This window comes from Adiantum capillus-veneris, chromosome 26 (assembly GCF_014529385.1).
Source record: "Adiantum capillus-veneris isolate H3 chromosome 26, ASM1452938v2, whole genome shotgun sequence".
In the NCBI taxonomy this organism is placed as follows: Eukaryota; Viridiplantae; Streptophyta; class Polypodiopsida; order Polypodiales; family Pteridaceae; genus Adiantum; species Adiantum capillus-veneris.
Window position 1 is genome coordinate 83,153,717 of NC_140956.1, and position 72,089 is coordinate 83,225,805.

The 72,089-nt window shown below is 42.7% G+C and overlaps 1 protein-coding gene across 3 annotated transcripts; it reads left to right on the forward strand.

Moving 5' to 3' along the window:
• The first annotated feature begins 9,125 nt into the window (after positions 1-9,125).
• On the forward strand, positions 9,126-39,449 carry LOC147423739 (uncharacterized). 3 transcript variants are annotated; one of them, XM_086501277.1, is made up of 6 exons: positions 9,127-10,223; positions 10,922-10,977; positions 11,115-11,348; positions 11,418-11,709; positions 12,885-13,081; positions 38,905-39,449. In XM_086501277.1, the coding sequence occupies exons 1-6, from the start codon at positions 9,441-9,443 to the stop codon at positions 39,053-39,055; spliced, it is 1,713 nt and encodes a 570-aa protein (XP_086357403.1). In that variant the 5' UTR covers positions 9,127-9,440; the 3' UTR covers positions 39,056-39,449. The 3 variants fall into 3 exon arrangements, with proteins under 3 accessions (XP_086357405.1, XP_086357404.1, XP_086357403.1); XM_086501279.1 differs by lacking the exon at positions 12,885-13,081 and having other exon boundaries at positions 9,126-10,223; positions 38,905-39,062; XM_086501278.1 differs by lacking the exons at positions 12,885-13,081; positions 38,905-39,449 and adding an exon at positions 12,431-12,800 and having other exon boundaries at positions 9,126-10,223.
• Positions 39,450-72,089: the final 32,640 nt, after the last annotated feature.

Below are 72,089 nucleotides of genomic sequence, written 5' to 3' on the forward strand. Positions count from 1 at the left end.
TGAAATGTTTTTATGCAGTTCATAAGTCATTCCATCAATGGTGGGAAAGCCTACGTAGTCAAGATGAAGCTCCAAAGACCTGGAAAACTTTGAGGATTTCTATTACAAATCACTTCCTTCCAAGTGATGCCAAAGGCAAAGTCCTCACGGAATGGCAAAGCTTGAAGATGTCCCCATATGAGTTTGTCCAAAAGCATATAGATAAGTTTTGGGAGTTATATCTCAAAGCCACAATCTATAAAAAGATGGACTTTGCGGAACAAAAGAAACAATTTTGTGTTGGCCTATCTGAGGAAATGAGTGAGCATGTCATCTCACAAAGACCTAAACTATTACAGAGGTCATACATCATACTATGGTTGCTTCAAGGATTTATTTCCAATAAGGACCAAGAAGGGCTCAAAGCCAACTGAAGCCAAAGGGGAAGAACAATGTGATAAAAAATTCTCCCAAGGCTAATAGCAACACCAAAGGAAAGGCAAAAGAAAAGGGCTACAAAGGTTTAAAAAAAACTTTCTCCTGAAAAGGTTGAATGTTATCGTAAAGATAACAAGTGTTTCAAGTGTGGAGCAAGGTCATGTTTCCCTTGCATGTCCCAAGAGAAGTGAATGTAATGACCCTCCTAGGGCCACCATGGTGGAAGCTCTAAAAGAGGAAGGCCATTGCACAAGGAACACCACTCTTTTATTCTTGGGGAAAAGTAAGAGATCATGACGCTTTCATATTGCTTGACCTTGACTCTACCCACAACTTTATTTTTGTTGAGCTAGCTACCAAGCTAGGAATTCATGACTTTGAGATGGGAGATGTGGTATACGCATATGAATATTTCAAAGGGTAAGAGGTCTCAGTCACTCCATTGATTGGGAAGCTAAGGTTCCATGTGCAAAGCTATATTAATGAAGAATATTTCTTCATCTCTCCACTCAAGCATGAAGATGTTATCCTAAGGGCACCATGGTTTGATTACATGGCTACCACTATGAAGTTTTTGGAGAGAAAAGTCTTCTTTTCCTATCGATAAAAGGATGTTTCACTTAATGTTAATAGTGTGGGCAACAATATACTTCTTGTACAAACTCAAACTTTAGACAAAGTAATGAAAATCTCTCTCTTTTGTTACATGGTTTCTGTCAAAGAATCTAAGAAAGATGCATGCGTTCCTAATGAAGTTTAAAATGAAACTAAAGAGAAATTTGAGCTTTCTAGTTTCCTAAATGAGTTTCAAGATGTGTTTACGGATGACATTCCTAGGGAGCTACCTCCCAAAAGGGAGATAATATCATGAATATCAAATTTTAACCTTCTAAAAGTAGTTTAAATTTAAATTGGCCACTTAAGTCTAGGGAAAATAAAAAGAGAACAAGTGAAATTTATAAGTGCTAATGGACCAACCGATCAAGTCTTGGGACCAAAAGGGGAAAATTCCATAAAAGAGCAAGGGTTGCTAACTAATTATCTCAGTCAAAGGTACAAGTCAAGGAAGGATATATGTATCCCGATCAACCTTGATCAAAAGTACATGACAAAGGAGATGATCGAGAGCAATTATAGGAGTCTAAAATTAGAAAGTGACTGTGCTAAGATTAAGTCATTAGAGTAACACTTTAGACTCTAAGTATGAAGTGTAGGAAGCCTTAGGGTGAAATTCTAACTTGCCACAAAATGTCTAAATTTAGCAAGTTTTAGGAGCATCTTGGCAACACCTTCAAAGCACTGTGCTAAGGTTTTGCAGAGGAGGTGAAAGTTCTAAAGGCCAAAGGGTGAGTTTTATTTTTGCCAAAATTTATCATAATATAGAAAGTTCAAAATTAGCAGGTAGGTTATAGCTTCGGGTAAGCTTCATAAGCCTCCAAGGTTTGTGCAAAGGTTTTGCACTCGACTTAATTGATTAAAATGTAAGATTATGGTTTCTATTCAATGAAAGGGAAAAGACAAAGATTAAGGTTAGATCAGTTCTTTTTCATTTAGTGAGTTGACTCTAGTCTTTGTTTACCAAGTTTGTTTATGTCACATGTCTAGGGTAGCACATGCTTGCTTTGTGTGAACTTAAACAAGTATGTGTGAGTGAGTGTGGTGTCTCCACTTTCCAAGATGATTCCCAAGAGGGGGGGGGGGGGGGGGAGGTCTAGCATGCAAGGCAAGAGAGAGAAGTGTTGGAACATGCTTGAGTTACATTAGGAGGTGTTCTCACCTCATTGGTCAAGTGTGAAGAATTCTAATTCAAGTCTAGTTACACACTTGCATAGCTATAAAAGAGAGGGCTCGTTGCATTTTTGAGGCTCTTGCTCCTCTCTCTCTCTCAAGTGCCCAAGATTGAAAAAGAAAGCTCTCTCTCTCTCTCTCTCTCTCTCTCTCTCTCGTGGGAGCTCTAGAGACGGACTCTATGCTCAAGCTCTTGGCTATGGATGCAAATCCAAGCCAATGAAATTTTCTTCTTCTCCATGTCTACTATTCTATTACTAAGTTATGCTAAGAGCTTTCCCATGAGCAATTGTACATGGAAGATCAATTCTCTTGCTTGAAAAATACTTCTCTCCACTTTCATCTTCCTCTTTCCCTCTAGCTCTCCGTTGGGGTGTTTAGGGTTTGGGAAGGAGGATTATACCATGGAATCTTGAAGACACCATCTTCTTGATTTAAGCAAGGCTCCGCAAGAGCACAAACATGTATTGTAACAAACCTCTCTTTTGAGAGGATTATAATACAAGTTCTTTTGGAGGGGGGACCAACTCCAAGAAAATCCGGTAATCATCGAGTTGTCAATCTTAATTGGTTATTCTCTTTGAATTATGTGCATGGTTAACGTGTTTTTAATGTTAAAGAAATCAGGCTGGCACAACCTATGTTCTCCTTGCTATCTCTCTCTTAAAGAAAAACTCTCTCCTTTCATTGTTAAATTTCGTTGAATCTAAAAGTAAGTGTTAAATTCTCTGATACTGCCAGTCAAGTGAATTCTCTCTCTCTCTCTTTCTCTCTCTCTCTCTCTCTCTCTCTCTCTCTCTCTCTCTCTCTCTCTCTCTCTCTCAAATTTGCATGAAAATAATCATTCCATGCTTGCTCTTTCACTTGACATGTCCCACTTTTCTTCCACCAATATATATCATTCCTAGACCCCAACTCACACAAAACAATAGTTAGCAACAAGTCTACACAAGGCTAGAGCTTTGGGATAACAAAATGTGTTCGTGCAACACAAGGAAAAAAGGGGACATCTACCCAAGTCAGCTGCTCTACTGCTTCTTAGTTCTCTCTCATGTATGCACACTAGCACGTTGGCTATTTTCAGTAGTTTGACAAGAGCCAACACAAAATAATCTAGCACAACATGAAACAATCCATCATGGCAAGCAAGTAGCACCTTTCATGATGGCTATTTCTATTATGAGTAGGTCAAAAGGCCGAAAGACCATGTTCGACTGCCTCCCTTCTGCATGTACTTCAATACTGGCATGCAAGCCTTACAGGTGCCAGCCACAACGACAGAGATGTGCTTAATCATACCCACGAAGAGCGCAGAGGAATCTTCTCACAAAACAAAGGCAGGTTGTCCCTGACTAATGGCTTGTGGTCTAAAGCTACCTCCCTTGTAACATTTAATGGCCTAGTAATTTGTGTGTAGCGGAAAATAACATGAACATAGTGATCATTTCATTAGAATAGGTTCCTAATGAGCATAACAAGAGTGCTTGGGTGGAGAGAGCAACAAAAAGCATAACACCTAGTTAGACAGGCATGAACAATACTTCAAAAGAGAGAGAAATTAAGCTATTGACAACATTTGAGGACCGGATTTACATGGAGCCGGTCCCCCCTCCAAAAGGCTTTGTATTATAGGTTTCCCCCATCAAGAGAGACATTTTACAATACAATTCTTTGTGTTCCTTCAATAACTAGCTAGTGCAATGAAGATGGAAGCTTCAAGCACTAAGCAAAACACTTATAAAACACAACATCAATTCCCTCACGGTCTTAATTCCTTCATGGTCTTAGATCCAAGACCTCACGGACCTTCGAAGATGGTGAGAGCTATCGGGGTATGAGAGTAGATTGAGAGGAAGAAGGAGTAGTCTTACAGGAAAGATGTACATCTCCTCACATAATCACTCATATTAGCATAGCATAGCTTAGTAATTAGCATGGTAGAGGAGATTAGCATGCATTGAATCTTGGCTCTTGGTTGGATTTGCATCACAAAGCCAAGAGTTGTTGGTGTAGGCCTCCCTTCTCACAAGCTTGGAGTAGGTGATAAGCTTTCCATTAAAGCTTGAGAAGGAGAGAGAGAGAGTCTTCTTGCTTCACACATGAGCTAGTGTGAGTGTGTGGAATAATGCCTCGAGAAATTTAGCCCCCTCTCTCTCTTGGTCGACCCCTCATGCAAATTACTCATACTGACATCCCATTGGACCTCTCCCAGCTTAGCCAATGAGAATTAAGTAGCATAAGTGATAGCCTTCTGACATGTGTCCCCCTTTCCTCTTTTGTGAGAGCTTCAGGTAATTAATTAATGCAACTAAACTCTCATTGGATCCCTTTGTCTTCTGGCCAATAGAAATCATGCAAGCCATTGGGCTGCCGAATGCTCATTGGACCCCTTGGGAGACTGTCCAATAGTCTTCTAGAGAGCTTAATTCTTATTGGTTCTTTTATTAAGTGTTTTTTAATTAATTAAACTAGATTTACTCTAGCCTAATTCTCATTGGTCCACCTCCATGGCCATCCCAATAGGATTTGAGTGCACCTTGTGGGCATCCCGTGGGCATCTAGGTTAGGGAGCTGACATGTGTCCCTCATTCTCTTTGTGTAAAGAAAGCTTGTGAGTGAGTGTGTGTGTTTCTCTCTCATCCCCTACTGACAGGGCTCGCCCCCTCCTATGTAAGAATCATGAAGAATTTTTTTGTACACACACAAAGCATCCAATTTTTATAAGCTTGACCATTGGACACAACCTTTGTTTTTTGTAACCTTAGCATTTTGGAAGTCTTAATGGGCTTAACCTTAGGGTCTTTAGAGCCTATTGTTGCACATTGCTCTTTTGAAGATGGCCCCCCCTTTGGATCCCTATTTTCCCTCCTTTGGATCCCCACTGTGGCCGGTCTGCCAGCTTAACCAATATTCTAGCTTTTTTTCCCTTGGTACTTCCCCATATTAAATGATCAGTTTAACATGAGAAAATCATTTAGGAGAATTAGATATTAGTTATTATGACATCCCTTTTGCATGCACTTTAGTAATGTCATGTTGGCCTTACAGGTGTTGGCCACAACGACAAAAATGTGCTTAATCATACCCACAAAGAGCGTATAGGAATCTTCTCATGCAACGAAGGAAGATGGTCACTGATTGATGGCTTGTGGTCTAAAACTTATACATTAGAGACATGCTCATGCACAACAGCATGTTGAATATTGCACGCGGACCGCCTTGACAATAGGCTTAGCGAACATATACATTATAAGCTAATTATATACAAATCAACCATTCTTGTTGATGATCATGCACAACAGCCATGCATACATGTAAGCTCTATTGCCTCCATTTGCATGCACTTCAGTACTATCATGCACGCCTTACAGGTCCCAGCCACAACGATGTGAACGTGCTTAATCATACCCATGAAGAGTGCAGTGAATCTTATCACGCAACGAAGGAAGCTGGTCACTGACTAACGGCTGGTGGTCTAAAGCTTATACAATAGAGACATGCTCATGCACGATAGCCTGCTAAATATTGCACGCGGACCGCCTTGACAACAGGCTTAACGAACATATGCATTAGAAGCTACTTATATATGAATCAACCCTTCTTGTGATGCTCATGCACAACATCCATGCATACATGTAAGCTCTCTGCCTCCCTTTTGCATGCACTTCAATATTGTCATGTAGGCCTTATGAGTCCCAACACAACGATGAAAACGTGCTTAAGAACGACAACAAAGCTACTTATCTTCTTGTTTTCATGTGTGTAAGTGTGTGTGTGTGTGTGTGTGTGTGTGTGTGTGTGTGTGTGAGAGAGAGAGAGAGAGAGAGAGAGAGAGAGAGAGAGAGAGAGAGAGAGAGAGAGAGAGAGACATGTAGGCCTTACAGCTCCCAACACAACGATGAAAACGTGCTTAAGAACGACAACAAAGCTACTTATCTTCTTGTTTTCATGTGTGTGTGTGTGTGTGTGTGTGTGTGAGAGAGAGAGAGAGAGAGAGAGAGAGAGAGAGAGAGAGAGAGAGAGAGAGAGAGAGAGAGAGAGAGAGAGAGAGAGAGAGAGAGAGAGAGAGAGAGAGAACCTATTGTGTCTAGACAACACAGAGTCTCCTCACAAAACATCACAAAGTCCAATGAAGGCTTGCCTCGACTATAAGTGATCGCATGGGAAGCAGCGTCACGAGCATTCTTTTTTTTTTTTTTTGCAACTACCAGCACGTTCTTACGTAGCAAACGCTACTCAATGCTTTCAAACTGCTCATCGACTTGCTCATTAGAAACACTGCTCACTCTTCAACCCGACGGCTCAACCCTTCTCGCCTTGGAGGGTTCACCCGCAGTGGCTCTCTCACTCCAAAGAACGCTGCGCTGCCGTTTTTTCCACTTTGCAAGCAACGGTTTTTGTCTATTAAAAAATTTAACAGGCTCGTTTTTTTCTCTTTTTTTTGTCTCGTTTTTATTCCTTCGAGGAAGAGGCTTGAGACATACATAAAGGTTAAAACTCTACGATATTTCTCAACTACAATGGATGAAGAGCCACAGAGCAATGCCATTCTTCCCTTGAAAGGGTGCGCACATGAGCCTCAAAGTCCACCGCTGCGGCTAAAAACAGTGACGTGGCAGGAATCTTAACACCGCTGCGTCAAATGCGTTTAAGTAGGGCTTGCTACACAGTTAGCCGCTGCGGCCTGGGAAATTTAGTTGCTAAGCAACATAAGGAGAGAGCGATTTCCATGGAGTCGACGTACATCATGTGCGTGAAGGGGCTTCTGTGGCAGCCTCCTGAATTCTTGACTGAACCATTGTCTGTGTTTTGTAAATCTCATGTGCGTAGCCTTTGAGAAGGATGCGCCTTGTGAACCTGTGACACACACTATAAGGGGTATGAGCCTCCCGAGAACGGCCACGGGAGGGAACCCCCCACCTAGACACGGTAGCCTCACTCCACGCACTCGCGCACCGTGGGGACTCCACGCAAGGTTCCCCGGGGCACGCTATGACCCGCCGGCGGTGCGGCGGAGCCTGAGGCTACGTGGGGCTAGGGACCCGGAACGCAAGACCCGCGAAGACCCGCGAAACGCAAACGGCCGTCGACCCATGGAACGCAACCACGCCCGAGCCGGTCCCGTCCGAGCCGGGCCCCCGTGAAGGCAACTTGACCCGAGCCGGTCCCGTCCGAGCCGGGCCCTCCTGAGCCGGTGCCGTCCGCGCCAGGACCCCTTGAAGACGAAAGTCCCCTCCGCCCGCGCGGGTGTCGATCCCCGCCGGGCCCTTGAAGACAGAAGTTCCCTCCGCCCGCGCGGGTATAAATCCCCGCCGGGCCCTTGAAGGTCCCCTCCCTGACGCGCCCAGATTCTGGGGCGTCACACTTGGTATCAGAGCTCCAGAAACGAGCTCCTGGAAACGAGCCGAAGACCGACGTGCCCGACGCGCACGATCCTCACGACGACTCCAACCGCAATGGCCCGGGTCGTCAAAATCTTGGTGAAGAGAGCTCCAGAAAGCAACCACACGCCCTCCGCCCCGTGACGCGTTCCCTGAACACCGGGCCGTCACTCGTGACCCACGCCGGCCCCGATCCGAGCCGGGCACCTCCATGAGAAAAAGGAAAGATGCGAGCTAGACAGGGCTCTTCGTGACGCGTCCAAACAACGGGCCGTCACCCGTGACCCGCGCCGGCCCCGATCCGAGCCGGGCACCCCCAAACACAAAAAGCAAAGATGTGAGCCAGACAGGGCTCCCCACATGAAGAAAAGGCAGATGCGAGCCAGACAGGGCTCTTTATATCAGAAACAGGAACCACCAAAAACGCGACGAACCAAGCCAATGGTGTTCGTCGCGCCCCGGCCACTTATGTGGCCCATGCTGAGCTGAACACCCATTCAAGTCTACAAAGAGACCACAGGGCCCCGAGCTATGCCCTCCAAACGACGTCCAAACAGGGACCAACTCGCAAGTGCTGCATTGCGACGGAACGCTCTTTCAGATTCGGCTTTCAAGAAGCCTCCGCGCGGGCCAACGCAGCAGGTGGCTCCGCGCACACTGGGTTACCTATTCGGGGAATGCTCAAGTACGGGGAATTCTACTTGGGTGTTCAAAGCATATCTTTTCAGCCTTCTGCCAAAACCCCAAAAAAATACACACACTCACTTTATTCTCAAAAGTACAAAAACAAAGCATGCCTACTTACTTGCATTTGGGAACAGTTTTGATCACTTTGCACTTATATGCACCCCTTTGTCCCCACGGCCTCATGCATAGCCGAGCACTCTTTTCCCACGTTCGACGCGGTCGTCGAACTCTCTTCAAACGGGGGTGTATATAAGGGGTATGAGCCTCCCGAGAACGGCCACGGGAGGGGACCCCCCACCTAGACACGGTAGCCTCACTCCACGCACTCGCGCACCGTGGGGACTCCACGCAAGGTTCCCCGGGGCACGCTATGACCCGCCGGCGGTGCGACGGAGCCTGAGGCTACGTGGGGCTAGGGACCCGGAACGCAAGACCCGCGAAGACCCGCGAAACGCAAACGGCCGTCGACCCATGGAACGCAACCACGCCCGAGCCGGTCCCGTTCGAGCCGGGCCCCTGTGAAGGCAACTTGACCCGAGCCGGTCCCGTCCGAGCCGGGCCCTTCTGAGCCGGTGCCGTCCGCGCCAGGACCCCTTGAAGCAACAACTTGACCCGAGCCGGTCCCTCCTGAGCCGGTGCCGTCCGCGCCAGGACCCCTTGAAGACGAAAGTCCCCTCCGCCCGCGCGGGTGTCGATCCCCGCCGGGCCCTTGAAGACAGAAGTTCCCTCCGCCCGCGCGGGTATAAATCCCCGCCGGGCCCTTGAAGGTCCCCTCCCCGACGCGCCCAGATTCTGGGGCGTCACACACACCAAATCTTGTTTAAATGACTTATGCTGGGTTCAGACGAACTGGCAGCGGGTGTGAAGCTCTGAAGTGCAAAAAATCTCCGCTTTTTGTGCCGAAAGGAGCCCGGCATTGTGGATCTTCCGGGGGGGAGTTGGGACTCGCCCGGGTCCGGAGGATTTTGTACCCAGGAGCTGGGGCCGGCGCCTACAAGCTGGCTTTGTGGGCGATCACGTGCATGAAGAGCCTGCAAGATCGTGCTCGCGAGGAGTGCAGCTCCACAACACGCCCTGCATCTTTCCTCTTTCCGCCCATTTGTCCTTGGCCCTCTTTGTTGAGATGAGGAGGCTCTCCCAATTCAGGTGACTGCTAAAGCCTTGCAAATGGAGCAGGAAGAGCAAGCCCAAGCTGATCCCTCTATGAGTGAGAACGAGCAGGAAGCTGCCAAAGCAGCAGGCTGGTACATGTGGCCTGTCGGCGAGAAGGGCGCTGCAGTGATCATGAGCTTCGTCAAGGATCGCAGTGTCGATGTCTCCAATGCTATCCGCAAGCTCTCAGCCAAAATAGAAGATCTTGACCGGGAAGTGTTTGACAAGGGTTTTGACTACATGACACTTCGCACTAGCAAGCCTACAGAGCCTTCTGCTGAACAGGTACCGAGCGTCGCTGATCCTCCTTTGAATATGAAAGGGAGAATCATTTTCTTTTCCATGTCGGGCTGTGAGGATTCCCGGGCAGTCAGGAGCCTCTTGCGCAAGAAAGGGCTCCCCTATATTGAGGTAAATGTGGATGTGTACCCTCATAGAAAGCTTGAACTTGAAGAGCGCACAGGAACGTCTTCTCTCCCTCAGGTCTTCTTCAATGAAGCCTTCATAGGTGGCATTGATGAGTTGAAGGCAATGGAGGCTTCTAGGGAGCTTGACGAAAAGCTAAAGCTAGTGTTTGAGCAAGAATGCCCTGCGGCAGCCCCTCAATCACCTCTTCCTGGAGAGGAGTGTGATTCTCTGACGGGTAACAAGGACGATCGTGCTGACATGGCTGAAAGGTTGAAGGAGAAGGTGCAAATCAAGGACCGTCTTCACAAGATTCATTGGTTTACAAGGTGTTTTGTTGGGTCGGAGGCAGTTGGTATTTTAGCAGAGAACGAAAATTGTAGCAGAGAGGAGGTTAGAACTCTTTTTCTGTCGTCTAATAGCATAGGTTAATTGTGAAATTTGAAATGTTGAGAATCCAGGAGGGTTCTTACCTTTAAGGGGGCAATGTCCTAGAATGTTTATGATGATGTTCGATATGTAGTTCCATTCCCACAAGCGTAGGTGTAGTCCGTTTTCTCATCCTACATCCTTCAACCTGGTAGTCTTGATGTTGTTTGACAAGGAGGTATTTATGAATTTGCTGATCAAGCTTTATCAAGATTATCAGGTTGATGTCTAAGATTAAATATATTATGTTTGGGGTTTTTGTGCATGTGGCACAACGGAGTCACCATACAAACTAGATGGTGTAGCAAACTTTCTTTGAAATAAACTCCCTAAGTTGTGCTTGAGTAAACAGAGCAAAATTCCAGTAAATGATTTTTTTGAGCAATTTATCACACTACATGGAAATAATAAAATGTTATGGGGGCATTTGAGACTTGATTTGTCCAAGGCTTATCCAATGAATACAGTTATTCATGTATATGTATGTGCTATGTATACTTGTGTGTATCTGTAAGTGTGTGTGCGTGTGCGTCTATCTATCTGTTTGTCTTTTTTTGGTATATACATGTATCTATTTATTTATTCAACTATCAACTTTTATGAAACAAAAAGGCAGCTATGGCACACCTTCACTAATACTCTTGTAAAATGCAATCATGCAGGCAGTGGAGTTAGGAAGAAAACTCGTAAGCAAGTTCTTCTTTCACCATGTGTTGTCGTAAGTTCTTTATTGCAAATCGTAAGCAAGTTTTTCTTTCAGCATGTATCATTGTGAATGAGTTGTTTTGTTGGTCTAATTGCTTTTGGCTGGGTATTCAAATGGTACGAAACTCAAGGTAGGTGGGTTTTTTTCAGGGAGAACAATTTTGAAGACGAAAACCACCTGTATAGGTTCTTGGAGCACGACCCAGTTGTTATGACTTACTGCTTTAACTTTGAAGGAAAACTAAATCTATGTGAGCCTAAACCATTGAAGGAAATAGAAGGAAGTTTTCGGAAAGTCACACAAGCTATTGTTGATCAATTTGTAAGCGAAGATGGAAGACATGTGGATTTTGAGGGAATCTCCAAAAGTGCAGAATTTAAAAGGTATTTATTGCGTTTCTTTTTCCACTAAGTGGAGTGTTCAAGTGGTCATAATTATTGAATGTTTATCAGGTACTTGAGCATTGTGCATCAGTTGCAACGAATCAATTTTCTTGGCTCAACAAGAGAGGAAAAGCTTGCGTTTTTTATCAATCTATACAATGCCATGGCTATTCATGCAGTAATGGTCTTGGGTCATCCAGACGGACCCTTGGATAGGCGAAAGTTCTTTGGAGATTTTCAGTACTTGATTGGTGGAAGCCCATATTCACTCTCTGCCATTGAGAATGGAGTGCTACGAGCAAATCAGCGCCCTCCCTATAGTTTGATCAAGGCTTTTGGTCCTAAGGATAATCGTTTGAAGGTTAGTTTACTCATACTGGATTTATCTTTGTGGATTGTGCTTCTATTTTGCCTAATTGAGTCTATTAATGGAATGCCAGGCAATGTTACTAATTATTATTATTATATTTTAAAGCATCAAACTCACTATGGTACATGATTGGATAGGAGGAAATCCTTAACGGGCAGCAATGATTGCAACACAATGCAGTGAAAGCCTTGTGTATGGCCTGTGCCGTGGTCCTTGTGAACGAGTGCATGATATGTTGCACCTTTGCCTGTTCTGGATTTATTAAGGGAAGAGACTCTAAATTAGAGCTAGAACCCTCCTATGCTGCACACTCATTTCTCTCTCCTCTATAGAGAGTGCTGATTTTCTATCTCTAAACTGTTTTTGCTCTTTAAAACAGTTGTCGCTCTTCTAAAAGACTGTTCTCTTTTTGGGGTTTGCTCGATCTACGTTCCCTAGAAATTCTGGCAAAGTCTTTCTGCAACAAAGTCGATTTTCTCTCTCTAGAATATGAAAACTGTTTTCTCTCTTTGCTTTTCGTGCTTGAAAAGCACCGGCTTTTGCTATTCTACAAAACACACTTGATTTTCTTTCCCCCCCAAAAATCTTGGTTTTTCTTTGCCCAAAAAGCAGTTGCTTTTGTGTTTTTGTGTTTAGCATCTGCTTTTGCTTTAAAGCATGAAGGTGTAGGCTGAAAAAAAAGTTTTTTTTTTTTGTTTTGTTTTTTGTTTAGCTTTCAGAGGGAAGAGTCAATGTAAGTGTTCTTAGATGAGGCACTTGACACACAAAATCACAGGTGCAAAATGTGGAAGAGCACTTGGACTCATAGCAACTTCAAACATTGCACCAAATTATTTTATACAAATGCTCAATTAGGGGCAATGGCAACGACAGTTCAGAGCCAGCGATCTCTTGTGTAGTAATATCCACTCCACCGGATAATATTAAATAATCTGAAACAAGAGAGTGAAGGATGAGAGCAGATCATTATTGGACAATGAAGAATCACTGCTCTTCCTCCTCATTTGTACAATTAAGAAACATATTCTTGGGAACAGATCCTTTATAACATTAATTTGGGGCAAGTGTTTAAAGAGCAGAGGTCTTTTTTGGGATAAAAAGGTTCAATTCAGCAGGGGCATTTTAAATCATGTGGAACTTGTGGCTGTGTTGTTTTATGCTGCCAGGTATCCTTGCAAGAGCAGACACCTTTGATACACTTCGCTCTTTCTTGTGCGACCAAATCGAGTCCTGCTCTGAACTGCTATACCTCTGCTAACATCGATGCAGAGCTCCGTTTTGCTGCAAGATCTTTCTTTAGAGAAGGTGGTATCCTGATAGACACGGAGATGAGAACTGTCATGCTCAACCAGATAATGAACTGGTATGTAACAGAATCATCAGCTTGGATGCTTGTCAATAATTTTAATTAGATTGCAAAAGAAGAGAAAAACAGCGTGCATTCTTACGAAACATCATAAGAAGGTTATACCCAATTTGTTGTGAAAGACATTGAAGGCACCATATAGTTGTTCACTCACATCCAAGAGTACTCTTTGAGACTCTTGTGTGACACCAAGCATTCAAGTACCATTCTCATTTGGGTGACACAAACTTGTTGGGTTTCAAGCCCATAACCCGTGGGAACATGCCCTATAGCATGCAGGCACACTCAGATTTCGAGTGGAGTTTGCATGGCTAGTTCTTCTTCATGTATATGTAAAGCTTTTTATAACAAATCAATATAGCATTGTTTTTTGGAGTCGTTTAGCTCCTCTCTCTCGCTCTCCTCTCGTTAGTTTCTTCTGCACACTCTCAACCACGCCATGGCTTCCTCGTGTTGGCACTCACCATCGCTGCTGCCATAGTCACATGGGGACGAAGATGGGTCTTGGGGACGTGACGTGGCAAAACAGGGGACGGGGGACGGGCCAGGGGACGTGTGTTAAAAAACACTTGTTCTATACTAGACAACACTAAGAGCACAAGATTGCAAAGAAAAAAGTGGGTTTGCACACATAAATACCGAAGTATGACGTGCGGTAAGAACGTAGCGAGCATGCGCCGCACACATTGATGTGATGATCAATCATCATACTCAAAAGGGAGAAAATAATGATGTAGAAGTGAAGAGTGGATTAGTAGAGTCTAGTGGGCAACATTGGCATATAGCTCAAGACTCTAAAAGCCCTAGAGAAAAGGTATGAGGTCCCTTGTTCGCGTCCCCCCTGCATGTGTCTCCAACTCTCCGGGGACCCGCGTCCCCTCTGCGTCCCATGTGAGGGACCCCTCTGTGTCACGTCCCCCCCTTTCGTCCCACGTCCCCTCGTCCCCCGTTCCATCCCTGCCAACAAGTAAAGGAGTACGAGCGGAAGTGTGACACGAGAGAGAGTGCGAGAAGAAGAGCACGACAATATGGTGAACTCGCTCTACTGTAATGTGTAGAGCATAGTGAGTTCTTATTAGGTTTTTACAAAAGAATATGTGTACATACCTGGCGGCCCGCCCACTTACCTGGGCGACCACATTGGGCTTTATACCCCAACAACCTCCCACTTAAAGTCCAATGTGGTACTTTAAGTGTGAGAGAAGCTACTATACAAGCTAATATACAAGAGATGTAGAGAAGTGATGTACTACCCTACACCTAACTGCTTGCGAAAATGCGCAAAGCTCTCTGAGGGAAGTCCTTTTGTAAGTAGATCAGCAAGATTTTCTGTGGTGTGAACTTTGACAAGTTGAAGTTGCTTATCCTCGAGCATTTCCCTGATGAAATGATACTTCACATCCACATGCTTTGTCTTTGAGTGATAAACTGGATTGCAAGCCAATTGTATAGCACTTTGACTATCACAATATAACACAGGCATCTCTTCTTTGATTCCCAAATCTGTTACTAATCGATTAAGCCAAATTGATTCTTTGCATGCCTCTGATGCTGCAACATATTCAGCCTCTATAGTAGACTGAGTAACACAATCTTGTAATCTAGAACGCCATGATACTGCTCCACCAGCCAATGTAAAGACATACCCTGACGTAGACCTTCGGTTGTCTAAGTCACCTGCATAATCTGAGTCTGTAAAACCCTTTACACTTAGCTCCTGACTCCCATAGCATATACGCATACTCTTTGTAGCTTTCAGGTATCTCAATATTCCTTTCACTGCCTCCCAATGTTTCTTGCCTGGGTTTGACATGTATCGACTTACTACTCCCACTGCAAATGCAATGTCTGGGCGAGTAGCAATCATTGCATACATTAAACTACCCACTGCAGACGCATATGGAATCTTATCCATTTCAGCCTGTTCTTCCTTAGACACAGGACAATCTTGTTTGCTAAGTTTCACATATGGTGGCAATGGAACACTCAATGCCTTTCCCTTCTCCATATTGAAACGTTGCAAAACCTTGTCAATATACTCTGTTTGAGATAACCAAATCAACTTCTTTGATCTGTCTCTCTCAATGCGCATACCAAGTATATGACTTGCCTCACCCATGTCTTTCATGTCAAACGATTTTGCCATCTTTGACTTCAAAGCTGAAATTTCTTCCAAGTGCTTGCCAACAATCAACATGTCATCCACATACAAAATAAGGATCAGCCAACTGCCATCCTTAGCCTTCTTTGTATATAGACAGTGATCGAACTCACTACGTTTGTAGCCTTGAGAAAGCATAAACTTGTGGAACTTATGGTACCATGCCCTCGGTGATTGTTTTAAGCCATAAAGACTGTTTAACAACTGGCATACCAAATCTTCCTTGCCTTTCTCAACAAACCCTTCTGGCTGTTGCATGTAAATTTCCACATCTAAATCACCATGCAAGAACGCTGTCTTGACATCCATTTGGTGCAACACCAAATCTAATATGGCAACCAATGCAAGAAAGCATCTCAATGTAGTCATCTTGACCACCGGAGAGAAGACTTCATCAAAGTCAATGCCTTGTTCTTGCTTAAAGCCCTTGGCAACAAGCCTTGCTTTGTACTTTGGCTGACTATCATGAGCGGTGATCTTATACCTGTAAACCCATTTACAAGGTAGAGCCTTTTTGCCCTGTGGTAATTTAACTAGCTTCCATGTTTGGTTTTTATGCAGAGCTGTCATCTCTGACTGCATGGCCAATTGCCAATTCCCGGAGTCCTTCATTTGCACTGCTTCCTTGTAACATGAAGGCTCATTGCAATCAGTCAACATGACATAGTTCATAGATGGAACAAACCTATCAGGAGGTCGCGTGATACGTCCAGATCTACGCACAATAGGTGGCTCATGTCACAAATGCGGGCACCATGTGCCAATAGAAAAGAACAGACTGAACAGACTTTTAGCACTTCAATAACAACTGTTCAATAACAACTGAACTGAGAGAGAGAGAGAGAGAGAGAGAGAGAGAGAGAGAGAGAGAGAGAGAGAGAGAGAGTGGCGAAATTCCACCCCAGAGAGTATTGGCCCCAAACCTTGGCGCCCCTTTTGGTATTTCTTTATATTACTGCTGATTCGCAAAGTACAACAGCCGGGGAGCACCTCCTCTGCAATCTGCGCGCTGAAGAGTGCCAGAGAGGGCCCCCAAGGCTCATATTTAAAGGCCCAAAGCCTAAAAGCATCAAATATGAAAAGCTGACTCCAAAAAATCACTTTCCTAAAATTTCGGGATTTCCCTAAAAATCCGCCGCGAATTCCGGGACGTCCGTACAGGTGCCACATCATCATGTTTTGATGTGCAAAGTCTTTTGAGTGTGTTCTGCTTTATTTTTAATGCCTTTATGTCACTTGGGACCCCATCAGACGGGATCCCCATAAGTTGGTAGGACTTCTTCTTGTGTTGCTTGTTCTTCTTAGGGTTTCTAGAATTAGGGTTTGCAGGTTTTAGGGTTAGGGTTTCCAGAATTAGGGTTTAGCAGTTAGGGTTTTTGGCAGAAATTAGGGTTTGCAGGTTTTAGGGTTAGGGTTTCCAGAATTAGGGTTTCAGCAATTAGGGTTACCACGTCCTCATTCTGTGACACTTCTTCTACTGCTTCTTAGGGTTTAGGCCCCCTCGGTCGGCATCTGTAAGTTGGCTCCATTCTTTAGGCTTTGACACGTCAGCAGTTTGTTACATCTCCCCTTCTTGAAAGAGAGTAATCGTCCGCGATTACAGCATATCTGCAAAACAACTCAAGTTAGTTCAAAAATTTCCGAGGGTCATTCCGAGGGACATTCCGAGGGACAATCAATTTGCTCTTTTTATTAAGGAGTTAGCTTCTCCTTTCTGCTCTTTTGATCAAGGAGTTAGCTGCTCCTATCGGCTGTTTTGATCAAGGAGTTAGCTTCTCCTTTCCGCTCTTTTGATCAAGGAGTTAGCTTCTCCTTCGGCTGTTTTGATCAAGGAGTTAGCTTCTCCTTTCGTCTAGATTGGAACTCTTGATATTCCGGCGTAGTAAAATTAGCCATCACACCCAGACCGTACTGATCTTCCACGGGTGTCTTGATGCACTAAAATTACATACCCAGGCAATCTCATCCAATTAGGAATATTCAGTAATTGACACATCACAATGCAACACAAATGCTCACATATGCATGTTACAAGACACAACAAACAGCGCCGTTGAGCACTCCTCCGAGACAAACGGTCTGCGGTATGAAGCTACTCAACGACTACCTCGTCACTCCCCCCGCAAATAACCTAAGAAGGTCCGGGCCATGAGCTCAGAGGACTGTACAACCAAACGCTCCCCAGACCGCAGTCTGCGTCGCCCAGAGGTTCAAGCATACAACGAAACGCTCCCCAGGCATCGGCTTGCGTCGTTCCGAGGTTCAAACAATATCAAGACAGTATTTCTCACTCCTCCACTCGGGAGTAAAAATCACCAATCAATGAAACCGGCATTGAAACCAAAGTCAAACATTTTAAATCGGCACCAAAACAGGTTCAAAACAGATATCATCCATTTCAAACAAATTCCAAACAGGATCACCAAACAAGATCAAACAGAACTTAAACTTAAAAAGCAATCTCGACATCAATCGAGCTCGAAAAGTCGACCGACTTTCCATCTTGAAACCTGCACCAAAAATTAGGGTTAGGTTCCTTCCATGAGGTCGTAGCCGAGCACAACATGGTCCATCAGCTCTTGGACAGACAGTGTTTCTTTGGCGGCGATGGTAGTCCCAAGAGATAGCAATCACACTGAACCTCCAAGGTCATCTGCTCGTGAAGAGACATCTACTGAGAGATGTCGAGAAATTTCAATTTATAATCTGCTAGGGTTTCCATGACAAGCATTTCAGGATACCCCACTCTGCCAGAAGTTGCACTCCGAAGGAAGATGTCAGAAACCATATAACTTCGGGCAAAAATTTTCTTGAAAGCTTGCCAAGTACTTGGAGTATGCTGCTTGGTAGCTATAGACATCAACATCTGCATGGCACTGCTTCTGAGAAAAACAGTGACTTGAAACAAATCTGGATCCTTCTCTTGCATGGCTTATGCCATGTAAGACATGAGCGGTGAAGACGGGAGCGCGCCCGATGCGCGATGAAGTAAGGGTGGGAGTGGCTGATACCTCAAATATAATTCAATTCCAATAGCTCTGTCTGCTCTTTTGTAGGACCGGTATGCTTTCAGAAAAGCACACGCTTGATGCTTTGATACCACTGTCACAAATGCGGGCACCACGTGCCGATAGAAAAGAACAGACTGAACAGACTTTTAGCACTTCAATAACAACTGTTCAATAACAACTGAACTGAGAGAGAGAGAGAGAGAGAGAGAGAGAGAGAGAGAGAGAGAGAGAGAGAGAGAGAGAGAGAGACGACACGCGACACGGAGTGGCGAAATTCCACCCCAGAGAGTATTGGCCCCAAACCTTGGCGCCCCTTTCGGTATTTCTTTATATTACTGCTGATTCGCAAAGTACAACAGCCGGGGAGCACCTCCTCTGCAATCTGCGCGTTGAAAAGTGCCAGAGAGGGCCCCCAAGGCTCATATTTAAAGGCCCAAAGCCTAAAAGCATCAAATATGAAAACCTGACTCCAAAAAATCACTTTCCTAAAATTTCGAGATTTCCCTAAAAATCCGCCGCGAATTCCGGGACGTCCGTACAGGTGCCACATCATCATATTTTGATGTGCAAAGTCTTTTGAGTGTGTTTTGCTTTATTTTTAATGCCTTTATGTCACTTGGGACCCCATCGGACGGGATCCCCATAAGTTGGTAGGACTTCTTTTTGTGTTGCTTGTTCTTCTTAGGGTTTCTAGAATTAGGGTTTGCAGGTTTTAGGGTTAGGGTTTCCAGAATTAGGGTTTAGCAGTTAGGGTTTTTGGCAGAAATTAGGGTTTGCAGGTTTTAGGGTTAGGGTTTCCAGAATTAGGGTTACCACGTCCTCACTCTGTGACACTTCTTCTACTGCTTCTTAGGGTTTAGGTCCCCTCGGCCGGCATCTGTAAGTTGGCTCCATTCTTTAGGCTTTGACACGTCAGCAGTTTGTTACAGCTCAGGCTCAGCCACAACCTGTGGTTCCAATCTATCTTGTCCTTGCTCCTCTTGAGCCCTGACATTTTGTCTTGCACGTGCAGGTCCATCTTCTTGGAAGACAACTCTTCTAATCTCCTCAATCCTCTCTGGTTTAGAATGATATTTGGATTCATTAAAGTGAACATCATTGCTGCGGACAACCTTTCTGGATTCGGGATCCCAAAGTCTGTACCCCATCTCACCAGAATTACCATAGCCTAGAAAGATGCACTTTCTACTCTTTGGCTCAAGTTTGTTCCTAAATTCCTTTGGAACGTGAGTATATGCCTCACAGCCAAAGACTCTGAGATGCTTGTATGAGGGCATTTTGCCTGACCATACCATCTTTGGCACTGAATCCTTGTGCAAAACCTTGCTAGGAGATCTATTTACAAGATGAACAGATGTTGATACAGCTTTAGCCCAAAACCCATTTGGCAGCTGTGCATTAGACAACATACTTCTGACCTTCTCTTGTATGGTCCTATTCATCCTCTCAGCAACACCATTTTGAGGAGGATTGTAAGGAGTAGTAAGTTCACGTTTTATACCTTTTGACTCACAAAAGTCCTGAAAGGCCTTTGAAACATACTCTTCACCATTGTCAGTGCGTAAGCATTTAAGCTTCTTGCCACTCTGATTCTCCACAAGTGTCACAAACGTTTTGAAAACACTAAACGCTTCATCCTTGTGCTTGAGAAAGTAAACCCATACTTTCCTCGAGTAATCATCTATAAATCTCATAGAGTAAGAAGCTTCCCCTAGAGATAGGTTAGGCATAGGTCCACACAAATCACTATGAACAAGTGCCAACTGTGTATCTCTTCTACTGCTTCTATGCTTATGTGGCTGCTGTGTTTGCTTACCATACAGACAATGTTCACAGAATTCAAAATCATTAAATGAAAAGCCAGGCAAATAACCAGAACGAGACAAGATTTCCATTCCCTTCTTGGACATATGTCCTAACCTGCTATGCCACAAAGAAACGTTTGGCTGCTCGGTTACATTGATTATATTTTTAGAGACATTTGATACATAAATCATGTAAAGTCCTCCAGACTTTACTCCATGTGCTACTGTCATAGAACCCTTGGATATCTTCCACATGTTCTGTCCAACAGTGGTGACGTAGCCAGCATCATCAAGTAAACCTGTGCTGATCAAGCTCTTTGTAATTGCGGGAACATGTCTCACATTCTTCAGCGTGAAAGAAGAGCCATTCTGAAACTTCAATTGAACATATCCAACACCTAAGATCTCACATGTCTGCCCATTGCCTAGCCGAACATGATCTTTAGTGGTCACATAAGAGGGTAAACCACTCCTTGTTTGGAGACACATGAAGTGATGCCCCTGAGTCTATAATCCAGTCACTCAGTGCATTTCCATCAGATGCTGTAAGAAGAGCTGAGTCCATTGTATTCTTCAAGAAGTAGATGTCTCTTGACACTAGACTGTCATCCTCTGCAACAGTGTTTGTCACATTTATTTCTTGAATCTTCACTGAGGACTTGTTCTCACCATGGTCTTCAGCTTTCTCTTTGCCTTTTTTTGCTTTCCATTCTCTGTAGTCTCTTTTCATGTGACCCTTCTTGCCACAATGGTAGCATTCTATGTCACTCTTGCCTTTAGCACTGCGGGACTTGCTACGAGACTGATTCCTCTTTCCACCTTTGTACTTTTCTTTGGTCCTTCCCCTGACAACTAAGGCTGTTCCTTTGCCTTTGTCCATTGTCTTTCTATTGGTTTCTTCAGTAAGCAGACTTCCTTCTACACCTGCTATGTTCAAACCATCTGGAGGTGCAGAATTACTCAAAGCTGTGCGAAAAGTGTCCCAACTTTCCGGCAATGTGATCAACAGGAACATAGCTCTAACAGGTTCATCAAACTTGACACCTTGAGCTGACAATTGACTGTAGATTGGACATAGGTGTCCCTTCTTTCATCTTCAAGTCAACAAGCTTCTTAAGCCAGTATACCTGTGAAGTTGCACTCTGCTTCTCATAAAGATCACTCAGCTTTAACCATGCTTGATAAGCCGACAACTCGTCTGCTACATTGAAGTAAACGCTTTCTGCCAAAGTCAGCATAATGGTAGAAAGTGCCAATTCATCCATTTTGCTCCATTCATCTTCTTCCATATCTTCTGGTTTTATCCCCTTGAGCTTTATAGGTTTTATCTGCTTCTTTTGTACCAACACGTGTCAAATCTGCTTCTTCCACAATGGGAAATTGGTTCCATCCAGCTTCTTGATATTGTAAAGAGCAGTGTCTTGTGATCCAGCCATAGCTACGCTCCACAGTAGTTTACTTTCCTGGGAAAAATTCGGCAGAGTTTCCCCTGTAAATTGACCTCTAAACCAATATCAACTTGTCAAGTGAACCAAGAAAGCTTCAGATTCTGCATAAATTTCGGCAGTCTCCTTTGTAAAATGGCTCTGGTGTACTCAAAAACAGACCAAAAAACAGCTCAAAAAACCACTGTCTCTCTAACACTGGAAGCTGTGGGTAAACCTGTCCTGCACCTGTACTGTCTCTCACTGTCTTATCACTGTCCTGTAAGCATAGACTGCGACAATGCCTCAACGGCAGTAAAGCAAAGATGCAATCCCAACTGTCTAACTCACAGTCAATATATCCTAGCTGCTTATCTAAGGGTGCTCGAGGGATCGCTCCAAGACCTGTATCACCGAAAGGATCTCAATATTCGAGAATCCCCCAGCTCAATAAAACCTCACTCGACCCTCAACAAAGGTTGCATTAAATCTGACAATACATAGACTTCCCACAAAGTCATACATCCACAAATTTCCCACTATATGCTGTAACCGCTGCGGCGGTTGTTTGCTGCGTGACTCACAGCCAGCAAACCCTCAACAGACATACATCATCTCTGACAATACATCCCATGTGGAAGTACCTGCAATGTCAGGATGAAATCTGGAATATCAAGCAGCAAACACAAGCTACCTGATGAACTAGTGAATGTCGCCTACAATCTGTGTGTAGATACGCCCGTGTCGTATGTGACACGCCTCCAAGAAGTGTGAGCCGTCCTTCGATGTGTAGACAGCCACAAATCAACACTCTGGGAGTGCCGATATCCTCAACACCGTAGGCCGAAACCCCAAATTTGCAGAGTCGGATCTGCACCCGCTGAGACCACGTAGTCGAAAATGGCCTGCGCAGAACTTTGTCGAATCTCACTCCAATCTGAGCAAGTGACTCTGGCTACCTGCAAATGCTGCCCCGAGCCTCGATCTGAGCTCTGATACCAGTCAAAGGAGTATGAGCGGAAGTGTGACGCGAGAGAGAGTGCAAGAAGAAGAGCACGACGATATGGTGAACTCGCTCTACTGTAATGTGTAGAGCATAGTGAGTTCTTATTAGGTTTTTACAAAAGAATATGTGTACATACCTGGCGGCCCGCCCACTTACCTGGGCGACCACATTGGGCTTTATACCCCAACAAAAAGGGCCATATCCCCGGGTCCCCTGTTTCTATGGCCGCTGCACCTATCAAGTGGTATCAGTCTATCAGAGCCCAGGCGGGTTGAGGAAGGAAGTCGGCATCTCAAAGTGTTGTAGGTCGGTGTTCTAAAACACAGTCGAAGTCCAAGTCGTAGGCGGTGAAGCAATCAAAACGTTGTGGCTATCTTTTGTAACTAACTTGGACACCCGAAGTCTAGATTCTACCACGACATAGTAGAGATTCACTTTAAAATAGTTCACAATAGAAGACACGGCCCGGCGTAGTTCCGTGCCAAGAGGTATTGGCCTTAAAGAATGACGCACCTTTCGGTATTTCTTTTTATATTAATCTGTGTGCAAAGTACAAGGGAGTCTGCGGGCACTCACACTTAGACTCTGCGTCCAGATGCTCTGAGAAGTGAGCCCCTAAGGCCACTTATAAAGATTACATAGGGTTGCTAAAAGCAAAGCCCCCAAAAGCTTCAAACTCAAAAGCAATCATCTTCCAAAAGCTTCAGCGCTAAAAGCAGCCAACGTGATTCGCGGAATTCCGTACTGTCAGGCCACGTCAACAGCGAGCGCATTTTGCGGCCGTTCGTACACAACGGAAATTGCGGAGAGCTGTACGGCAGTCACGTCAGCAGATCCTGCGCTTTACTTAGTGTCCCCAGGGTCCCCTTGTCACTTGGCCATAAGTTGGGACAACTTCAAAGGGCTGCCACGCACCAATTTGTGACATACCCCCCTCTTGAAAGAATTGTAATCGCCCTCGATTACGCCTACAAAACAGACAAAGGCCATAAACTGTCTTAATAGACACTGACTGTTAGTAGCGATGCACTAGACACAACACATCTAGCACTTGTACAAATCGACAGTCACATCACCGGACATCACTTGACATCACAGGACATCACATGACAAATCACATACAAATTCATTTCAAATCTCAGACTATGATTAATCGGCAACGTATTTAGCAATCGCATCTAGATCCAGTCGGGACCTCACAGATGTCTGATTGACTAATCCTTATTGCAATCATGTCTATAGAGATTTAAGAGACCGAAATTCTGTAGTCATTTCGTCTTTCAGTTCCTGCACTCAAACAAGTCGAGTACAAATCAATCACTTTCATTTTCGGGAATTCCAGTTCATAAAGTCATACAGCAGAATGCTGTTAGCCCATCAGTATCCCTGAAATCCAAAGGGAGACATTAGTGACTCTATTCAAAATCAGGGTAATTCGTTGACAAAGGAGTGGAGTGACTCCCCTCTTGTGCAAACCCGTTGCACTAGATTCACCATGCTGAAATCAGGGTTCTATCGGACTAGACTATGCTAAACCGAATGCTTCAAGGTAAAGTTCCAAAATATGAGGAGTATTTGCTAGGTCCTCCTCCATCCACTTCGCATCCAATGCAGGATAGTTCTTGAACTCAACCAAGAACCGCCTAATCACTTTACCTTTAATCTTTCTGTCCTTGTGTGCCAATATTTGTTCTGGAACGAGTATCTCCTCGCTTTCCTCCACTTCAGGTTGCTCATCTGGCTCCCCATCATCGGGCACATCGCCTTTTAAAGGCTTCAATAGACTCACATAAAATGCATTGTGAATCCTCAAGTATCGGGTAGCTTCAGTCTAAAGGAGACATCATTTATCTTTTCTTTTATCTGGAAAGGGCCATAGTACCTCATGCTAAGCTTTGGAAAAAGCCGCTCCTTTCCCTTTTTCTTTCTTGAGCGTGCCTTCTCAAAATGTAAGAGCACCCAATTGTCTTCCTTTAATTTCAAATCGCGACAGTGTCGATCTGCTGCCTTCTTGTGTCTTTCCTGAGATTTCGCTAAAGCCTCCTGGACCTTGGTAAAAGCAGTGTCCAAGTCCCTTGTGTATTGGTCGGCTTCAAAAATCTTACCTTTCGTGCTAAGGAAGGGTGGAACCTTCAGAGCACCTTCAATGATCTCAAATGGAGCCTTCCCCGTCGAAGAGTGGATTGTGTTATTGTAGGCAAATTCCACCAAGGGCAAATGTTTTTTCCATTGAGCCTTCTGATCAGAAATGTAAGACTTCAATAAATCCAGTACGACCGAATTTGCAACCTCAGATTGCCCATCTGTCTGTGGGTGGAAAGATGATGAGAACTGCAACCATGTGCCAATGTTCTCCCAAATAGCCTTCCAAAACAAACTCGTGAATCGGGGATCTCTGTCAGAGACTATTGTCTCAGGCATGCGATGTAATCTGAAAATCTGTGCAATGAATAGTCTCGCTAAATGATCCGGCTTGACTGTTTTCTTTACTAGAATGAAGTGAGTTTGCTTGCTAAATCTGTCGATGACAGTCCAAATGCCATCATGCCCACTCTGTGTCTTCGAGAGAGAAAAAATGAAATACATTGCAATACTTTCCCAGGGGCAGGTGGGATTGGGTAAAGGCTGTAACAATCCCAGCGCTTTATGCGTGTCAAACTTGACCTTTTAGCATACCAAGCAACTGCGTACAAAGTCGTCCACATCCTTCTTGAGTCTTGTCCAAAAGAAGTAACGCTCCACACCTTTCAAGGTGATGTCGATGCCACGGTGACCCATAAAAGGTAGATAATGACATTCAGTCAGAACCTTTTCCCTCAACGGCTGTGTAACGCACAACATCATTTTCTTCATCAAGTAGCCATCCCGTATGGAATATCCCACTACTACCTCGCCATTCTGTATTCGAGTGAATACATTTGAAAAATCTGGATCTGCGGCATACTGATCAACCATGTCCTCGAAGCTTCTAGGGTGAATCGCGGAAATAGCCAAGACTAGCGGCTTTCGAGACAAAGCATCTGCCATGAAGTTCTTCTTTCCCTAAACATGAACAATCTGGAAGTGAAACTGTGACAAGATGTTAGTCCACCGCATCTGCTTTTCCGATAGCTGCTTCTGTGACAAGAAGTAGCGTAAACTTTGATGATCAGTGAAGACCATGAAATCGGCTCCAAGTAGGTAGTGTCGCCACTGAGTAAGAGCATGGATCACTGCTAGAAGCTCTTTCTCATAAAACTGTGCTGTCAATTCTGACCTTGAAAACAATCGGCTTTCATAGGCAATCACATGGCCTTCTTGCATTAAGATCGCTCCCAGACTACGACCACAAGCATCACAATGTACTTCGAATGGCTTTTGCAAGTTTGGCAAAGCCAACACTCGTCCAGTAGTCAACTTCTCTTTCAGTGTCTGAAAGGTAGTCACCTCTGTGGGTCCCCACGAGAAAGGGACTCTTTTTTGTGTCAGAATGCTCAAAGGGGAAGCTACCTCTGCAAACTGTCGAATGAACCGCCGGTAGTAAGAACACAAGCCGAAGAAGCTTCCAACTTCATGGAAGCAAGTTCGGCAAAGCAAAGCCAACACTGGTCCAGTAGTCAACTTCTCTTTTAGTGTCTGAAAGGTAGTCACCTCTGTGGGTCCCCACGAGAAAGGGACTCTTTTTTGTGTCAGAATGCTCAAAGGGGAAGCTACCTCTGCAAACTGTCGAATGAACCGCCGGTAGTAAGAATACAAGCCGAAGAAGCTTCCAACTTCATGAACTTTCTTCAAATCTGGCCAATCAAGAATAGTCTCAATCTCATCCTGTGTCTGGGGAATGTTATGATCTACCAGTTGATTCCCTTTATCCTTTGTTTCCTTGTGCCCTGGGACTTGCGGGTAGCGTCTTTCTCTTCCCCTGTCCATTGGCACGGTAGTCTTCAGAGTCAATCATCGGAACCCTAAGACGCACTATCATCTGACTCCGCTTTCTCTGGAATCCTTTGATGAACTTGCATTTGGTTCCCTTAGTTCGTCGGAACCCTCTGATTCTCCTGAATCCTGTGATGAGCTATCAACTGGTTTCCTTGATTCATTCTCACTGGCACACTTTTGCCTTTTTGAGGTAGATACTATCGTGCCCTTCACGTAAGTCAATGAGCCGGCATGCATTCCAAATCGTTGCTTAGTCATGTCCCATAAGTCTCTGAATGGAGTCAGACTTCTGGTTTAAAGCATAGTCTTGAATCTCTTTAGCAAACCACAACAAAACCGCTCAATTTGGTCTTTCAAAGTAATCTTCCGAAACAAAGACGCTGGCAAACAAGTATCCCAAAATCTCTTGCAATAGTCATCCAATGTATCTTTCTTAGTCATTTTCAAGTGATGCCAAGTCGTGATGATATTCATCCGCACCATCCCTTTGAAGTAATATGCCGCCTGTCACTCCCTGAAATGTTCTGAGAGCCACTCTCCAAAGAAGGCGACGTCAATCTGTATATGGCCGGGTCTGTCTATACCCTTTTGACTGAGATGATGTGTCTCAAGAAATGTATCTTAGGCAAGAAAAACTCGCTCTTTTTTTTTTCACGTTTATAAGCAATTTATGCTTCCTCAGTGTCTGGAAAACCCACAAATAATTGGTAGTCTGTGAAAATCCAAAAAGTCGTCCTGAAAGCTGTCTTGTAGACGTCTCTAGAAGCAATACAGATCTGATGGTAATCACTCTTCTTATCAATTCGATAAGTAGAATTCTGAGTATATCATCGATCCTCGTAATGTGGAAATCTGTTCTGGTTCATAATTCATGTAATGGAATTTGCCTATTCAATTTGAGAATAGCGGAATTTAATGAGAGTACTTTCAAGAAATGATTTTGTGAGCATAGCGGGTAGACATAATTGAAGATAGCAACATAATCATAGCAATTAGTTAACTTGGCATAGACAATACTTTTGCAAGAGAGAGAATTTAGAGAACATGACAACAATTGAGGACCGGATTTATGTGGAGCCGGTCCCCCCTCCAATAGGCATTTGTATTATGATTTCTCCCATAAAGAGAGACTTGTTACAATACAGTCTTTGTGTTCCTTGTGACCTAGGTGATGCCATGAAGATGGAAGGCTTCATGCACCACAAACATAACATAAACTTGAAGAAAGCTTTAACTATCCCAAGCCTCAGTCCCAAGACCTCAAACACCTTCGAAGGTGGAGAGAGCTAGCAGGGAATGAGGGTAGGGAAGAGGAAGAAGAAACATTTCATAGGAGAAAGAATTAGTTCCTCACTTATCATACTCTTGTTGCTAGCATACATAATAGCATAGTAATGAAGAAGAAGGAGATGGCAAGCTTAAGCATTGAAGCATGGCTCTTGGTTGGATTTGCACTCCATAGCCAAGAGTGTTGGTGTAGGCTCTCAACCTCTACTTGCTTGGAGAGGGAGCTCTTGCACTTTGCATAGCACACAATGAGAGTGATTGTGAGTGTGTGTGGGTGAGTATACCCCCTAGGCACCCCCCTAGCTTGCTTGGGTCGACCCCCCCTTGTAGCTCATGCCTGAAGCTCATTGGACCCCTCCAGGCCTAGCCAATCACAAGCAGGAGCCATTACAAGCAACATGGGTAGCCTTGGGACAAGTGTCCCCCTTTCCCCTTTGAGAGAGAGGACTTGATAAATGCTAAAAAAATTAGATAATTCATGTAATTTATCATTGGACCCCTTTGAAGCTTAGCCAATAGGCTTCAAGCAACACATGAAGGTAACATGGGTAGGGGCCTGACATGTGTCCTTGCTGCCTCTTCAAGTTGGGGCTTCCCTTGTGTGTGTGAGTGGGTGTTCTCTCTCTAGCTCCTAGGAAAAGGGCTCGCCCCCTCTCTTGTAGGAATGATTTTGACTTTAGGTGATCAAGCACCTTACTCATCAAGCATGACAAAGCACTTGAACTAGGGGGTGTTCCCACAAGCATCTCAGGCAAGCTTCTCAAGGCACCTCAAGTACTTTAATCATGCAGCAAGTCAAGCACCTCAAGCATGGAGCCAGTCAAGCACCTCAAGCATCTTAATCAAGCACCTCAAGCATGAAAAACACCTCAAGCATGACAAGCACCTCAAGCAGGACAAGCACCTCGAGCTTGGGCCGGGTTCCCACCTCAAGCTCAGCCCTAGCTTGCTTAAGGTCAAAAGGACTTTTACACACATTTATTGGAGGTCTTCAATGAAGCTAACCCTAAGGTCTTATGCTCCATTGGTTAGCCTTGCTCTTTGATAGACCATCTCCCTTTTGGGCCCCTTTACATTGGCCCCGTGTTGAGATAGATCTAAAAGCACATACCTATATCTTAACACTTGTTCCCGTTTATTCTCCCACATTAAGTGATCAATTTAATATGAGAAAATCATTTGGGTTAGTTAGATATTAGATTTTATGACATTACCTCTCTCTTGAAATCATAGTCGTCCTCGACTATGAGGTAGAAGAGATAAAGTCTTAGTCATTAGTCAATCGTACTTAGCGGGTAAAGGATCCCTTTTTACCCTACGACATCTTTCCAAGATGGATGACTAATCCATTTGGTGCTTGGGAGACATAGCTGCCGCAAGCATGTCTGCTCTTTAGTCCATTTCATTCTCCCAAAGTAGAGTGACAAATTCTACTTGGTGTTTGAGAGACGTCGTCATCACAAACATGATTCTAAGCATGCATACTAGTTAAATTTGTGCACAATTAAAAAGAGGACTAGTCATATAAGACAAAAACATGAGTTATTTAAAAGAAATTGGTGGATCTCCTTTGTAGGGCTTAAGTAAGCTTACATGAAAGGCATTGTGTATAAGCCAATGGTTGGGCAACTTGAGTTGATAAGCCGTCTCATTGATAGGCTTCAAGATTTGGAAAGGACCATAGTATCTTTTTGCTAGTTTAGCCTAATACTTTTGATGGCCCGTAGGATTTTTGCCCGTCGTTTGCCTTAATCGAGCCTTAGGAAACTTGAGTAAGACCCAATCATTTTCTTTGAACATTAAGGCTCTTCTGTGCTTATCAGCAGCAGCTTTTTGCCTTTGTTGAGAGATGGCTCTAGCCTCCCTAATCTTTTGAAAAGATTCTTGTAGGTCACGGCTATACTCATCGGCGGCGAAGATCTTCCCATGTACTTTTAGTAGCAAGGGACTTTTAGGTCTTCCTTCTATGATCTCGAAAGGTGCTTTGCCCGTAGAAGTATGTACAGTATTATTGTAGGCATACTCTACTAGCGGTAAATACTTTTCCCATTGTGAGCGTTGATCTACTTCGGTAACATAAGTCTTGAGTAGATCGAGTATCGTAAGATTGGCTATCTCACTTTGGCCATCCGTTTGTGGGTGATAGGCCGAAGAGAAATTCAATCTTGTTCCTAGATTTTCAAAGAGACCTTTCCAGAAATTACTGGTCATTCTAGGATCTCTATCTGACACGATGGATGTGGGTAATCCATGGTGTTTGAAAATCTGAGATATGAAGAGAGTTGCCATTTGATGTGCCTTAATAGTCTTTTTGACAGGAATAAAATGTGCTTGCTTGCTAAACCTGTCGACTATTGTCCATATTCCTGTATTCCCATGGATAGACTTGGGTAATCCAAAGATGAAATCCATGGATATACTCTCCCATGGTGAATTTGGAATAGGCAATGGCTGGAGTAATCCAGGTTGCTTCCCTCTATCATACTTGGTCTTTTGGCATACTACACATTTTGAAACATACTCTTGTATGTCCACTTTTATGGTAGGCCAATAGAAATACGTCTCTACTCCTCGGAGAGTAGGTTGAATACCTCTATGCCCTGCATATGGAGGAGCATGGGATTCATACATAACCTTCTCACGAAGGGAATGGGTAACACATAGCCTATTGCCGTGGAGAAGATAACCATCCTGCAAGGTGAATGGTTCCTCTTTCTTCCCCAAAGCAAGGGCTGACATTATGTCTCTAAAGTCAGGGTCAGTAGCATACTCATCTATCATAGAGGATAGATCATTGTGAGTAGCTATAGACACCGCATTAACTTTTGGTCGTCGTGAAAGTGCATCGGCAACTTGATTGTGCTTACCAGCTATGTGAGCAATATGGAAATTAAATTGCGAAAGAAAATTTGCCCACCTCATTTGTTTGTCGGAAAGCTTGGTTTGCGTCATGAAATACTTGAGACTTTGGTGGTCGGTTCGTAGGATAAATGGAGTCCCCAATAGGTAGTGCTTCCATGTGTCTAGGGCATGTAGAACAGCTAAAAGCTCTTTCTCATAAATGCCCAAGACTCGTTCATCACCATTGAGCCTTCGGCTCTCATATGCTATGGCATGCCCTTCTTGAAGCAAAACTGCTCCAAGGCAATCACCACAAGCATCACATTGGACCGCAAATGGCTTTGAGAGATCCGGAAGCACGAGGACTGGTTGGGAAGTAAGCTTCTCTTTGAGTTTTTGAAAAGCATTTTGCTCCTTAGCAGACCATACAAACTTAACGTTCTTCTTGGTTAAGTCGTGTAGTGGTCCTGCTACTTGAGAGAATTTTGCTATGAAGCGTCTATAGTATGCACACATACCAATAAAGCTTCTTAGCTCATGTAGATTCCTTGGGTTAGGCCATGATTTTATTACCTCTAACTTTGATGGATCCATACGAATACCATCGTGAGAGATAATATGGCCTAGATATTGAATCTCTTGAAGGAAGAATTCACTTTTCTTTTGGTTGAGAAAAAGTTTGTTCTCCCTCAAGGCTTGAAAAATCACTTGGAGATGTTGCTTATGTTCCTCCAAAGACTTGGAGTAGATGATGATATCATCGAAGAACACTCCAGTGAATTTTCGATATGGTCTAAAAATTTTCTCCATCAAACGATTGAACGTAGCTGGTGCATTAGTCAAGCCAAAAGGCATGACTAGATATTCATAAAGACCAAATGTTGTGCGAAACGCGGTCTTTAAGATATCCTCATCCACTATCCTTATTTGATGATAGCCACTCTTAAGGTCAATCCTACTGAAGTAGGTAGAGCCTTGTAGCTTATCAAACAGATCTTCTACCCGAGGTACGGGAAATCTGTTTTTGATAGTGATATGGTTTAGTGCTCGATAGTCCACACACATACGGTATGTACCATCTTTCTTTTGTACTAAAAGGACTGGAGAACAAAAGGGAGAGGAACTAGGGCTCACCATCCCTTTGTCTACCAGCTCTTGTACTTGCCTCATGATCTCCTCTTGTTGAGCTTGTGAGACTCGATAAGGAGGTTTGTTAGGCGGTGAGCTTCCTGGAAGGAGCTCAATACGATGGTCATCATCCCCTCGTTTTGGAGGTAGGTCCATAGGGATATCATCGATGAACACATCTTGGAATCCTTTTAGAAAAGTAGACAAGTCTAACTCTTCTTGATTCCTATCATTTTCATTTGATGAAACATTATTAGCTTTTAGAGACTCTTTGACATAAATCATGTACGCAGAAACTGAGCTTTTCATTGATTTATCAAAAGAAAGAGGATTTACAAGTGGAATAGTGCGACCACGCTCACTAGCATCTATATACATGTTCTTTCCCCTGTAGGTGAAGTAAATTCTCCGTTCAGGGAACTTCATGTTGGCAGCCATGCGATCAAACCATGGTGCCCCTAGGATAACATCCTGATGTTGGAGGGGAGAGATGAAGAAGTCTTCTTTGTCGACATAGCTTTGGACATGAAGCCTCAACTTCCCAATCAAGGGAGTAACGGAGGCTTGTTGTCCCTTGAAAGCTGCATCAGCTATTACTATATCTCCCATCTCAAAAGCTTGAATGCCCAACTTGGTGGCCAACTCTATTGATATGAAGTTGAGAGTAGAGCTAGGATCAAACAAGATGAAGGCATCATGCTCTCTTACCTTTCCCCAAGCATAGGAGAGTGATGATCCTTTGCAATGAGCATCCTCTTTTGGAGCTTCGATGGTGGAAGCCCTAGGAGTCTCATTGCGAGTATTCTTCTTGGGGCAAGAACGATAGCCATGTCCTTGCTCCCCACACTTGAAACACTTATGGTCCTTGCGAAAAGCTTCAAGCTCTTCAGGAGAGAGTTTGTTTTTACCTTTGTAAACTCCCTTCTCCTTGGACCGATTGTTGTTGTTGTTGTTGGAAGTGCCTTGGGAATTATTTTGAGCATTGGATTTCCCCTTTGCATCATTTTTATCTTTGTTTTCCATGGGCTTGACATTACGTCTAGCCCCTTGATGGAAATTGATGCGTGAAGCAACCATGGTGTGGTGGATTACTTCGGTAATAGTACCGGGCCGTTGAGAGTTGATATATTCGGCCATCTCTTCAGGTAATCCCGCACAGAATTGTTGTCTTTGCTCGGCAAAGTCTATCTTTTGAAAGACAGTAGCTTTGAGATGTAAATCCCAAAACTTATCTACATACTTGTTGATAGACTCATGAGAGAGGAGCTTCAAGCCGCGCCATTCGGTAAGAACTTTATCTTTAGTATCGCTTGGAAGAAATTGCTTCATGATGGAAACTCGTAGAGTTTTCCATGTCTTTGGGGCTTCTCCATTGCCACGAAGGCTAGCCCACCATTGACGAGCTGATTTTTGGAAGTGCATAGCTACATGGCGTAGCTTGGAGGACTCTGTGAAGCCCTCGTCCCCAAAGGCCGCATCAAATTGCTGGATGAAGGCCAACACTTTGTCGGTAGCACCAAAGGTGCCATCGTAGGTGAGAAAAGAGATACTCTTTCCTCCCTCCTTGAACTTCTTTAGCTTTTGTGACCTTCGCCATGCAGGAAATGATTTGCAATGTCCTCCCCTCTTGTATTCTCTAGGAGAATAGCCATAACTTTCATCGGAAGAGAAGGAAGGTGAAGAAGAAGGAGAAGAGGGTGACCTCTTCCTAGCCCTTTTCTTCCTTTGTTTCCTCTCTTGCCTTTGAGAGTGATGAGGAGAAGGACTATGGGTTGCTCTTTTCCTCTTGGGAGGAGTAGGCGATCGTCTAGACCGCCTTCTTCGTGGAGCCACATCTTCAGAAGAACTTAGACTTTCATTGCTTTCTTTCTCTTTGGATTCCTCCTCTCGAATGGGAGAGAGTCTTCTTTTGGGGGTCTCTTCAAGAGGCCTCCTAAGCTCTCTCTCCTCTTGGAGAGGAAGGGAAATTCCATAAGCACGAAGTTGTTGAGTAACTTCGGCTTGCAAGGTAGGGTTGCCCATAGCTTGTTGCAACCTAGTCACAAGATAATTCACAAACATGGGAGCATCATCATTAGCACCTTCATGTGCAAAATCAAAGCTATCAATGTTCATTCTACTCTCTTGATTATTGTCAGCCATGATAACAAAATTTTATGTATGTACTTAGTGTATGCTTTGGCAATTCAAAACCTTAGTTGCCACTCCTCTTAGCCTTTGAAAATCGGCTCTTAAGTATCTACACCCACGGCTCAAAGTGGTTAATTATAGAGAGTAGAGGAGTAGGTCTAACATAGCAGAGTTGCCAAGGGCTAGCTCCTTTCGGACTTCTTATGGCTCAATAATGGTAAAGCCGTAGGCAAGTCTAAAAAGACTCCATTATTAAGTCCAAAGCTCTCGAGGTGTGCACCATCCCCCACATAGTGGGCTTAACAAAACCGGTATTAGATCCCAGTTCCACTTACTCTATTATAATTAACAACATCAACCATTTATAGGCTACTTAAGGACCTCTCTTCTTAAGCAAGAAAAGAGAAACCAAATGCTCTGATACCAATGTAATGGAATTTGCCTATTCAATTTGAGAATAGCGGAATTTAATGAGAGTACTTTCAAGAAATGATTTTGTGAGCATAGCGGGTAGACATAATTGAAGATAGCAACATAATCATAGCAATTAGTTAACTTGGCATAGACAATACTTTTGCAAGAGAGAGAATTTAGAGAACATGACAACAATTGAGGACCAGATTTATGTGGAGCCGGTCCCCCCTCCAATAGGCATTTGTATTATGATTTCTCCCATAAAGAGAGACTTGTTACAATACAGTCTTTGTGTTCCTTGTGACCTAGGTGATGCCATGAAGATGGAAGGCTTCATGCACCACAAACATAACATAAACTTGAAGAAAGCTTTAACTATCCCAAGCCTCAGTCCCAAGACCTCAAACACCTTCGAAGGTGGAGAGAGCTAGCAAGGAATGAGGGTAGGGAAGAGGAAGAAGAAACATTTCATAGGAGAAAGAATTAGTTCCTCACTTATCATACTCTTGTTGCTAGCATACATAATAGCATAGTAATGAAGAAGAAGGAGATGGCAAGCTTAAGCATTGAAGCATGGCTCTTGGTTGGATTTGCACTCCATAGCCAAGAGTGTTGGTGTAGGCTCTCAACCTCTACTTGCTTGGAGAGGGAGCTCTTGCACTTTGCATAGCACACAATGAGAGTGATTGTGAGTGTGTGTGGGTGAGTATACCCCCTAGGCACCCCCCTAGCTTGCTTGGGTCGACCCCCCTTGTAGCTCATGCCTGAAGCTCATTGGACCCCTCCAGGCCTAGCCAATCACAAGCAGGAGCCATTACAAGCAACATGGGTAGCCTTGGGACAAGTGTCCCCCTTTCCCCTTTGAGAGAGAGGACTTGATAAATGCTAAAAAAATTAGATAATTCATGTAATTTATCATTGGACCCCTTTGAAGCTTAGCCAATAGGCTTCAAGCAACACATGAAGGTAACATGGGTAGGGGCCTGACATGTGTCCTTGCTGCCTCTTCAAGTTGGGGCTTCCCTTGTGTGTGTGAGTGGGTGTTCTCTCTCTAGCTCCTAGGAAAAGGGCTCGCCCCCTCTCTTGTAGGAATGATTTTGACTTTAGGTGATCAAGCACCTTACTCATCAAGCATGACAAAGCACTTGAACTAGGGGGTGTTCCCACAAGCATCTCAGGCAAGCTTCTCAAGGCACCTCAAGTACTTTAATCATGCAGCAAGTCAAGCACCTCAAGCATGGAGCCAGTCAAGCACCTCAAGCATCTTAATCAAGCACCTCAAGCATGACAAGCACCTCAAGCAGGACAAGCACCTCGAGCTTGGGCCGGGTTCCCACCTCAAGCTCAGCCCTAGCTTGCTTAAGGTCAAAAGGACTTTTACACACATTTATTGGAGGTCTTCAATGAAGCTAACCCTAAGGTCTTATGCTCCATTGGTTAGCCTTGCTCTTTGATAGACCATCTCCCTTTTGGGCCCCTTTACATTGGCCCCGTGTTGAGATAGATCTAAAAGCACATACCTATATCTTAACACTTGTTCCCGTTTATTCTCCCACATTAAGTGATCAATTTAATATGAGAAAATCATTTGGGTTAGTTAGATATTAGATTTTATGACAATTCATTGTTTGTTTATCTTGGCCTCAGCTAACTTTGTAAGGTTGCCGGTTCGGTGGTGTACTACCATGAATCAATCATGTGATCTTCACGACGTAAAGGAGGTAACTCGCTTTGTACGCCTTCAAAGAAACAGTCAGCCTCTATTGCAGAAAAATCTTGTCGTTTCTTTTCGAGGTCAAACATATTCGACCTTCAATCATCATTCAGTTCTCTCAAGAAAAATCGAGTAAAGAAACTGAATTCATCAAGTACAATCTCTTTGCCCTTCATTTGTCAAAGTCTCTTTCTCAGCCCGATAGCCAACCACGGCTGGTACCAAGGGATTTCGAGGAGGACGTCACAACCTTCCTAAGGGCATTATGTAGAAGTCCTCGTGCCCTAAATACCCCTGGCATTGCAAATGAAGTTTGCCAATGATCTGTGTAATGGCACATCCTGCCCGGGTGCCGCTAGAATTGCCTCCGCCTGTGGTCTCCGCCTGTCGGGCGTAATTCAAGTCTAGCCGTCAATTCTTGGCTCCTCCATCAAAGAAAAATGAGGGCTTCCTGATCTTTCACTTTGTCCCAAGGGCGGCAAAGTTTTGTACTTCCGTTCATCTGATTCGGTTCGGGCTCCACTCAATGTGGAACCAATTCTGCTTTCATCTTTCCTTTTCTTCCGCACTTAGCTGCTGCTCTGTAACTCTCAAGTTTATCTTCTGGTGGTCCTTTGAGTTCTGGTCCATCGCTTTTCTGCACTCATCTGTCCTTTCGGCTTTCCTCCCTACTTGAGAGGAGAAGCAATGGCTACATGCGATCTCGAGTAAATCTTATCAATTGGGTAATTCTTCAGGCGTCTCTCAAATCTCGGGTCCCTGTAGTACTTAATCAATCTGTTCACACATATGCCAATCTGTGGTTGACGTTTGTACTCCGTTCTGGCAAACTTGTCCGAATTTTTGTTTTGGCCCAAATCTGATTCTTTTCTTCAGTTCGTGCGTCGGATTTTCAACTTTTCTTTGCCTTCCCACTGAGAGGTGTCATCTCTGTCAGATTCTTCACTAGAACCCATGTGTAATCTGGGATTCTTTATGGCTTTATGCCCTGTAAGACAGAGCGATGAAGATGGGAGCGCGCCCGATGCGCGATGTATGAAGGATGGGAGTGCCTAATAGAAGAAGAATCTTTTTGTGCTCTGATACCACTGTAACTAACTTGGACACCCCAAGTCTAGATTCTACCGCGACACAACAGAGATTCACTTTAAAACAATTCACAAAAGAAGACACGGCCCGGCGTAGTTCCGTGCCAAGAGGTATTGGCCCCAAAGACTACCTCCCCTTTCGGTATTTCTTTCTATATTAGTCTGTGTGCAAAGTACAAGGGAGTCTGCGGGCACTCACACTTAGACTCTGCGTCCAGATGCTCTGAGAAGTGAGCCCCTAAGGCCACTTATAAAGATTACATAGAGTTGCTAAAAGCAGAGCCTCCAAAAGCAATCATCTTCCAAAAGCTTCAGCACTAAAAACAGCCAGCGTGATTTGCGGAATTCCGTACTGTCAGGCCACGTCAACAGCCAGCGCGTTTTGTGGCTGTTCGTACAGTCAGTGGAAATTGCGGAGAGCCGTACGACAGCCACATCAGCAGATCCTGCACTTTACTTAGTGTCCCCGGGGTCCCCTCGTCACTTGGCCATAAGTTGAGACAACTTCAAAGGGCTGCCACGTCACCAATTTATGACATCTTTGGTTAGCCCTAGCGATTGTGGGAGCTTATCTAAACATCGTCTCTAGCAAGGCAACACCAAGCGGCAGTTTGGAGCATATCAGAACACTCTGCAGATTTGGTACACATCGAAAGGCGACGTATTCAACCGTTATCTGCAGCTGCCAGTCGGCAAGGACGAGGCAAGCACTTATTATAGGGTGAGTTTGTTAGCAGTTTTTTGCATGCTTCTCAAAACGCCAGTGCAGAAGGCAGCAATACTGCACTTTTTCGCTAGCATATCATAACACCACAACAACTCAAGGCATTGGCAGTTTTGCTAGACGGTGCCGTTATCTCACGCAGCGTTCTGAAACGCTCAAAGTTAGCATTGGCGGTTACAGTCACAAGCAAAAGATCTAGCACTTCTTTGGGTTAGCTTATCGACACTTTGGACAGCTTCTCAAAATGCTGCTACCATTGCTTTGCACCCGACAGTCAGGAAGGAGTGGTGACTATTGGGAATTACTTTGTGCTCATCTTCATGGATGATGTCACCCTTGGCAAAGGTAGAAGTAGTAGATGCAAGGACAAGCTAGTGGATTGTGCATAAAATTTTTATGAGAGATCGTGCGAAACGGACGAGACAAATTTGTTTGACATCAAGAGAGAAAAGTAGTGTCCATGATGATTGGTGTCGTGTCATGCCAATAAAGAAAATGGTTCCACACCAAGAAGTCTTCTACACGGATGTGTATGCCATATTTGTCAAATTAGTGTTTTTTCTTGTCAATCAGATATAGCTAACAATGAGGCAAGTGATGCAGAATGCGAAGATGTGCTTCAAGAACGTGGTACAAAACTTCAAAAATTTGTTTTTCCCTGTTCAATGTCCAGATTTGTTATGTTTTTGTCAATTGTCAGTTGTCAGTTCATCGTCCAAAGTAAATTGTATAGAGACAGTACCACATATAAGTGGTAAGACCTCCTAGATTATCAGTTTTTTCTCAGCCTATTGAACCACTTCTCATGAGGTTATTGGGTAAACCTAAACCCAAGGTTTGGAAGATGGTAGCTACTTAAACCTACACCCTGTGTTTGAAGGGGGGTTCATTGTTATGTTTGAAGGGGTGTTCATTGTCATAGCAACAGGTTGGTTCTGGTGAACTTTAGTTTTTATATTGGGTTAGCCTTGGTATTTCTTAATCTTGGTCATATGTTTGTGTGCGTGTACGTGCAATTATGAACCACATGTACATGAAGTGCGCATGCCCCTTAGCACAGATATGTATGGCCTTTCAGGTGGAGTTGCAATGTCATTAAGTACAACGTTTGTTCCAGATGTGACATGTCAAATGTCACTCACATAGTGTTGTGCCATCTTTTACTTGAACAGGTACAGTGTTGACTTCGGTAACTCTGATCTGGAAAAACTAAAATGGATTATAGACTACTTGGAGCCTACAAAAGCTGAAGATTTATTGCAGTTAATGGAAGGTGAGTTCAAAATTGTGTACGAGCCTTATGACTGGAGTCCAAACTTCTAATTTTTGCACAAGCAGATGTCAGAAATTTAGGTGATCTATCCATGGCCACTTTCACAATTCAAGATAAACCTCTTCATTAACATATAGCTCTTCAGAAGGTGTGTAATAAGGGAGCACTTTCTTCATTTATTGATTAACTTACGCAGTCCAAAATTGAGATCATGTAGACGGGGACATTCTCTTTCAGGCAAATATGGCTCTGCTTGTATATTTTGGATATGCCATTCTCTTCTCTTCTGCACAAGCAGGAGAAGATGACCTAATAACTGGAATCATGTGGGTCCTTCTCATATCATCTTATTCTGGGCAGCACATCAAATGTGCTTGATTACAGGTTTTGTAAGTGTGCGTCTTTGAAGGGGATAAGCTTTAATTTGCAGTTTTGCTGCTGAAAGACCGTCTCTGTTTTCTAGAAGTTTGTTTATGTCAAATCAAGAGATTCTTTCTGACATGTAGATGAATGACATCCTTGTTCAACGCCGATCATAGTTTCCTACGACATTAAAACTCTCTTCTTCTTCTTCTGCTAGTATCAGTTTCAGTCAGCTTGAGCTGTAGTCTTTAATTTCAGTTCAGATTTTCCTTTTTCTGAAGGACATCGATTCTACATATATTCATTGATTTGACTCATAGGTGGACTTTGGCCTTTCAAAGACGTCAATAAAATCTCTCTTTCTCTTCCAACAATTTAGCATGTTATAGTATCTTTCAATGCCATTTAGTCTTTATCTTTTTGATGAACTCAAGACATTATCAGATTTACCATTCTGTAACTTTTTTGGTTTCATAGGTCACTTTGGCCTTTTGAAGACGTTAATATATCGAGGAAAGTAGTGGCTAAAGAATTAAAGGAAATGTCCAAAAGTGGCTCAATAGCCAAACCGAGACGTAGTGACACTATTTTTGAAATATCTCACAATAGAGGTGATTTCTAAGAACAGCCTACAACTTGGATCCAACGCGACGAGATCTATAATTTTTGTGTTGAACACTTTTTGAATGGAGGGATGAAAGAGGGTGAAAAGCGCAAATTACTGTTGTACAGAAGGCTAATCACAACCTGCAAAGCAAAGCTTTTCTCTCTCCCACAAAGATCTTTATAATAGATACTATGCTCTCCTACGGTTCTCTTCGATCTCTTGCATCTATGGCATCACTTTCATGTTTTAATCATGTCTACTAGCTTTTGTAGCAACATTTTTTCTCGCCAATTATCCTTACCAATCCCAGAGAAGATGAAGTTATTATTCATACATGAGTTGTGCATGAAATTTGGAAAGTAAAACTCTTCCAAAGATAAGCATGCCATTCCGGTCAGCCGTTCCGGCCCTCAATACTATGTCATCGCTCTTTAAGTTTCCACTTATGATTATGTGATTGTGTTATGAATTTCTTATTTTGATTATTTTCAAGTGACGATCGCAATCGACTCCTCAAATTTAAAATTTGTTACTATTATCCTTCTCTTAGTATCGTAGTGAGCAAACAATTGATAGTAACTTCATTAGGTAGTGTAATGGAAATGGCCTATGAACATTGAGAATAGTGGAATTAAGAGAACTATAATGAGCATTTTTATGAGACTACTTTGATAACATAGAGGGTGACTTTAATTAGCGGTAGCAACATAACTATTATACTTAATTAACTTGACATGAACAAAACTTGACAACACTCTTGAAGACTGGATTTATGTGGAGCCGGTCCCCCCTCTAAAAGGCTTTTGTATTATAATTTCTCTCATAAAGAGAGATTTGATACAATACAAGCTTTGTGTTCTTTGATATTGATGGTGCAATGAAGATAGAGAGCTTCATGCACCACACTTATGCCCATAACTTAGCTAGATGAATATCCTCGGCCTCAATTCCAAGACCTCAAACACCTTCGAAGGTGGAGAGCTAGCAGGGAATGAGGGTAGGAAAGAGGAAGAAACAACATTCATATGAGAAAGAAATAGTTCCTCACTTATCATTACTCTTCTTGCTTAGCATAGCATAATATAGAATAGTAATAAAGATAGAGATGTCAAGCTTAAGCATTGAAGCATGGCTCTTGGTCGGATTTGCATTCCATAGCCAAGAGTGCTGGTGTAGGCCCTTAACAAGCTTGGAGAAGGAGACGGAGGTCTTGCACTTTCACCAAGTGAGAATGAGCATGTGACTCTGTGTTGAGAGAGAGTATACTCCCCCAAGCACACCCCCAACTTGTTTTGGTCGACCCCTCCTTGTAGCTCATGCTTGCATTTGATTGGACCCCTGCAAGCCTAGCTAATCACATGCATAGTGCATATCAAGCAACCATGCTAGCATTAGGATAAGGGTCCTCCTTTCTCCTTTGAGAGAGAGGACTTGATGCTTAAACAATTAATTTAGTTAGCTAAATCCTCATTAGACCTCTCTGAGGATCAACCAATGGGCTCTAGGCACTTTGGAGAGGAGCTTGACATGTGTCCTTGTTGCCTCTTTAGACTAGGCTTGCCTTCAGTGAGGACGTGTGTGTGTCTCTCTCATGCCCCTACTTGTAGGGATCGCCCCCCATATGTAGGGATCATTGTTGACTTTTAAAACACCTTAAGCCCCTCAAGTACCTTAGTCATGAAGCACCTCAAGCACCTTAGTTAAAAAGCATGACAAGTACCTCAAGCTTGGGCAAATACCCACCTCAAGCACATTCCTAACTTGCCTAAGGTCTTAGGGTCTAAGGACTTTTAACACTAACCTTTGGAGGTCTTTAATGAAGCTAACTCTAAGGTCTTCCAAGCTCCATTAGCTAGCATTGCTCTTTGACAGACCATCTCTCATTTGGACCCATTGACTTTGGCACTGTGTCGAGATAGATCCATAAGCACATGTCTATATTCTAACTCTTGTTCCCGTTTATTCTCCCACATTAAATGACCAGTTTAATATGAGAAAATCATTTGGATTAGTTAGATATTAGATTTTATGACATGTAGAAATTGATAGTAACTACTTAATTAGGTACCTTCAAAGTACCCTATTACACTTCTTATGTTGGACATAGTATTTAGCAAGGCTAATTTCACTTTTATTGTTTGCTATTAGAGGATTACCAGAGGATGGAGAATTTTCAGTAACTGCAAGTACTTGACGGTAACACATACTCAGACTTTGTCATAGAGTGCAACATACCGTTGCTTCTTACTTGCCTAAGATAATAAGTAGCAATTGAGAAGAAATAGTTTCCACTTGTAGAGTGCATATATACATAGGAGCTAGCCCAACCCACATCTAGATATTTAAGAAGATAAAGAGAGTTTTGAGAAGATGCATCTATTTGGTGGTGATATACGAGTCCAAATTCTATTGTGCTAAGGTAGCTTAATGGACGTTTCTTTGAAAACAAATTTTTAAGTGATGAAAGGAAGTATTATGACTAAACAATTTTCCCATGATCAAGGTAGGTTTCAAATTGTTTTTCCATCGATTCCCTTGATTTTAGGCGAGATTTGTAAGCTTGTAGAATTGAGTCAAGAGGAGATTCTATCTGCCAGCATAGCTTCTCCTTTCTCGGTGCTGTTACTTGAGGCTCTCGTTTCTAAGGTCTACACTTCTCGAGATTGCCTTTTTTCTCATCTTCCTTTTGCTTTTTTTCTAATCAAGAGGATTTTGAGTCGTGTATTTAAACCCACAAATTTTGAGACAAATCACAAGATGGCTTGATATAGAACTAATAATCCATCATCTTGAATGAATGTAGTGTTTTTGGTGGTGGTTACAAGACAAAGATTGTTTGCATAGTGGGCATGTTCCAATCCAAAATTTTGAACTATATGGCTGATCAATTTTGTTTTTCAAATTAGCAAATTATTCTTATCATGACGAATACCAAACAGGAATGTCAAGATCCACCATTGTCCAATGCTAAAGATAAAACTTGGGCAAGTATTACAAGAAGATGCCAACCAACACGCTTGATATGTAAATTAGGATGTCAAAAGGAAGAAGAAAAGCCTTGTGATGTGAAAAGATAATCATCTTTTTATACCACGAACGTGAAGCTTGCTTTAGACTTGAGAATGATGACTCCTTTTGGTTGCTCCATATATATCTCTTTTTGAATATGGCTAATAACATTGATTGTAGTGTAATCAAAGTAACAATACTGAGCACTACCTTAAGAGGATTCTTAATGACTCCTTTTGGTTGGTCCATATATATCTCTTCTTGAATATGGCTAATAAAATTGATTGTAGCGTAATTAAAGTAACAGTACTGAGCACTACCTTAAGAGGATTCTTAATGAACATAAGGAGAGTACTTGATTGAAGGTAGAAAAATAAACATTATACTTAGTTAGCTTGGCATGAACAATACTTGAAAAAGAGAGAGAGAATTAGAGAAATTGACAACAATTAAGGACTGGATTTACTTGGAGCCCCCCCCCCCCCCCCCCCCTCAAAAGGCTTTTGTATTATAGATTCTCCTTTGAAGAGAGACTTGGTACAATACATGCTTTGTGTTCCTTGAAACCTTGTTGATGCCATGAAGATGGAAAGCTTCAAGCACTGTAACTAACTTGCAAAAACATTAACTTTTCCCCGACTCAATCCCAACACCTCAAACACCTTCAAAGGTGGAGAGAGCTAGCATGGAGTGAGGGAAGGGAGGAGGAAGAAGATGTATCGTACGAGAAAGAAGTAGTCTTCTCATATATCATTACTCTTAGAGCTCTGGTTGGATTTGGATTCCATAGCCAAGAGGAGTTGGTGTAGGCTCTCTACTTCTCAAGCTTGGAGAAGGAGATGAAGTTCTTGCTCAACACATGAGAGAATGTTTGAGTGTGTGTAAAAATGCACAAGAAAAAATGAGAGCCTTAATTGCCTTGGTTGACCCCTCTCTCTCCTAGCACTAGCTTGCACGCCATTGGCCCATGCCAAGGCTTAGCCCATCATAGGCTTTGTTCATATCAAGCAATATCGGTAGCAATTGGACAAGTTTCCTTCTTTCCCCCTTTGAGAGAGAGAGAGCTTAATTAATTATTTAAATGCATCTAAATTCTGATTGAACCTCCTTAAAGGCCATCCAATAGGATTCAGACACACTATGAGGGCAACATGGCTAGGGGCTTGACATGTGTCTTTTATGCCTCTTGAGTCTTGGGATTTCCTTGAGTGAGTGTGTGTGTGTGTGTGTGTGTTCTCTCTCATCCCCTACTCTTAGGGCTCGCCCCTCCTATGTAGGAGTCATGTTTGACTTGAACACCACAAGCATGTTGGTCATGAAGCACCTTAGTCATGAAGCACCTCAAGCACCTTAGTCATTAAGCACAATAAGCACCTTAGTCAACTCAAGCACCTTAGTCAGCTCAAACACCTCAATCATCTCAAGCACATGCATAGCTTGCCTAAGGTCTACAAGTACCGAAAGGTCCTAGGTCTAAGGACTTTAAACACTAGCCTTTGGAGGTCTGTAATGAAGCTAACCCTAAGGTCTTTTAAGATCCAATAACTGCTCATTTCTCTTTGGTAGACCATCTCCTTTTTGGACCCTCAATGAGATGTAGCCTTCTCTCCCTTTGGTCCCGTGCTGATATAGGTCTAAAAGCACATATCTATATTCTAACTCTTGTTCCCATTCATTTTCCACATTAAATGATCATTTCAATATGAGAAAATCATTTGGGATAGGTAGGTATTAGAGTTTATGACATTACCTCTCTCTTGAAACCATAGTCGCCCTTAGAGAAGATAAAGCCTTAGTCATTAGTCTATATTTCTTAGTGGGCCAAGGATCCCTTTTTACCTTACAACATCATTCCAGAATGGATGACTAATCCATTTGGTGCTTGGGAGACTTAGTTGTCGCAAGCATGCTTGCATATCATACTCCCAGAGTAGAGTGACAAATTCTACTTGGTGTTGGGAGATGTAGTCATCACAAACATGATTCTAAGCATGCATACTACTTAAATTTGTGCATAATAAAAAGAGAAATAGTCTTATAAGACAAAACATTGCTCGTTTAAAAAGAATTTTCATTTGCTTACTCTAATGTAGGATTGTAAGCATTGACAAGGTTCATACTATCCTTAAGCTATGTTCCTTGCATCCATCTAGCATCTTCAAAAGTATAATTTTTGAACTTAATAAGATACCATTGGATAATTTTACCATGTCTTAGTACCTCGTCTTCATGTCAAAGGATGGATTTGGACTGGAGCACCTCTTCTTGATCTTTGATCTCGGGCGGATCCTCAATTATTGGTTCTCTTGGTGGCTCTTCTTTGTAAGGCTTCGGTAAGGTCACATGAAAAGAATTTTGTATGAGCCAATGATTGGGCAACTTTAGTTGATAGGCCATCTCATTGATTGGTTTTAAGATTTGAAAAAGACCATAGTATCTTTTTGCTAGCTTAGCATAATACTTTTAGAGGCCTGTAGGATTTTTGCCTGTGGTTTGCCTCAATCGAGCCTTGGGAAACTTGAGTAGGACCCAATCATTTTCCTTGAAAGTTAAGGCTCTTCTGCTTGTTAGCAACAGCTTTTTTCCTTTGTTGTGAGATGGATATAGCCTCTTTAATCTTTTGAAAAGATTCTTGTAGGTCTCGACTATACTCATTAGCAGAGCGAAGATCTTACCATGTACCTTAAGTAGCAAGGGACTTTTAGGTCTTCCCTCAATGATCTCGAAAGGTGCCTTCCCTGTAGTAGTATGGACAATGTTATTGTATGCATACTTCTCCCATTGTGAGCGTTGATCTACTTCTGTAACATAGTACTTGAGTAGATCTAGGATCATAAGGTTCACTATTTCACTTTGGCCATTCGTTTGTGGGTGATAGAACAAAGAGAAATTTAATCTTGTTCCTAGATTTTCAAAGAGACCTTTTCAAAAATTACTGATCATTCTGGGATCTCTGTTTGACAATATGGATGTTGGCAAGCGATGATGTTTAAAAATCTAGGATATGACCTCGAAGAGTAGGTTGAATCTCTTTATGCCCCACATAGGGAGGAACATGGGATTCATACATTACTTTCTCACGAAGGGAGTTAGTAACACATAGCTTATTTCCATGGAGAAGATAATGAGGTGAAATTTTCTTCTTTCTTCCCTAAGGCAAGGGCTGAAATTATATCCTTGAAATCAGGATCAGTAGCATAGTTATCTATCGTAGAAGATAGATCATTGTGAGTTGCTATAGACACTGCATTTACTCTTGGTCATCGTGATAGTGCATCAGCTCATTGTACTTGCTAGCAATATGAGCAATATAAAAATTAAATTACGAAAGAAAATTTGCCCACTTCATTTGTTTGTTGGAAAGCTTGGTTTGTGTCATGAAGTATTTAAGACTTTGGTGATCTATTCGTAGGATGAATGGAGTCCCCAAAAGATAATGCTTCCATGTGTCAAGGGCATGTAGAACAATTAGAAGCTCCTTTTCGTATATGCCCAATACTCGTTCATCAAAATCGAGTCTTCGACTCTCGTATGCTATGTCATGCCCTTCTTGTTATAGAATTGATATTTTATTATTTATTGCAGCTGACAGGTGGAAAAGACTAGACCAAGCTAGGCCTATGCGAATGGAAATATATATATATTGTACATTTTATTATTTTGGCCATTTATGACCGGCCGGCCAATTTGTAATCACTTTGACCATTTAAGAAATCTATACATGAAATACGTGCAAGAGGGAAATGGTCACTCTTGCACGGGGGGAGATTGCACCCAACGCCCGTGTCTATTCTTCTCCCTCTCCTCTCTCTCTCTCTCTCTCTCTCTCTCTCTCTCTCTTGCCGTGCCGGTGTGGCACTCCGCTCTAGGAGGCGCATCTGCACGTGCTTTTCTTATCTCTCGCTCGATGTCTCTCTATGTTGTGTATGGCGTGGAATATGTGCAAGGATGGTTTTCAGGTATTCAACTTTGTCGATTTATGGGCTTGCAATATGTTGTTTTCTCTATTTTGTAGGGCCATCGCCTTCTCCGTTTGTAGCAGTGGTATCAGAGCGCAAGACTACGCTCTTGGTAATAAGCAATTAGAGAGGCTATGAATTCACATTTGAGTGAAGATCTAGGCAATTATACACCAAAGATAAGTGTATTTATCCAATTTTTCTATTTTTTGATTTTTTGGCTTCTTAAATATTATTTGTTCCTAGTAAATTTTTGAACGACTTACTTCTAATCCTTCCTCACTTGGTAATTAATGAAAGTTAGGATCGTGAAAGTCATAGTCTTATACCAGTAGGACCAAAGTTTGTACACTGTTAATATATAGATACATATACATACAATAACAAGCACAATCAACATAAGCAAAGCTTGTAATGATAGGATGCACGTGTGTGACGTATGATAAAGACAAATACTTAATTAAATCAGAGAGTCTATATAGTAAAAGAAGATGATGATGTAGAAGACGTATAATGAGAATAAATTTTTGGGTCACAAGGGACCTTTGTGATGCTTGCCTTGTAAGAAGCAACCCCTCCTCGATAATGAATCACAACGGCCAGGGTAACTTGAAGTACCATAAGTACTGGTGGGACGCAGACCCAAGAGATTCCAAAGGTTTATTAAAAGAAAATAAATTAAAAAAACTTCTCTCTCTGTTGCACGGTTGGAGCCCCGCAAACCTGCTCGTGAGGCCTTTGCCACTTTCAGCATCAATGGCTCGACGCTCAAGCAACACCTGAGCTACCGGATTTCCAGCGATGTCATCATCAAATGACGTCTGCACACGTGGCAAGATGCTCCAACAACGACTGACCTGCCGGAAACATGACTTCTCTCTCTTGCGCAACCTGTGCTGCATGCCATGCAGATTCTTTGTCCCTCCTTCTCTCTCTAGAAACCGTCTGTTTCACTCTCACTACAGGGACCGTCCACTAACCCTCTCTCTCTTTCTCAACTGATGGCGTAGCTGTGTGCCTTACCATGCACACCACCAACCCGGCTAGACCGCATGCGACTTCTGGCAGTCCGCGTCGACTCTCTCCTTCTCTCTCTCTCTCTCTCTCTCTCTCTCTAGCCGAATGGTGGCACACCCACACAAAAGCCTAGTTCTCTCTCTCTCTCTCTCTCTCACCAGGACTACCACCCACTCTCCATGCAAACTGGTTGAGACCACTTCCCAACTCACCAACTCCTCACCATGCAGACTCCACCAGGTTTCTTCTCTCTCTCTCTCTCTCTCTCTCTCTCTCTCTCTCTGCGCCCAAGCAGTTGGCATCTCCCTACCTCTTTCAGTGGCGCCCACCGTGTAGCCATCACCCACCTACCCCTGGAGCCACCACTCCACCACACTCTCCGGCTTCCACTCCTAGCTCCACACCCGCAGGTTCAATTGCATGCACACTCTCCAACGAACATCTCTCTCTCTCTCTCTCTCTCTCTCTACCCGCTACTAGTTTTTCTTTCACTAATCACTGGCGGCGTCCAATTTTTTGTCCTGGCAGCCCCATGCAGCCATCAATTACCTCATCTCAACTACAAACTTTAGTCATCTTTCTCTCTCTCTTTCTCACTCGTCAACAGGCAGCCGGCCGTTGCATGCCAGTAAACACAACAAACATCTCCTTTCTCTCTATCTAATTGACCCTCGTTCACCAACTGCTCAACCCCTTTCGTGTCGCCATCCATATCTCCCATAATCACCAAATACTACCTCCTGTCTGTAGCACATCTTGGCCAACCCACAACTCCCAACCCCTCCTCATCGCCAGGTCCTGCAACTCATGCAGCCTCACTCTCGGTAACCTCCCCCATTTACGTTGCAGATCTCCTCTCGCGGTGCTCTCTCAAGCCACTCTTTCTTTGATAACTGGCAGACCCGCAGGCCTTTAATGCCCTCCTGCTAAGCTGCTGGCCGCCAACTCCCCCTTCTGATCAAAGCTCCCTTGGTCTCTTGCAGATCCCCAGCTCTTCTGCAGTGCCGCATCCTCCACCTTCTCTTGCGAAGTGTGTCCTGCTCGAGACCATTCTCATCCACAGGGCGACCCATGCTCCCGCTTCCTTCGGCGTTGGTTTCCTTTTGCGCAACGGCGGCTCCACGTGCACGATACCCTCGCATCATTGCAGGCAACTTACCAAAGAACACAAAAAAAAAAACCTTTCCATTTCCCCCCTTAATAATTTGAACCAAGAGTGGTTCCCACCCATCTTCTGCCATGTGACCCTCCTTACTCAAGCTCTGGTAGTACACAAAGTGCGCACCACTCTTTGACACCCCTATTACTTCATTTTATTTAAGTACCCAGACTTCCAATTAGATCCACAAGGAGTGTATCAGCTTTCTCTCATATCTCTCCTCACGGCAGCAAGTTCCACGGCACCATTGGGCATCATCGGTTCATCTCATGGATACGATCGGATCTCATTGGTACCAATGATCCCACACATATTTCAATTATCAAACTGTCGTGGTGTAGAAGGGCCTCTACGATCGAGCAACCTATCACATGGCTCTGCAATTCCTCATCTTCTCATGACCCTGAATATTTCCCGATCTTAGGGTCTCCATGAAGCTACTCACTCAAAACCCTATGGAGGATTGGCCTCACCCACATGGCAAGATACTACAATGTATCAAACCATCATTGTAATGTTGAAATAGCATCTAAGATGCCCAATTGACCTTAGACCTCGAAATTAGGCAATATTAACGTGTATTCAAATAATTGAACCACTCCCTTCGATAGCTAGTATTAGACTCTTATTGATTTTTTTTGGTGACTTCTTATCGCACAATTTCCATTAAAAAAATAAAAAATTATTTCTTTTCCCCCAATGAGTATGCAGCATGATCTTCCTGAATACGGACACCCATTTTAGCTATCTCGTCAGCATTGTATTTGACCTTGGTTAATACTTTTGATTGGGCTAAATACAAAATTGTGTATGACCATATCTGCACATGTTTCTGCTCTAAGAGTGGTTTGTGATAACCACTTTTGCAAACTCATATAATTACTGCTATGACTCATACTACATGATCTTTTTGTGCCTCCTTCCATCTACCGAGGTTGTCAACTGCCATAAACTCCTATGTAGGGCTTAAAATTTATTGCACTTATAAAATTGTCAAGATTTCTTGATTTTGTCCTCTTCAAATGGCTCATTGTTATCTTTTATTGGTTGTTAATTACTGTCGCAATAGACAACACCATTATCTTTCTTAAGTTTACCACAACTTTACAAAAATACCAGTCTCTGTCTTGACTAAACTTAACCAAATGATTTTGATACCGATCTTCATTTTTCTACCTTGTTTATTGTTTAAGATTCACACCAACCGATGCAGACCACAATGTGAGGCAAACATATAAGTCATCTCATTGTTATATTTTCAAAAATTACTTTAAAAATCTTGAGTGATAATATACTAGCCATGTTCTATTAGATTCTATGATACCTTCCTTGCTTGTTATCAATCAAACATCTAAACTACTACTTGGTTGAGTATACTGACTCTCTCATCCAAGATTGTGTCACAATACGCCTTGATGTGTTTAGTAATTCCATCCAAAAAGACAATGCATCTCTCTCTACATGCACACACAGGTACATACGTTTTCAGCTGCAACATACCCTCCAGGTATGTCCATCGAATACATCGATGACTCTGTTCATATTTTGTTTGTGTCATTGTCCTATACACTATGAAATCAAACACTTCTCACATCTTGGCTCCTACTTACATTGACTGAAAATTTGGTTGACATGATTTGTCATTAAGCTCTATAGCTACTCACATCAGCTAAGATATTTTGGATTCATGAACAACATTTTGTAAGTACCCTCCTACCTTGTTGACCGTTGGGTCAACAACACAACATAACTCAAGTTTCGTACCAAAGTCTTATCTTTTGCGAGTTATGAAATGCTGCGGATTATGGCTATAAACGTCATTTGTAATGAGTAGTTATTCTAGTTTCAGAAGCCGGGGTGCAATGGCACTTCCAGATTGTAAATACAAAGCCATTTGACCCATTCAACCCCATTTTTGGTTAAACCTAAGGTAGCCTTAGTATATAAGGTACCTAGGTCATTTTGTAAAAGGAGGACTTTTCATAATCAAAACTTAGCGCTGCCGTCTACTGTGTGTGAGAGAGAAAGAGAGTGAGCGTGAGCTTTATCCTCTCGCTATGCCCGGATCGCTCAACACATTGGAGATCCGATTGCACCATTGCTGTAGGCTCGAGGAGAGCTACGCAACAACGCCAAGCATTCCACGCGAGACGAAGCGCACATGCCGACGCATCTACGAGCTATTTGTGGCCGTAAGTGTATCAAACAATGTGTGTTTTCTGCGTGCTAGTAGTCTATAGAATCGTGGCGACATAAGCTACGCATAGGTACTCATAAATTTCAATTTCCGGCACTTTCAAAATTTTGTTCTATCATCCTACGTGTTTTCCGCAGACGGGTTTAGAGTGAGGGTTTTGAGTGTAGAAGCGTAGGGACAGGTGTATCCTAGTGAGGGGATGGTGTTCCTTAAGTTTCGTACAAATCTGGCATGATTAGGTGAGTTACCTTCCGTATGTGTGTATGTGGCTAGGTGGTGTAGTTGAGAGCAGTGAGGTTTTTGATTGTGGTTTAGTTGGCCTTCCAGAGTGTTGTATGTGTAGGATGGTCTCAGCCTGACAAGCTAAAGAGATTTCCTCCGTATGCCTATCGTGTCATTTGTGTCCTCGATTGACATTATGTTGATCTAGGTAGTGTTTGCATGCACTTCATGGGTGTGTGAGTCGCTCCCGTCCAACGTTGGCGCCGTTGCCGGGGACACAAGGACCTAAGTAGGTTTCCTACTAACACTCGTGTGATGGTTGCTTGATTTAGTTTCAGCTAAAGAAAGCATTTTTCTTAAGTGGATCCGGAAGAGGATATCCCGCGATCAAGTGGATAGCCAGGAAGCGTGTGTCTTGCCGAGGGTCTACGACTAGATAGGTTTAGTTAGGATCTGTGGATTAGAGTAGTTGTTGGTGGTCGAGTGATTTGTGAGGTGATAAAAGCGTTTACTAGTCCGTGCGTGGCAGTGAAGCGTTTTTCTACTCATAGATGCAAAACCCCATATGATTTGTAGGAGTAGCTTTAGGTAAGTGATCCGATTCTGGTCTAGAGCTATTCAGCACTGAATTATTTGCTAAAGTGGTTGATTGCATTTGAAATCACGGAAAAGTGTGCTTTTGAGGGTAAAAATGCATTAAACAAGCTTTTGTGGATATTTTTGTATGACTGACTGATGCTGTGCATATAAAAGAGCATTTGCAAGGGTTCTGTGAAGAAAACCTGCAATTCTGTAAACATAGACATCCTACGTGTAGGATGTCTCAAGGGGGTTTTGGAGACCAAATTTGAAAATTCTGACTGCACTAGTGGGTTCAGAGGGTAGGTTTTACCTTAGTAACATATTGACTTGGGTGTTTTTCCCTATTTTTGTTGACCACATTAAGGGAATTTTGAGGTCACTTTTGTGCCCTGTAAGAATATGTAGAGAGAGAATATATACTTTATTTAAAAAATAGTGAAATGTTTGTAAAAAGGTGAGTTTGCATCCTTTTTACCTCCACCAAAACATGTCATTGTCAAATCTTTCTAGGATCTTTCGTATTCTAAAAAATACTCCCTCCAAAACTAACGAAAACGTCAGTTCTGGCCCAAAATTCAAAATTTCCAAAAGCTGAAATAAACCTTTTCTGTGTCGTCTTCTTCCTCGTATCTGCACAGCTTTTTCCTATAGTACTATCTCTGACAAATACTGTTAACAGACTTCCATGAGGAAGAGAAGAAGCTTATACCATCTACACATTGAGCTAAATGAAGAATATTGTCCAGTGCGCAAGAGAAACAAATGTGCAGAGGTGTCCTCGTCCATATTTGAAGCAATGCGGCAAGATCAAAAAAATCACATTGATCTCTGGACTGATGGAAGATTGTATCCAGTGGACCCAATGACAAAGAGCACTCCCCCATTTTCAAATTGTTCATCTTTGATAAAATTTGTGGGTGATGGTCAAAGAGGGTTGCTGGGTTATACACAGAGTCTTGCGGCAGAGAGAGATATTCTTAAGTTAGAAGATCATTTGACCAAACAAATGATAAATACTCTTAAACAACAACTTGAGGAATGTAAAGAGAGCAACGAAAAGCTACAAACTCAGCTCAAACAAGCTAGAAGCAAGAATACAATGTTAGGAAACAGACAAAGAGAAAAGAAGTTAAAGAACATTGAAGCCTTGAGACGTGGTGGAGGAGGTTGCAGCAGGAGAATCAGAGCAGCAAGGTATTGTTATTTTATATGATTCTGCTTATGCTTATTTTATATGATTCTGCTTATGTTAGGTTGTTAATCTTTTTGTTAAGTTGTATTATGATTCTGCTCCACATTATTATGCTTATGTTATTGTTATTATGCTATTGTTCTTTATTAAATGATTAATATTCAGTTAACTTTAATTTAGTTTGTTTATTTTGTTGGTGTCATTTGGACAATAATCAGTTACTTTTGTACCTTTTGATTTAGGACTTTGCTACAACCAAACTCTGCATCAAACATGGAAATGGCAGCTAAACATTATTGTGATGTTTTACCTCTCAAGGTTGCCAAAAAGATTGTCACAGAGAAGAAGTTTAAAAAGGCAAAGGAGCAGTGCATTGAGGGATTTTTGCAGAGCTCTTGCTTGGACAAGGAGGATGTGCAATATACTATGGATAAGGTAGGCATTAGCATAGATGGTTATAGCAAGCTGTTCAGAAATATGAAGTCAAGGTTAAAGCAATGTAAGGTCAGGTCCTCTTTGCTTCCAAAGCCATCCATTGTGCAGCAGGCAAGGAAAAAGATCAATGAGAGGATAATGGAGATGTTGGGTGAGCCTCACCACATTCATGGTACCTATCATGGTAAAAAGAGGGATCTTCAATTTGACGAGTTCAATAATATTTTCCTTGACTTGAAGACACTTCAGAAGGAAATGATCAGATTCTATGAGCTGGAGCATACAGAAGCAAATGGTGTTGTCAGTTTTGTGATAAAGCTTGATGAATGTGAGATTGTTAAGAACAGAAAAATTGAGAGGATTTCCATAACTTTAATGAACAGAGCATTGAAACCGAAGGATACCAAGTACTTCAGCGTGCAATCGGAGAAGAATGTCTGGTGGCTAGGTGCTTTTGAAGTAGAGAGTGAAGACTTTGATGTTCTGGATTGGGTTTTCCATCAAACAACAATACTCGAAGTCATTAATGCACAAGAATTAGGGGAAGAGCTTGAAGTTGAAGGGTTTGGAAGTTACAGGGTGGAATGGCACATGGGAGGAGACCTTAAAACCCTTAAATGTATGTACAATGTCTCCAAAGGAGCTATGGCAAAGAGCCCTTGTCTGTATTGTATGGCATCAGCAAAAGAATGTAATCCTGCAAATTGGAACAAAGCACCCAATAGGCATACTCAAGATCCAAACTTCAAAGCAGTTTTAAATATTCCACTTGCTAATGTCCACATATGCACTCTGCATGCTCTTTGCAGAATTGTGGAGAAAATTGTACATCTATATGTGGGGTTTGCCTGGAAGTTACAGCCAAAAGCAGCTAGAGATGCTGCAATCAAATGTATTGAAAGGGTTTTATCAGAAATTGGCCTTCACAGTGGTAAGGTTAAGATTGAAACAGACCTGAAGAGGTCTTCAAATGGAAACAATGTGCCTAGAAAGGTATCTGTTGGTGGTGTGAAGGCCAGAGCTTTCCTAGGGTTTCATGGCAAACTAGGAAAGGTAAATGCCAAGAAGGGTTCATCCAATGTGAAGTATAACCAGTGGAAAGCTCTCCACAATGCCATCAAAGATCATGGTCTTGAAGGTACATCAAGAAACAAAAAGGCAGAGGTATGGGAATCACTAGACAAAGTATTTTCCTACTGTGATAAGACATCCTGGGGCAAAAATGATCTGCCAAATTTCAAGAAAGTGCTCAATAACTTCAGAAGTGCAATGAAAGATGCTTGGGATCAGGAATTCACACATTACATGGTAAGTTTTTTATTTATTTTCTGACCTTTTTAATATGTACATACTTTTAGTTTGGAAGCATATGATTAATCTCATACTTACTAATTATTGACACACTTTTACTTTGCCAGCATATAATTTACAATCACACTCCTTGGTTTGTAAAGAGATGAGGCTCCCTGTCCATATGGTCTACACAAGGCATGGAGAAATCCCATTATCAAGCAAGAACCAAGTTTTTCAAGCATACAAGACATGGAGGAGGTGCAGTGAAGGCAAACAGCTTGCTTGAGGTTTTCTAATGGTTCTATAGACAAATATGGCATAGAACCAGATCGAAAATGACAAAGAAAGCACTACTGAACTCAGATTTAGCAAATGCCTTACACAGGAACAAGCAGAAAAGACAAAATTCATACAATAGTTCATCTGCAAATGAAAAATTCTTACAATGGCTAGCTACAAGAGAGAGACAAGGTAGAAAGTGGGCCAAAGTATAGGTTTGAGCAAAGTCAGTCTTTTGATGAAGGTACATCAACTTCACCCCTAAACTTCAGAAACTTCTGCTTATTGTAGCCTATCATTTGTCTCTTGAGGTCCCCAGAGTGGGCAAGCACATAGGATGCCATTGTTGCAAAATAACCAGCTCTAGAACCAGTAAGGCCAGGGAAGAATCCAAAAATTCTGATGGCTTCCTCCTTTTCCACCAATATTAACTTCTCTAACCCTGGAGGAAGCTGATATGAACCAACAACCTTTGCAAGTGCTTTAATTGCAAGCATTGGCAGCAATGGTTCTCTTGTAAACTTGTTATGGAATATAATGACAGTCTCTTTGTTGAGCTTCCCAATAAAGTGTCCCAAGATCTGGTTCCTTCCTAAATTTAAGGGTCTGGAACCCTTCCCCCTGCCAAGGAATTTTTCTGTGTCCAGTATTTCAATCTGCAAAAATATGTCTTGGTTAATTGTTCAACACATTAATAAGACAGGGCAAAATGGTCATTAACATACCTTAGGAGACTCATCCTCCTCAAACAAGGCAGGTTCCCATATATCAATGGATCTAGTTGGCCTTACTTCATAATCTCTGGTCTTTTCCTCTCCCATATGCTCTATTTTAAGCCTTTTCTAGATCTCATTGAACTCCTCTTCAGAAGGTACACCCTGTTGCTCATATCTCAGAACAATGTCCTGCACATGCTTTCCAACACTTGAGCTGTCAATAAAATTTTCTGGCTTTGTGTCCAAGACTGCTAAGGGGCAAGGTGAGCAATCAATAAATCCTATGTCATTAGATCCCCACTCAGCCAAAATTGCCAAAGCATAATCTTCCCTTAGATAAAAAAGATGCTGAATGTCATTCAACAAAACATATTCCTTTTTGTTAACTTTGTATGTGGGAAATGTTGCTGTGCAATGAAAAGGATCAACATCTTCATCCTCAATGTCAACATTCTCCACTTTAGTGATGTTTTCTGCTTTAAATTTTGCAATGTCCAGCATCTCAGTGCTTTGTAGCTTCTCTTCCTCTTCATGGAACTCCATCTCTATCTCCTCTTTCTCCTGGTCCTCCTCAGCCTGGGAAATCTACTTTGGAATCTCTTTGCCCTCTGGTGTTGGGAGTACACTGAAGAAAATGATAAGTCCAAGGTCATAATCTACCAACTGGAAATGCATATTACCATGAAATTTGCAAGGCTTTATGATCTTTTGCCAGTCTGGATGAAGGCTTGACCACTTCTTTGCAATACCTGTCCTTAACAAGCTACCTGCTTTGCATATATCAACAAAATGAACAAGATTGTCAAGCCTGTGATCTCTGATCAATTCTGTATATATCTCTTTCAAGTCACTAATTTGTGTAGAGAAGCCATCCACAAGTGCTTGAAGATCAAAGGCAGCATTAAAAATCTGTTTAACACTTTGAAATCTTGTAAGTTCATTAACTTTGTAAAGAAAAGACATCAGCCTGTCATCAACGGTCTCTTGTATATCCTCTGTATCCATTATGATAATCCACAAATGCTCAGCTGAAAAAGAGAAAAGAGAAGTCTATCAAGACATTAACCACCCTTCTTTATATCAAGTCTACAAACAAATGAAAAGCATAAAATTGTCAAGAAAATTAAGCGCACAAATTAAGCGCAAGCAAAAAAGAATTACATAAAATTGTCACATGCTAAGTTTTTCACTTGCTATGCGAACTGTGAGGGGTTAAGAGAAACTCGGCACTCACTAACTACGCGCACGGAGTGACACTTGGTACGCGATTTCCTATTGCTAGGAAGAGGTCGACGGCTCCCAAAATCGCGCACGGGGTGTCGCGGTGTGTCGCTTGGAGGGTTGGAGGCTTAATTTCGAAGCCTTGTGAATGACAATAAGCGAAAAAACGGGTTGGGTAGGTTCTTTTTATGGCCAAAAACTCCGCCTCGGGGGGTGTGCAAATTGGTTGCCGCCTTGAAGTGTGGTCCAACGGCTAGTATGCGCCTAGGGACTTGCGCAAAGCACCCTATATAAACCTCCTCAGAGCCCAAACTAAGCGCATTTTGAAAGAGGTTCTACCCGGTTCTCGCACTTCCACAACCCAAAATTTCGAGCGCTTTGACCGTCACCCCGTGCGCGATATTCGTAAGTGTGAAGACTTTGCCCCCTTTGTCATTTCGCGTACGGAGTATCAAAGCAATGTGTTCCACTATGTCCACAAGTGTGATCATGTTTACGATGTGTACCGCAATGTGTGCCACTAGTGTGAGGACTGTGCTCCCTTTGTCATTTCGCGTACGCAGTGTCACCGCATTTTGTTTACGATGTGTACCGGAATGTGTGCCACTATGTCCACAAGGAGAAGTTTACCATGCATACAATGTGTGCCTCTGTGTACCGCTTGGCACTCCGTCACCCCGTGCGCGATCATCGAAAGTGTGAGGACATTGGTCCCTTTGTGATTTCGCGTACGAGGTGTCACCGCAATGTGTTCCACTATGTATGGAAAGTTGTGCCACTATGTCGAAAAGGAGGAGTTTACTTTGATAAAGTAATAATAAAAATTAAATATACATCGTTTACTTTTTTTACTAATGTTTGTTGTGTAACAATCATTCCTATCCCTTTTGAAGATGGCAAGGACCAAGAAGACTGCAAGGAAGGTTGATAAGCCTCTATCCAAAGATGAAGAAGAAGCTCAGCCTAGCAAAGCTTCAGCTGGTACTTCCAAACCAAAGAAGAGCACATCTTAGAGGAAGGACCCTAAACCAAGCACACCTGACCCTCAACCAAGCAAAAGAAAAACTACACATCAGAGAAAGCTTCCAAGCCACTGCAGCTTAAGCCTCTCCTTACAAAGAGAAAGTTCAAGCAGGGGGTCAAATGTCTAAGAGAGATAAGGAAGGCCATAAAGGCCATCAATCTTGCAATTCCCAAACTGCCCTTCCAAAGACTATGCAGACAAGTTGCAGAGGAGTACAAGATTGACATGAGGTGGACTAGAACTGCATTGGCATGTATCCAGGAGGCTTCTGAGGACTTTATGATTGAGCTTTTCCAAGATGCCTATATCTGTGCAGCTCATGCCCATAGGGTTACTTTGATGGACAAAGACATGATCACTCTCAGGAGGCTGAGATACAGGTTTTCAAGAATGTTGGAGCCTGTCCCTATGCATGATATTAAGGCCTTTAATATTCTCAACATTCCTCCATGGAGGAAGCCCAAGGATCCTGAAGTAGGAGTAGTTGATATTACTGAAGAAGAGGAAAAGGAAAGGAAAAAGAGAGCAAAGGAAGACAAGGAAATTGCAGAGAGAAAGGAGCTTGACTTGTTGGAACCTCAGCTAGTGCCCCTCTTGAGGAGTGTCAATCCTACTGGTTTTGTTGTTGCTCTATTCAGTGAGGAGGATCCTAGGGAGGATTACAATTCACTTGACTCTGAGACCTTGGAAATTCTCAAGGACTGGACCAAGGAGATGAATTCTCCACTCCTTATCACATGCCTCAGGTTCTTTATGCTTTGTTCACTTCAATGGATTATCCTCAAATATTTTTTCCCATAAATACATGTAATAAGTTGCAGGTTCCAATCCAGCCTGAAAGCCATTCATGTGGATGGAGGGTAGTGACAAATGCCAAGCTCCTCTTGGACTTCATATACTGCAATGACAATCAGAATATAGAAGTATAGCATATTTCATATTTGCCAGCTGTATTTTTTCTCATTTTATTGTTCCTAAAACTTGCTTTCTATTGCCTTGTATAGATCAACAGAGAGTGCTATAGTGAGAACCATGTATGGTTGACAAGAGCAAAGATTATCAAGTATATGATTGAAGCAAATGGACAACTGCAAGAGGTATTTAAAGATGATGATGTTGAAGAGAAGGGGAAAGAAAAGCTAGAAAAGGCAAAGGGGAAAGCAAAACTAGAAGAGGAAAAGGGAAGTGAAGAGGAAGAAGAGAAGGCAAGTGAAGAGATGGATGATAAGAGAAAGAGGAAGCAGCCCTCAAGCCCTCCTGCCAAAGAGCCCACAAGAAAATCTCCTAGGACAAAAGAGCCCACTGCAAAAGCACCAACCCCATTAAGGAAGTCCCCTAGGGACAGGAAAACTCCTGGCAGAAAACTATTCTAGCTTTTTGTAGCCCACTCTAATTGTAGCCCACTTGTATCAAGCTTCCCACTTGTATCCAATTGTCTATTCTATAGCCCACTTGTATCCAATTGTCTATTCTATGTAATTGCAAATATTTGAAATTGAATACATTTTGATCACCTTGTTTTAAGACTCTGTTACAAAATCAAATCATTGAAGTAAAATCATTGATGTTTGGAAAAGTTGCATTTCAATAACAAAATAAAGATCCTTTTAGATCTTTATTTCAATAAGATCCTTGCAGGTCATGTGATACAAAACAAGATCCTTGCAGGTCATGTGATACAAAATAAGATCCTTGCAGGTCATGTGTTACAAAATTGCCTTGAAGGATGTTTAAGGCACCAAATGTACAATGCCATCCAAGATGTCCTTGCACTGTAGCCTCTTTTCATTCCTTTTTGATACCTACAAAAACAGTCCAAGTTAAATAAAGAACCAATAAGAGAACAAGAGACTTTTAGGGATAACAGTTACCTTTCCACCATTTATTTGAAAGCAGAATGTTGTGGGCAGTTCAATTTCATCATTTTGCAGGTCCAATCTCAATTGATGTAAGCTACACATGCCTCTTATCTTTACAATTGACAGATGCTCATTGTTTACCCATATATCAATGTCTTCTATTGGGCTGTCAATGAAGTCCTCCATGTCTTGATCAAGTGGAGTTAGCTGACCACCAACATAGTGCCATCTTCTGTAATAAAATGACATAATGAAGTTTTGTGTCCCTATCATGTATTTGCAAGCAATTGAGCCAGCTTGCACATTACAAGTGATTCCATTCACTGTTTTGGTGTTCCAACCCTCATCCACAAATTCAAGTACATTTGCTGAGTCTAAAGTCTTCACTGAAAACATTGTTCTAGATTTTCTGACTTCAGCATTAGAGAAGAAGTCTACAAAAACTGTAATGGGCATGAAGATAGAAATTCTACTCTGTTTGCTTGCTATGTTTTCTTTCAAACACTTTTGAATCTCACAAAACAGTTTGTACCTGTTGCCCTCACTTGTATTTGAGCTAGGGAGTGACCATTCTCCACTTTTGAAATCAGGCAAGTCTAGCTTGGTTATGGCTCCAAGTTCTCCAGTCCTTCTAGGTGGAACATAATAATGGTCAAAGAAGAATATTCCATTCTCTGCCAGTGAACCCTTAGTCCTTCCCTTGTATATTTCTTCACCAATTGATCCATGACACACATCCAGAATATTTATAACACATTCTACTGGTTGCCATTCCATAATGTTTGAAGGATACAAATCTGTACAACAAATAACCTTATACAACATGCATTACAAATAAGGATTTAAGTTAAGAGACTTACAGTTTGGTCTATGTAATGGCAAAGCAGAACTCTCTGAGTCAATATGCAGATCTTTATGCATGTACACATGCTGCACCAGCACCTCTTTGATTGATTTTTTGTTGTCGCCAAAGCTGAAATCTTTAACAATACCCTTCCATCCCGCCAAGAAAGAGTTTTTGGTGGAAGACTTTATTCTCTTGTTCTGTTGCATCAGTATCCACGTTCCTTTGTGTATAGTTATTGGAATCCATTCTCCATTTTGATCAGTCGTGTTGTAAGTGACAATGTCTTCAATGGAAGTTCTTGGTCGTTTTGATCGTGATGAAGATTCCATGGTGAAAAAAGAAATGAGCAGAGAAGTTTAGCCTGAGTTCAAGAGAAGAATAAGCAGAATGTGCAAAAAACGGTTCAAATCTGGAAAAGATCATGAGATAGAATCCAAACGTTGTTTTATGATGACGACGTGCAAAATGAAAACAATATAATATGAGAAGTACGTCTTTCTAAAAGTGACAGCTATTGAATGCCTTTGCACTTTTACTTGTTTACATTGCTATTTACCAGCTCAAAGTTGCGGTAAAGATAGAATATTTGCTTTTTTGTGAGTTTTCAAAAATAGAGGTTCCGTAACGGAAGCTCTTCAACCATTGGTTGAGACCACTCTCTCTCTACACGCTAAAAGGCACAAAAATGACCTCAAAATTCCCCTAATGAAAGCCAAAAGACTGATTCAGAAAACGTAAAATTTCAGAAAAGGTTTAAATTGAGTGATTTTTGCATGTTTTTGCAATTGTGAAGCATACTTGCACTTGCTGAGAGCATAAGAAAGCATCAGGGACACTTCAGTCTCAGAAAATCAGCAGTAGATATCCTACGCGTAGGATGTCTACAAGGTGATCTGGTGGAAATTTTGAAATTTTGAGTTGACCAGTGTGTTTAGAAGGTAGGTTTTACCCTATCTTCACCTGGAAAGTGGAAATTTGACCATATCTTGACAGGATAAGGCCAGATAGACTGAAATTGCCAGACATCCTACCCAATTTGTGCCAAAGCATTATTTTGAGACCAAAACTATAATATGGCTGCGTGAACATGTCTTGAATGATATATTGAGTGACTGAGAGAGTTTTCATCTCATTTGGGGGAGAAACGGGGGTCCTAAGCAGACTTTAGCACTTTTGACTGAAAAAGACTAGAACAACTAAAATTGGGGTCTTTTGAAATCCAAACCAAAATCTGAGCATACCACTGGGTTGCTGACATCAAGGGGAAGCTTTGGGTCAAGTCTGGGGTCAAACAGGCCAAAAAGACATCCTACGCGTAGGATGTCATATGTGTGATTTTGCACTCCAAACTTAATTTTGAGCATACCACTGTGATCAGCACCCTAAGGAGAGTCTGTGGTTCAAATTTGGGGCAATTCTGTTAGACATACTACGCGTAGGATGTGTAAGGCATGATTTAGAGGCCAAATTCAAATTGTGGACATAGCAGGGTGTTGTATAGCCTTAGGCAAGCCTCCTAGTCAACTTTGGTCCAATTTGGAGTTGATTTGACTTGGGAATTCATCAGAACAGACATCAGGCTTCTGGAACAGATTCTTGATCATTTGACCAGCCTATAGGTGTCAGAATCAAAAAGTAAAAATACCTGTGAGATTAGCACATCAAGGGGAAGCTACAGTACAAGTTTGAGCTGAAACAGAGAAAAAAGACATCCTACACGTAGGATGTCTCCAAGGTCATAAAGTGGTCAAAATTATACTTTGGCCATATAGGGAGGTTCTAAGTGTCTCAAGGATTCCAGAACTTTTTTTCAAAAGTGAATTTGGACCTTGTTTGGCCTATTTACCAAGCAAAGACAAGAATTGTCAGACATCCTACTCTTGGAGTGCACTAGAAGCTCTTGCAGCCTAAATCTTGACCTATTGGCATCCAAATTCAATTTTGAGCATACCATTGGGTTGCTGAGTATTATGAGAATCTTGGGATCAAGTTTGGACAAAATCTGAGCAGTTAGACATCCTACGCGTAGGATGTCTCCAGCTTGATTTAGGACTCCAAACCAACTTATGAGCACACCACTGTGATCTACACATCAAGGAGAAGCTGGGTTGAAAATTTCAAGTCATTCTGAGCAAAAAGACATCCTACGCGTAGGATGTCTCAAGGACATTTTTAGGTCCAAATGAAATTCTGAGCTTACCATTGTGTTGCTGGACTTAAGGGGAGTCTCTGGACCAAATTTTGTTAAATTCTGAGCATATAGACATCCTACGCGTAGGATGTCTCTAGGCCTGTTTTAGGGCCCAACTGAAATTTTGACCATACAGGAGTGTTCACAGTGTCGCAGAGATCCCAAATCTTTTTTCAAAATTGAATTTGGACTCATTTTGATCAGTCTAAATTGCATTTCACTATTTTGGCCATAACTTTCACAAACAGTATCGGATCGGAAAAGTTTTTATATCAAAACGTAGCTTGAGTGCGGCTCTACAGATCTTAGAGCAAAACTTGAAATAAATGTATGCCTACGGCAACCATTTAGTTCAATTTTGAAAAAAAAAAACGTCGTTTGAAGCCTCAAAATTCATCCGCAAGTTAGGGGTGTCTGAAAGCGACAATTTGCGAGAATTGTGACGAAACGGTTGTGGTTTTGGACATAGTTTCGACTTTTCCCTAACCAAAGAACTTGGACACAGTGGACTAAGTCTACTTGAACCAAGCAAAAGCTCTTAAGCCCAGAAATCATGTCTACACTAGATTCAAACGCAGCTTACACAAGCTTGGAGATCCCGACGATAGAGGAATATCCTCCCACAATGGATCTTCCAAACTTGCAATTGATAAAGACCCATCTTGTTGAGAGAGTTTGGATGATTGGTCATGAGAGTGAAGGACTATATAGATACATTGACGACAATGAGGTCAATCTTTATAGGTGCTCAAATCCATACCTAGAAGAGATAACGGATTACAAGCTCTTATATGTCTACACATACGGAGTGGACTGTCAATGGAGATCTATAGTTGTCGACAAGTATGGACGAGAATACAGAGTTGTAGAAAGCACAAATCCATAGACTGTACTAGAAAGAGGTGGATATTTGGTCAATGAAGGACCACAAATGCCTCCACCAAACACGAGAATTCCTATAGGAATTCCAAGAAGAGAGCAACCAGGATTCCCCAAGAGCAATAACGAGAGAAGGATTGGAAGAGTCTCTGGTTAGACTTGTAGACAATCGACGAGTAAGACCATCCCAAGTCCAGAAATGGGTAAACAAAAAATACTCTGGAGATAAAGATCCGAGAGATCACGTAGCGGCTTTTAGAAGAGTGATTAGAGCAGTGGAAGTTTCAGATTTTGCGACACAGTTTGCAGGATTTGGATTGACTCTAGAAGATGATGCAGCTACATGGTTCGACTCGGTGGAAAAATGGGATTTTGAGACCCTAGATGAGCTGTTTGAAGAGTTTATTGAAGAATTCTCGCCAAAAGGCATTGCTCACAACACGGTCTCGCAAATCCATAGATTCAAACAGAAAGAGAATGAATCAGTACTCAAAGCATCATTACGGCTCAAGAGATATGTTAAGCTCTGTCCGAGAGCGGAATTACCTACGCAAGCACGACTGATGCTGATATTTATCCAGGGAATGAGACATGCGGGCCTTCAGAAGGATCTGCATATGATAAGGAGGATGACGCTAAACGAGTTGATCAAAGAAGCTCTTTATCTAGTGGATAACTGTGAGACATACAAAGAAAAGGACTTGAAGAGTCAAGGAGATGACACATTCTCTCAGCACAGTGTTTCACAGATAAGTGAGTCCATTTCCAAGCCAACGGCACCTATTGATCAAGAAAAGCTTATCGACGACTTGGTCAAGAGGTTGATTCCTCTTGTAAGTTCTGATTCGGGAGAGCCGAAGTGGTGTGAAATTGAGAGAAAATGGATGAACCATACGGGGGAAGAGTGCTATTATAGCATGGAAAATGCTAGGGAGAGGTATGTACAACCTGTTCGAGAAGCACCTACTCCACCTAGATACATTACGGGGAATGCACCAAGACCAGTAGGAGTTTTAAGGCCACAGCTTGTCTTAGGACAACAACCTCCGCTGCTGCCAGGTGCTAGAATGCAGGTAGACATGAGATACATGCCAATGATGGAAGCATCAAATAAACCAATGCCAGTACCAGCTACAATGTGGTATAGCAACCAAAGTGAGTACTACCCTTCGGAGAAACAAAATGTGAGAGAAACACATGGAGTGGTGAGGCCGATACAACCTCCACCTCTTGGGTTTCAGTCGAAAGAAAGAAGGTATGAAATGGACGAAAGGACATTGCGATTCATTGCAAATAGCGGCTTATCTAGGTCAAAGCTTGCTTATAGCCAAGAGGAAATGCTAAAAGAATCTCCTCAACCAGAGACAGATTGTCACAAAAGTCGTGACGACCACTTGGTCAAACAATGTCCTCATACGGAGATCACTAAAGTAAATTCCTATTGTCTTGAGTGTGGCATCACTCACTTGATGCCCAATTTCCCAAAAAAACCAAACCAAATCAGGAAAATCACGACAAATGTAGCAGGGATTGTTCAGCTACCTAGTAGCTCAGAAAATGAAAATGTTGTACCAGTTCAAGTGGTTACGAGAGCACAAGCTCAAAAGAAAGTTGATGAGAATCCAGAGACAAAGAACACGAAAAGTGACACGAGTCGAAAGATATATGATGGACCAAAGACAGACGCACCTAGTCAGAAAACCAAGAGCAAACGAAATAGTTGGAAAGCTAGAAAGACTAGGATGAAAGCACGCAGGGAACGAGAGCAAAACTCCCTAGCTGAGAAGCTTACCGAAGCTGAAAAGAAGATAAAACAACATGAGGAAAAGGAGACACCTTCTCTTACACAGATGGTTAAACCTCTAGAAGAACCATCCACGGATGAGAAACCGAGAAGTGCTAGTTCAGGAGGATCTGTGTTGGCAGAGAAGGTTAATGAGACATTAGATGCCCTCTTGAAATCCTATGATGTGAGACTCAAAAACAACCAAACCCAAGAACACAGGTGGATGACATATCCCTATGCGGAACTAGAAAAGCAAAGGTTTGAAATGTGCCATAAAATGATTCAAACAGCCCAAGCTTTACTAGAACCACCTGTTGCAAAACCTGAGGATGTGATCCGTGTCATGCCTACACAAGTAATCCCACCAAACCAGGAACTAAAAGAGCCAGATTCTAGTCATGAGCACATACCAAACCTCAAAGACCCAGCATTAGAACCAAGGATAGTACTGAATACCACGGATAACTCTTCCGAGGGATTTCACCAAGCTATACCAAAGGATTGTAAAGAGATAAATGGTCTTGACGAATTGTGGAAACAAGTCAGAGAGGCCAATGAAGCCGATGACCTAAGAAGACAAGTAGACAAGACTGGTGATGAACGAGGAGTGTTTCTACCACCAATAGAGGAATTTGAGACTAGATCTCAAATGAATCTAGAAGTGAGATTGTATTGGGGCGACAAAGGATCTGTACAATCTATGGATAGTCAACCCCATTCGCTAAGAACACTACCGTCCTACATGGGACAATAAGAGACCAAGTCAGATGTGGTTGCAGTCCCATCACAGAGACTGTCTCCCAACAAGGCCATTGATTCAAAGGGGCTAGTAGATATTCTATCTACCCCAGTCACCTGTACAATAATGTTAGCTGAGTTGCTCAGAATAAGACCAAACATGTGGGCTAATGTGGGTAAATGTCTAGAGAAATTTGGTGTAAAAACCCCAATGACTCAAATCGAGGAAGGCATCAAAGAGCTTGAAATGCCTCAACTAAATACTAGGCCAGTGCCATTAAACAAGGTAGGCGAGTATTACGAGGGAGAAGATGGAAACACCACCCTTCCTATGGAATTCAATAATGTAAAAACCATGGCAATCCTTGACAGTGGAGCTGGTCTGGCCATTGCAACCAAAGAGGTTTGGAAAAAATGGGGAAAACCTGCTTTGATATCCACACGAATGACCTTGCAGCTTGCAGACAAACACAAGGAAAAGCCCCTAGGACTGCTTGAAAAAGTACTTGTTACTTCTTGTGGCATTGAATATGAACACACTTTTGCTATTGTTGACTTTGGCAAGAAGAACAACTATGACATCATTCTGGGAAGACCATTCATGCGACAATTGAAAATGGTCCAAGAGTGGGGTTATGACCATATATACCTGAGACAGATGGAAACCATAACAGAGATAAACTTGAGGGACCATAGCTATAGGGATGTGACGAGAACACCAGTTGAGGAGTTTGATTCCGCCACAGTAGCAGGATCAGAACTTCCAGCTTGGTTAGGTAAGCCTAAAGAACTGTGGATGTGTGGAGCTTCACAATGTGATAGCTTGAAACGTGAGGAATGTATCCTAGAATGGGTTATAGAGGATATGGACTATATCCTAGAACCATTTCCTGAAGAGGAGTTAGAGCCTTTTGGACGGGAACACATCTTGGCTACTCTGGATGTGTGCGCCATGGAGGATGCTCCCACAACAAAGTTTTGTGATGAAAATGGCTATGATGTCGTTCCTTATTTTGCAGTGAGCGTAATCCAGGAAAACGAAGAGAACCAGACATCAACAAGCTCTCGACATAAGGAGCAAACAAAGAAATGTGGAGAATCAAAAGATGAAGAAGACGACGAGTTCTATGACTCTGTAGAATACTTCGAGCTTCAAGAAGATCAACAACCCGGGAATCAATGTCATCACGACACGAATAAACTGCATCAAAAGTGGATTCCAAAGTCCTCGGTGAAGACACAGCCACCACAAGCATCCTCATACATGGCTCCTAATAAGGATGCAAAGACTCAGCTGGGAGGAAGATGACCAGAGCAACGAGCTAACAATGCTCTAATCAATGGTCTAGAAAAGTCCTCCAAGAAACTACCACCCACGAGCAAACGGACAGTAACTTTCCACTACCAGCCAAAAAATCAAGGGAAAGTACAAGAAGTCAACCTTGCTGAGGATAGTAGTGATAGTGATGCATCTTACGACATCCCCTATCATCAACTCAGACCATCACTATCACCAAACCCTTAAGCAACAACCATGACAGGTCAAAAGATCAGGACAACAAGTCAAAGCCAAAAGGCTCGACAAATCTGGATACCAAAAAGCTAGATCGGCCAAAAACAGATATGGATCAAGAAGACAAAGATCTCTAATGACAAATCACAAGATCCAACACCAAAACAAAAGCAAGGAAAGTGTTCACAAACGGGTAATAATATCACAAAATTGCAAGCTTTCACAACTCAGGTTTGGGCTCCAATGAAGTTGATTCAAGCACAAAAAAGTCAGGAATTCATTTAGATTCCAAAACAACCACAGTATCAACTTTCAAAGCCTAAATCCCGTCACCAACCAAGCGTACAAGGGCCGAAGCAAAGACCACTGTCGACTCACACAACAAAAAGGTGGATCCCAAAGAAGTCTCTTCAAACACAAACGAAGCACGGGCAAGTATGGGTTCCCAAACGAGCGTCAGCAACAAAACAGTCAATAATCACAAAGAAATGGGTCCCAAAGAAGAACAACAAAAATGTTGTCAGTGCATCGCCGCTTGAATTCTTACAATTCTTCCTACGATTACAGTACTGTTAACCCTCATGGCACACGGACACCCATCACCTACGATGGACGCGTATTATGTATTTGGTAGAGTCAGGTACCGGGCTTGTCGGACCAATAGGGAAAGGTAGAGTGATCGCCGATGAGAGGCGCACTTTAACTTGGACATTCAAGGGATTAGTTGGTTAAGCATGGGCGCCCAAGTGTGAATGGGGTGAGCTCCTATAAAAGCCAACTAAACCTAATTTTTACTCATTCTCTCATTTGTGCAATTGAAGAGTGCTCTTGCTCCATCTCCATCTTCTTCTTCTTCTTCACCTCCTTGTGTGTGTGTGTGTGTGAGAGAGAGAGAGAGAGAGAGAGAGGGAGAGTGTGTGTGCGATCGAGCATTACGAAGGCACGACGGCGGCGAAGCGGTTGAGCGCGGCACGACTGCAGCTTCTTCTTCATCGCGGCGAGGAATCCACCACGAAGGCGAGCGTAGAGCGGTGAGTGACACACCCTTTGTTTTCTTGAGCTTGCTAGTTTAGGCTTGTTGTGTGCTTGGAGCCGTTTGTGGCTCGCATACGGTGTATTGGCAAGTCCCTTGCTTCGACAGTGCGGCAAGGAGCGCACATTTTTGGCGCTGCTGCCGGGGATATGCCCTACACTAAGCTCGGTTAGCACTTTACGCTTCCTTGTGGTGCAATTTCTATCATAGGAAAGGCAGGGAAGGAGTGTGTGGAGATTTCTGTTTTTTGCGTTTTCTGCAATTGCTGTCAAGTTTCAATTTCTGCTATTGTCTGCGTTTTTTCAATTTCTGCAATTTCTGCATTTTCAAGTTCGGCGTTTTCAATTTCTGCAATTTTCTGCATTTCTGTCAATTTTCTGCAATTTCTGCGTTTTTTCTGCATTTTCTACAATTTCTGCGTTTTTTCTGTATTTTCTGCAATTTCTGCATTTTCTGCATTTCTGCATTTCTGCGTTTTTTCAATTTCTGTATTTTCTGCATCAACATTAAAAAAAAAAAAAAAAAAAATTGAAAAAAAAAAAAAGTTTTTTGAGGAAAAAAAAAAAAAAAAATTTTGGAAAAAAAAAAATAAAATTTTTAAAAGGAAAAAATTCGGAAATTAAAAACGCGAGCGAGTGGGCGGCGATATTTTTCGAAAATAAAAAACGTGACTCTTAAAACGGACGGTTTGGTTTGTATAAAAGATAGATCGGGATCATTTTCCCAAGCCCAAGCCCAAGCCCAAGCCCAGGCCTCAGTCCTCAGTCTTATGATATATATTAGACTCACTCTTATATATATACCCTACTCCCTCAAGAGAGAATGAGAGCATGTGGGACAAGTTCTCCACTCTCCTCTTTTCTCTTCCCACTTGCACCCTTAGACTTTCTAGTTTGGGCCTAGTTCCCTACTGGAAATTGACAGTTTTAGGGATTTCGAGGGCATAGAGTGACCAAACGGAGGGCTGTAAAGCACGGCACGACCCTCTGACCGATACGCTCGTTTTGAGCTATCACACGGCCCATTCCACGACACGCTCTAAAAAATCTAGCAAAAAAACAAACAAAAAACACGCTAAAAACTAGTCACAAGGCCTCCTAGAGCAGCTTTTTGACACCTTAGGGTATCAAAAGCACATGCACTTACGCTCTGGGCGGGTGCTAGAACACGAGCATATTGAGGGTGCCTCTGTTCATACGGACACCCATTACCCATCCACGATAAGCTCTAGACCCTCAGCGGGGACACAAGGTAGCACCACCCAAGACCCTAAAATAGCCGCTAGTGATTCCTCCTCCGACTCAGAAATCATGGAAGCATACCCTACCCAAAACACTGAGAGAGAAGGCCATGCACCTCCCGAAGCTCCACAGCCTAGTACTAGTATGTTTAGCCGTTTCATGGAAACATTAGGTAGAGCTACTCGCTCGGAACCTGATGCAAATGAAGCACACGAAGGGGGTGGGGAAGTGGAATCTCCTTTCACATCGCACGTGGACCCCACACCCCCAAAGAGTGTCCATGTGGATATCCTACCAACTTCTTACCAAGAAGGCCCTGTTGAGCTGCCTCCTTCAGAAGTTCCCTCTAGAGTACCGTTGGTGACAAGTAAAACCACGGGGAGCAACATTGCTTCTACCTCACAAGAAACCGTTAACACGTCGACTCTAGAAGGATTGTTCATTAATGATCATTGGACATACGACCTCCACACTGAGGTGTTGACGGATCTACACTCTGGCCACGCCTACCATGTAGGATGGATAGAGATTGTACAATCCACCTCTAGTGCCACGAGCATCGAAGATCAACAGAAAATGATCTGTAATGTTATCCATGGCATTATTCAATCAGAAAGGCAAAACCGAGGGGTAAATATACTCTCAACTGGCCCCATGAGATTTCTGGATACGAGCAAGGCTCAACAGCCTACTCTATCACAAATGGAGACTCCTCTAATGAGCCCCATGGACCCATCTTACGTCATTTCACCTGGGGTCTCTATGCAATCTGAGCCTCCGAGCGAAAACTTTAGCTTCCCTAACTTGGCTCAACCCTCTATTAAGGAAAACACAGTGCTCACTCCAGGGATAAGCCTGACAGAGAATGTACCGATGACATCTACGGTTAGCGCAGTGCCACTACCTAGTGTCGTAGTACCTAATATGGGGCCTCGACCATATGTGCCTCTAGCCCCTTATGCACACATGGCCCCCACACCTCCAATTGTACCACTTGCTTATGCTCCTCGAGTGCCGCTCCCTAGCTCTTATCCGAGTGGACCTATGCCCGGTTATGTTCCATATCCTGCATCATCCACACATATGCCAAGACCGGTACCCGTTCCTCTCCCACATATGATTCCAAGAGTACCTCCACCGGCCCTACCTCCTCACATAGGTGACTTGGCAGCGTTTGCTCAAACCATAGGTCGATCTATCGCGGAAAATATGCGTCATGCATCTGATAGAGAGCCTAGAAGTAAGGCAGTACAAATTGCCAAACTCACGCAAAAATTCAATGGGGACGAAGATGCTAGGAAACACATTGAAGTGTTTGAACAAGTATGTGATTCCTTAGGGGAACGCAACGAACTACATAAGTGCAATGCCTTAAGCTTGACATTAAGTGGGAAGGCTGGAGATTGGTATAGGACCCTAAGGGTGGACGAGAAAACAATCTACCCTACCCTTCGAAGGTTGTTTCTAAAGGAGTACATACGAGAAGGTGTGCTTTGGGGTGTAGCATCTCAGCTACAGAAGGCCGAACGTAAGGAAGGAGAGTCAGTAAGGGACTTCATTAGTCGTCTAAAGCACTTAAACTCTCGCTGCCCTGTAAATGAGCGCTTCAACAATAACCAACTGCTTGATCGATTCATTCGAGGGTTGAGGAATGAAGGAATCTATAATGGACTAGTGATTAGAGGTATCACAACCTGGGAAGATGTCACTGCCAATGCAATC

What these genes read in the sequence shown, in the direction of transcription:
- LOC147423739 (XM_086501277.1), top strand. Translation starts at nt 9,441, where the DNA reads ATGGAGCAGGAAGAGCAAGCCCAAGCTGATCCCTCTATGAGTGAGAAC. An exon ending in AAAATTGTAGCAGAGAGGAG is followed by an intron (nt 10,224 to 10,921) that starts GTTAGAACTCTT and finishes GCAATCATGCAG; the next exon opens with GCAGTGGAGTTAGGAAGAAA. An exon ending in CTCAACCAGATAATGAACTG is followed by an intron (nt 13,082 to 38,904) that starts GTATGTAACAGA and finishes TTACTTGAACAG; the next exon opens with GTACAGTGTTGACTTCGGTA.